The 70788-nt window shown below is 53.1% G+C and overlaps 1 protein-coding gene, 1 long non-coding RNA gene and 1 pseudogene across 2 annotated transcripts; 1 reads left to right on the forward strand and 2 right to left on the reverse strand.

The window, feature by feature from the left end:
• Nucleotides 1-6319: 6319 nt before the first annotated feature.
• LOC128847573 (HLA class II histocompatibility antigen, DR alpha chain-like) lies at nt 6320-9263 on the reverse strand (annotated as a pseudogene).
• A 2131-nt stretch (nt 9264-11394) lies between these two features.
• LOC128847572 (H-2 class II histocompatibility antigen, E-S beta chain-like) lies at nt 11395-18397 on the forward strand. Its single transcript, XM_054047096.1, has 6 exons — nt 11395-11566; nt 12372-12641; nt 13607-13888; nt 17308-17418; nt 17623-17646; nt 18010-18397. The coding sequence occupies exons 1-6, from the start codon at nt 11461-11463 to the stop codon at nt 18021-18023; spliced, it is 807 nt and encodes a 268-aa protein (XP_053903071.1). The 5' UTR covers nt 11395-11460; the 3' UTR covers nt 18024-18397.
• A 26449-nt stretch (nt 18398-44846) lies between these two features.
• Nucleotides 44847-51593, reverse strand: LOC128847583 (uncharacterized). Its single transcript, XR_008446920.1, has 2 exons — nt 50825-51593; nt 44847-47261 (listed from the first exon to the last, which is right to left on the reverse strand). It is a non-coding gene; the product is annotated as an uncharacterized LOC128847583 (long non-coding RNA).
• Nucleotides 51594-70788: the final 19195 nt, after the last annotated feature.

Genomic DNA, 70788 nt, shown 5'->3' on the forward strand with positions numbered 1-70788 from the left:
ATGGAGGGGATGGTTTGATGGGACTGCGTACAACAGTGTGTGGCCCATCGGCGACTGCCAGTAGCAAAAATCCCCAACAACCAAAGAGGGGACACTAGCTGAGGAGGGCTCTGAGTTACTACAGAGAATTCTCTCCGAAGTGTCTGGCTGCTGGCAGGGCCGGCTTTAGGCCGATTCAGCCAATTCGGCTGAATTGGGCCCTGCGCTAAGAGGGCCCCGTGCCGCAGCTCTCCACCCCGCCCCCAGCGCACTTCCCCCTCCTCCCTGAACGATCCCCGCCTGCTCCTCCCCCACCCCTGCTTCCCTCGAATCAGAGGTTCGCGGGAAGTCTGAAAAGAAGCAGGGGCGGGCAGACAGCACCAGGTAAACTGCGGTGGCAGGGGGCGCGAGAAGGGCTCCGGGGAGGTGCAGCCCAGTCTGGCCCCGGTTCCGGCCGAGCGCACCGGCCCCAGCGGCTCCAGTCCAGCCCCCGCAGCACGGCTCGGCTGGGGTCCGGCCCGGCCCCCGCGGCGCGGTTTGGGTCTGGCCTGGCCCGGCCCCCGCGGCTCTGCTCGCCTCCGCTCAGCTCCGGCCACCGAACAGCTCTGGGCCAGACCCAAGCCCGACGACCCCGGGGAATCGGGCCCCGCTCTTGCTAAAGCCGGCCCTGGGCTGCTGGGTCTTGCCCACATGCCCAGGGTCTAACTGATCTCCAGATTTAGTGTGGGGAAGGAATTTCCCTAGGGTTACCATACGTCCGGATTTCCCCGGACATGTCTGGCTTTTTGGTCCCCAAATCCCCGTCCGGGGGGAATTGGCAAAAAGCCGTACATGTCCGGGGAAATAGGGAGGCTAGGATCTCCGAATTTGTGTGTGTGGGTCGCCCGCTGTGACATCATCTCGGTGCGACACTCGGCTCCTGCCCAGAGCATGCTGGAGGCTGTAGTCCGGCCGGGCCTCATGCTCCAGGGAGAGCCGGGAGTGGGGGGAGCGGCCGAGAACGACAACTCCCAGCGGCCCCTGCGATGCGACCAACCTGCCCATGTGAGGCAGACCCTGCGCCGCCGGAGCAGAGCAGCTGGAGCCCGGGGGAGGAAGTGCCCGGCTGGGGGCGCAGGGTCCGGAGGCAAGGGGGCTGCCCGAAGCTCGAGCGCTACCGGCTTCACGGTTTGCCGGGCAGCCCCAGACCCTGCGCCCCCGGCCGGCGCTTCCCCTCCCGGGCTCCAGCTGCGCTGGGGAAGCGCCGGCCGGGGGCGCAGGGTCTGGGGGCTGCCCGGGAAACCATGAAGCTGGTAGCACTGGGGCAGCCCTTTCCCCCTGGCTGGGAGGGAGGAGGGGGAGTTAGGGCGGGGACTTTGGGGGAATGGGTGGAGTTGGGGCGGGGCCGGGGGTGGGAAAGGGGCGGGGCCAGGGCCCGTGGAGTGTCCTCTTTTTTTATTTTTTAAATATGGTAACCCTATTTTGCATCTCTAAATAGCCGTCCGGGAGGAATTGGTAACAAGGTTAAAATGTCTGGGGTTTTTTCTCCCTCGCCTCCCTCCCTCCCATGCAGAGTGTGGCTGCTGATTGGGCGGCTAGGCCGATTGACCCACTCCCATTGGCCTCCAGCAGCCAGAGCCCTCCCCTGCTCCCCCCTCCCTCTCTCTGTAGTCCTGTGTAACACACAAACCGACCCACGTGGAGCCAGAATGGTAAGAGGAGTGGGGGGGGGCAGTCAGGGAGCGGGGGAGTGTTGGATGGGTCCCCAGCCTCCACCTGCCATCCCCCCGCCGTGCATCCCCCCCTCCGTGGGTCCCCCCTCCCTGTCTGCCTCTCCCTTGTCTGCGTGTCTTGCCAGAGCCAGCAGCAACTGCTGTCTGCTGCCCCCGGGTCCTAGTGCCCCCAGCCACTAATGGGAAGACAGGCTGCCCTTACCCTGCCCTTCCATCCTAGCCCTGAGCCTCTCCAACACCCCAAACCCCCCAGCCCTCATCCCCACACACCCTAATCCTCTGCTCCATCCCTGAGCCCCCTCCTGCATCATGAACCCCTCATCCCCAGACCCACAGCCCTCACCCCTGCATCCCTTCCTATCCCCAAACTCCCTCCCAATCCCCCTCCCCTTCCCACACACCCCCTCCTGCCCTCAAACTTCCTCCTAAAGCCTGCACCCCTTCCCTTTGCACCGCCTCTCACCCCCAAACTCCATCCCAGAGCCTGCACCCCTCACCCCCTCCTGCACACTCACCCCCTGCCCCAGCCCGGAGCCTGCACCCAGCACCCAAACTCTATCCCAGAACCTGCACCCCTCCTGCCCCCTAATCCCCAGCCCAGGACCTGCACCCCAGACCTCCTCCCCCCACCCAACCCCCCTCCCAGAGCCTTAGGCAGGTGGGGTGGGGGGTTCTGGGCACCACCAAAATTTCTACAACCCTGCCACCCATGCGAGTGGATAAGGGTCAGGGCAGTCAGGGGACAGGTAGGGTCCTGGGGGGGGCAGTTAGGGTAGGGGGTTCTCAGCAGGGGGCAGTCAGGGGACAAGAAGCAGGGGGGGTTGGGGTTCTGAGGGGAGCAGTCAGGGGGTGGGAAGTGGGAGGGAGTGGATGGGGCGGGGTGGGGTTAGGGCGGGGCTTCCCCCCCCCCCAGTGTCCTCTTTTTTGTTTGTGGAAATATGGTAACCCTATTTAATATTGTTTCAACTAATTTGCCGGGTACTGATGTTAGACTTACTGGTCTGTAATTGCCGGGATCACCTCTAGAGCCCTTTTTAAATATCAGTGTTACATTAGCTAACTTCCAGTCATTGGGTACAGAAGCCGATTTAAAGGACAGGTTACAAACCATAGTTAATAGTTCAGCAATTTCACATTTGAGTTCTTTCAGAACTCTTGGGTGAATGCCATCTGGTCCCAGTGACTTGTTACTGTTCAGTTTATCAATTAATTCCAAAACCTCCTCTAGTGACACTTCAATCTGTGACAATTCCTCAGATTTGTCACCTACAAAAGACGGCTCAGGTTCAGAAAAGGCAGAAATGTCCCACAGCTATTCCTGACTGTGTTTGGAGTGACGCAGGAGGCTGGATCCATCCCGGATGATGCTGTGGTGGGAACAGAACATTTCCCATCTCTAGCAAAGGACGAGGTGAGGCAACATCTGCTAAACTCAGACACTGTCAAATCAACTGTCCTGAATCATTTACACCCAAGAGTCTCAAAGGAACTAGATGAGGGGAGCTTTGAGGTTAAATACAGCCCAAGGCCAGGCAGCCCATCTGGGCACCAAGAACGCAGGTTGTACCTGCAGGATGGGGACGGCCGTGGAAAGCCGTGACTCAGAGCCGGGCTCAGGGGTCAGGGCAGATACCTGCCTCATCATGAGTTTTCAGTGCAGGGCTGTGGCAAGGAGAGCTGAGGAGATCCTTGGATATATAAGCAGGGGAATATCGAGTAGAAGTAGGGATGTGACCATGCCTCTGTCCGGTGCATTGGTGAGACCACCAGAGATTGCTGGGTCCAGCTCTGGGTCCACACTTGAAGAGGGATGTGGAAATGCTGGAGCGCATTCAAAAGAGGGCCAGAAAAACGCTCCACGTCCACGGGCCGGGTAACAACCCCTAGGTGATGAGGCTAAAGGCTGAGAGCGGACTGGTCACTGGGACTAGGTCCTGGCCCCCAGACAGATCTGAGAGTGGGGTGGCTTCTCAGCCCTGCTGACACAGGCAGAACAAGAGCCAACGTCTGGAAGCTGAAGTTAGACAGAACTCGGTTTGAAATAAGGTGCAGTGTCCTAGCACAGGGTGGTGACTGACACTGGAACAGCTCCCAGGGGAGGTGGGTGGTGAAACAAGATGGGATCTCTGTGTAAAAGATTTGCTTTAATCCAGCCTCCCTACAGCCCATGTAATGGGGAGGGGTCAGGCTGGGGAGGCCATGGGTCTTCTATTAATTATTGCTTAACACGGGGAGCTCGTGTTCAATTGGGTTCTGCCATGACCCCTATGGGGAGATAGATTCAATGTGTGTAATGGCTCAGCCATCCCCAGTCTCCATTTAAGCCTAAATTGACTGTATCTTGTTTGCATATCAATTCAAGCTCAGCAGTTTCTCGTTGGAGTTTCATTGACCCCCACGTCCAGTCCAGTCACTAGTGCCCATTAGTGAACATTTATTCCCCAGGTATCTAGCCCCGGATGTGTGAAAACATGTGTGAATGTGCCCAGCTCACTGCGTGTAACTGACCTGTCCCAGCATTACCCACCACTCACCAGCCTGGGTGTCCCTGCAGACGTGCCCCATGGCGGGTTACATCGTCTCTCGGCTCACCCAGCTACTGACTCGCCCTGGACCCAGGGCCCAGCCCTGCCAGACCCCACTGGGAATAGCCCCCCACCCCAGCCGTGCGCCCAGCCCCCCAGGGCCTCCCCAGCCGGCAGCAGCCCAGGGCCTGTGTCTGGAGCTGCCTAAAGGGACCTGGGAACATTCCCCCCAGGAACAGCTGTACGACGGCAGCCAATGGGAACGCACAGGAGGCTGGTCCAAGGCTCCAGCGGCCAATGGGAGAGCTTGCTCGGTTGGTGCCGCTATTGGCTGGTTGGAGCATCCAATCGCTGCTGGCGGGAGCTGGGGGGGGTCTCCCAGCATGTGCCGGGGAGGGGTGCGAGGAAGCTGGGCTGGGTCTCGGTGCCATGGTCGGAGGGGGGATCTGCCCTTCGCGTCACAGTGACCCCAGCCTGGGAGACGTCACCGCAGCCCCCAGACAGGCCAGCGTCTCTCTGCAGCCGCTCGCCCTGGGGGTTCAGTCCCGGGGGAGCCTGGCCCATGAACCCTCCCCTGCTCCTGGGCTCCTGGACGTGGGACGAGCTCAAAGTGCTCCATGGACCATCCCTCAGCCCCAGAGCCCCCACTGCCCCAGGGGGAGAACGGCCACATTTCACACAAGGGGAAACTGAGGCACAGAAAGCCTCACAGCTTGCAGCAAGTCAGTGTCAGCAATGGAAATAGAACCCAGGAGTCCTGGCTCCCAGCCCCCTCTGCTCTAACCCACCAGCCCCCACTCCCCCCCCAGAGTTGGGATAGAACCCAGGAGTCCTGGCTCCCACCCCCCTGCTCTAACCCACCAGCCCCCACTCCCCCCCCAGAGCTGGGAGAGAACCCAGGAGTCCTGGCTCCTTCTTTACCCCTCATACCAAACTCCCATAACTCCCGGTATAACCCGGTGCCCCTGGACAGACGGGGGCTGGGCTGGGATAACACAGGCTGCCGCGGGCACGGCGCAGACTGACCAGATTTTAAATCAGGATCAAAAACTCAGAAACGTCCCAACCCCACTTTATTGCTGTTAGCAAAGCTGCAGAGGAAGATCGGGGGGGCGCAGGGCTGTGACACACACGGGGTGCAGGGCACGGGCGGGGGGGGCAGGGCTGTGTCACACACGGGGCCCAGGGCGGGGGCTATAGAGGGACTGGGCCCTTCCCACACAGACCCCGCGCTGGGCGCTGGGCTCAGCAGGGCTGGACCCCGGGGGAGCCGCACACGGGCGCGATGGGGCTGTTAGCCATGGACCCGATCCCGCCCCACAGGGACCCCATTGACCGGGAATGGCCGAATCTGGCCCAAAGCCTTCTGGGTAATGGCTGGAGGGGCGTTACCTGGGGTGACTGACAGCAGCCTCTGGCCAATAGGGGCCGGGCTCGGGGCCCAATCCAGCACCCACTGGAGTCACAAGAAACCTTCCCCATGACGGCAATGGGGTTTGGATCAGCCCCATGGGCCCTGCTGCCCCCTGACAAGGGGCCACCCCCATTTCCAGCCCCATGGGGCAGCAGCCCTCTCCCTGGATAGGTGCCCCCCTCCCAAGCCCAGCACAGGAGTGCAGAGAAGCGGGGGAGCCCAAGGGGCCGGCTCGCTGGTGTGTCTCTAGTATGTTGGCTCAGCACAGTTACCGGGTCGGGGGGCCCCACCCGGTTATAGCAGCTGATACTAACGGGCACGGAGCAGGGACGCTGGGGGCAGCGCGGGGTGTGTGTGCGCGAGTGGGTCCCACGAAGGCACCTGGGGGATTTGGGGGCCCTGGCTCGTCCCCGGGTTTATCTGAAAGGCAAAGGGGGTCAGTTACCAGGAGCCCTGGGCCCCAACACAAGGCTGGCAGGGATCGGGGCCGTCCCCCAGCGCCCCCAGGGAGTCTCCCATTGACATAGGGGGTGCTGGGGCTGGCTGGGGGGGCACAGCGGGTGGGGGGGTCTCCCCAGGGGGTGCTGGGTGGGCCCAGGGGCTGTGGCTGGCTAGGGGGGGCACAGTGGGTGGGGGGGTCTCCCCAGGGGGTGCTGGTGCAGCGGGTCCCCTCCCAGGGCAGCGGCTACTCACAAGGGGCCCCGCGGGTTGCGGGCGGCGTTCATCTTCATGCCCTTGATGATGAGGATGGTGCCCACAATGATGCCGATGATGCCCACGGCCAGGCCCAGGGCGCACACCAGGGTCTCTGTGGTCTCGGGGACGGGGGTGGGCACCTGGGCTTCTGGAGAGAGGAGAGAGGAACAGGGCATGGAGTGAGGGGGGGCTGTTCCCACCTTCCCTCCCAGAGGGAGGCATCCTGGCTCCCAGCCCTGTGCCCAGTGGGGTCCCCGGGCGCCCCGGCCTTACCCCAGTGCTTCGTGAAGGGCTCGGGAAGCCCCCCGTGCTCCACCCGGCAGTCGTAGAAGTCGCCCTGGCTGGGGAGGAACGGCAGGTAGGAGAACTTGCGGAAGGAGTAGTCTGGGCGGGGGTAGAAGTCGGTCTCGAAGACGCCCTCGGTCACCTCCTGCCCGTTCTTCAGCCACGTCACGCTGAGCGCAGGCGGGAAGAACTTGTCCGCGAAGCAGATCAGGACGTTGGGCTCCCCCAGCTCCACGGGGTCTTCGGGGAACACGGTCACTTCAGGGGGCACTGGGGAGACAGGGGTCAGTGGGTCCCATTGCCTGCTCCTGAGCCAGCCAGTCTCTGCCCTGGGGCCGGGTGGGAGCCGGTGCCCCCTAGAGGGGAAAGGCCCTGTGCCCCATTCCCTGCCCCCCTGAGCTAGCCAGTCCCTGCCCTGCGGCCGGATGGGAGGCAGCGCCCCATAGAGGGGAAAGGCCCTGTGTCCCATTCCCCACCCCCCTGAGCCAGCCAGTCCCTGCCCTGGGGCCGGATGGGAGGCAGCGCCCCATAGAGGGGAAAGGCCCCGCCCCATTCCCCGCCCCCCTGAGCCAGCCAGTCCATGCCCTGGGGCCAGATGGGAGGCAGCGCCCCATAGAGGGGAAAGGCCCTGTGTCCCATTCCCCGCCCCCCTGAGCCAGCCAGTCCCTGGTGCTCACACTCCAGGTCAGGGTCTCTTCCCAGGACTGTGGGGGTGTCACTGGGGCCATCCCAGCTCCCTGCACCGACGGCTCGTGGGGCACCAGGGGCAGGGGAGAGAATCCCTCAGGGGCAGGGCCTGGTGCTGGGCAGGGCCACGAACAGCCCTCGGCAAAGGAGCTGCCCTGGGCCCCCAGCCTGGAGGGTGTGAACTGCCCGGGCCCCCTGCCCTGCAGAGCCCTGGCCCGGCTGACTGGCTCCCCCGAGCCCTGCAGGGGCTGGGAGCTCTCAATCTCTGGTGTGGGCTGGTACTGGGAGGGTCCACTGGTGAGGGGGCCCAGTAAGGGTGCCTGGCAGAGAAGGTGCCCCCCCGTGCTGTACCATTCTGGGCCTTCGTGTGGTTGGAGTTATGGATCATGATCTCCATGTTCTTTTTCATCACAGCGATGTTGCCCAGGCCGCCCTGCGCCTCGAAGCTGGTGAACTTGCTGAAGTCGGGCAGGCGCCAGACGGTCTCCTTCCTCTCCAGGTCCACGTGAAAAATCTCGTCCTGGTCAAACTCGAACATGAACTCCCCGCCCTCCTGCTGGGCCGGGTCCGTGCGTTGGTAGAACTGCACCTGGGAGAGCATGTTCTCCGCTGGGGGGATACAGGCATCACCACCAGCTCCCCAGGGACAGAGTCTCTCAGCACTTCTCCTAAATCCAGCACCCCCTCCCCGGCCGTGACATTCGCACTAGGACTCAGTGGTGTCAGGGGAACACAGCTGCAGGGAGCACAGGGACCCCTGGTACCACACTGGGGTATTGGGGTCAGCTCTGCCTGGTGGGGACAGCACCCCCTACTGTGCTCCCTGCTCATTTGTTCACTACCGGTCTCCCATCCAAGTGCTGGCTAGAGCTCTACCCAGTTAGCTTAAGGGGAGACATGACCTCCATCCAGAGTGACACAGGGAGGTAGTTGGGGGCTGCAGGACATTCCATTCTCCCATCTGTGCCTGGGGCTGGTTCCATGTCCCGGCGTCGCCATGACCTGGTTCTCGGGGCGATTTCAGTCCCTGGCCCCCGACACTCACCCCCCAGGGCCGGTCACTGGGAAACCCAGGAACTCCCCAGCCAGAGACATTAAAGCTGCACTGGGGGGTCAGACACACTCCAGGAGGGGGAGGGGAGGGGTCTGGTTGGGGGCTGAGGCTGGGAGTCCCCAGGGCCCAAGGGAGTTGGGCACCTACACCCTAGGGAGTCGTTCACTGACCCCAGCTCGCCCGGCAGGATCTCACCGAGCGACTGCAAAGGAGGGAACCCGCCACCAGTAGCCGAGGAGAGAGTCGGCCCCACCGAGCCCCTCACCCGTGGGTCTGAGCCCTGGGGGGAGGGGGGACAATGGGGCCAGGCCGGGGAGCGGGGCCAGGGGCTCCCTGCTCTGCACAGACGCACTCACTGCTCAGCAGGGTCTGGCCCTGGTGCGGCTCTTTGGGGAACGTTCCCCCATCGCCCCTGTGCCTGGCAACCCCCTGGGAGGGGTCAGCCCCCGAGTCCCTGTGGGGGACGGGGGCTGCACCCCTAGGGCAGGGCTGTGTCGTACCCAAACCACAGCGACTTCCCCACAATCTCTCTTCTACCCCTGCGCCAGCCTCCCCTCCCCAGCTGGCATGCGGGTGAGACCCTCCCCCCTGCAGCCCCCACCCCAATCCATCTCACCCCAGTGGCCCATCAGCCCCCATTGTCTCTTCCCTGAGGGGGAGCCGGGTGCTCTGGGGGTGAAGCCGCCCCCCCCCCCCAGGCCCAGGTGTACCAGCCCCAGTCCGTACCTGTCACCGCCCCGGTGCCCGGCAGAGCCAGCAGGGTGAGCAGGGCCAGCTGGGCCATGGGGACGCCCCGTCCTGCGCCCATCTCCTCTCCTCGGCACTGGGCTGGGCGCGGGGCCGGCAGCACTAGGGGCCGAGGGGGCACATGTCACACCCGGGGGGTAGGGCTGGGGGGCAGCGCCTGGCATTGGCCAGGGGAGCCCGACCCAGGGGCCTGCGCCCAATGGCAGAAATCCCTGCGCCGACCAGGCTGTTACCGGGCAGAGCAGCAGCGCTGAGCCTCGCCCAGAGGAGATGGAGACATTCCCGGCCAGGCACCGCTCCTGGGGCTGGGGCTGCCCGGCAGGGCCTGGACCAGGGCGGCTCCACTCAGCCCAGTGTGGGGACAGGGCCGCCAGGAGGGGTTTGTCCCCGGTGCGCATGTGGCGCCACCAAGGGGGTTTGTCCCCAGAACTAGAGGCCCAGGTGGTGCTGCAGCGCCCCCAGTTTTTGTACAGCGTCCTGGCCACCAATCCCACACCCGGGACTCTGCTCCTGCCCCCAGCTTTGGTCCCAGCTTCAGTCCCCTTACCCCTATCCACGTACACACACACACACCCCCAAGCCACGGCCCAGTCCTGGCCCGAGCTCTGGGGAGAGGGGGTGTCACGGACTCACAGATCGTGCCCACTCTTGGCCCCGTGGGGTCCGTGGGGGGTGCCCCTTTCAGTGCGACAGCCCTTCTCGGGGGTCCACTCTCTCTCGGGGTCAGGCCCCTCCACCTCCTGGAGCCGCACCTCTCTGAGCCTTAGCACGTCTGTCTCTGCCGTGGGCCCCCTCAGGGAGTCCACTCGCTCTGGACCCCCCGGGCCTTCACCCCCAAAGGGGACGATGGCCCCCCCCGCCCTGTTCTCTAGCCCAGAGCGACTCTCAGCCAGCGTCACACAGGAGGGTTTATTGAGCATCTGAACCCAGCACAGGAAACTCTCTGACCCTCAGGCCTGGCCTCCCTCAGCCCAGCACATCCCAGTCTCTCTGCATCCAGGTGGGCTCTGCCTGCTTCCCCCTCCAGCCCAGAGCCCCCCTGCTCCCAGCTGGGCATCTGAGATCACCGGCCCCAGACCCCGCCTCTGTCCATTGTCTTCTCTCCAGGGAAACAGGGTCACTGGGCCCCCTCTCCTCTCTTCTGTCCTCTGGCCCCTCTGGCTGGAACCGGCTGGTCAGGTCATTGGGGTCCTCTCCCCGCAGCCCATTGTCCGCCCACTGGCCAGAACCGGCTGCGACTCCTGGGCTGGGTCTCCGGGTCGTCAGGTCACCGGTCGCTGGGGTCTCCGTCCTCCAGGCCATTGGCTGGGGTCCCACGTTCCCCCTCCAGTCCTCTGTAACAACAAACTCCCTCTCCCCTCCCCTCGTTAAACCAGTAACACCCAGGGACACTGAGTCCCACCCCCTCCGCATGCAAACCATTGAAAAAAAAAGGAAAAACAAGAAAACCCCCCACTTCATCACAGGGGACATGGACGGGGTAAGGGGGGGGTGCGAGGTGAAAAGTTTGGGGACCCCTGACTGCTCAGGGTTCAGCTGATCGCCATATTTGGGGTCGGGAAGGAATTTTCCTCCAGGGCAGATTGGCAGAGGCCCTGGAGGTTTTTCGCCTTTCTCTGCAGCGTGGGGCACGGATCACTTGCTGGAGGATTCTCTGCACCTTGAGGTCTTTAAACCACGATTTGAGGACTTCAATAACTCAGACATAGGTTAGGGGTTTGTTACAGGAGTGGGTGGGTGAGATTCTGTGGCCTGCGTTGTGCAGGAGGTCAGACTAGATGATCATAATGGTCCCTTCTGACCTTAACGTCTATGATTGAGCATCTCCACTGTAAAAACTGTTCCAGCGCCACTGCCAGTGTGGACGCAGCACTGCCGCGCGGGGGTGTGTGTGTGTGTGTTATCCCCAGTATGGGGACAGCGCCTTCCCGCACGGCACTCACCCAGTCCACACCTGCCCTATTCTGCAGCACAGCTGGGTGCACACAGGGGGCTTGGCAACACAGCTCTGCACGGGGGGGTCACACCCCTGACCCACAGAACTCTATGAAGAGTAGACCAGGCCACAGACTGGTTTTGGGAGATCATCCATGGCAGGCGCCAGGCGAGTCCTGCAGCCCGACCCCAGGCCCTGCTCTGCCCCCTATGAGGGAGAAGTAGGGAACCGAGCCCTGCTGGGGCCGGCTCTGCCTGGCGACTGGTGATGCTGCCCAGCCCCGGTGCTGACTGGCCCCTGGGCTGGGGATGCCCAATCCCTGGGGCCGTGGGCAGCATCCCTGGGGCTGGTGCTCGGAGCTGGACAGAGAAGGTCTCAGGCTGGGGGTCCCGACGCCTTTCCAGGTCTCTCCCTCCGGAGCAGCGATGGGGGCGGGTCGGATCCTGGGGGCCGGGAACGGCTGGGCTGGGGCTCTGCTAGTGACACTGGCGGTGCTGAGAACCCACCCGGCTCATTGCACAGAGCCCAAAGGTGAGCAGAGACCCGGGCGCCCCGGGGAGCCCCGTCCTGGGCAGCGCCGGGTGTATCCGGGGGGGGGTCAGACCCCAGCGCCCCGGGGAGCCCCGTCCTGGGCAGCGCTGGGTGTATCCGGGGGGATCAGACCCCAGCGCCCCGGGGAGCCCCGTCCTGGGCAGGCGCTGGGTGTATCCGGGGGGGATCAGACCCCAGTGCCCTGGGGAGCCCCGTCCTGGGCAGCGCTGGGTGTATCCGGGGGGGTCGGACCCCAGCGCCCCGGGGAGCCCCGTCCTGGGCAGCGCTGGGTGTATCCGGGGGGGTCGGACCCCAGTGCTCTGGGGAGCCCCGTCCTGGGCAGCGCTGGGTGTATCCGGGGGGGTCGGGTCCCAGCGCCCCGGGGAGCCCCGTCCTGGGCAGCGCTGGGTGTATCCGGGGGGGTCGGACCCCAGTGCTCTGGGGAGCCCCGTCCTGGGCAGTGCTGGGTGTATCCGGGGGGGTCGGACCCCAGTGCTCTGGGGAGCCCCGTCCTGGGCAGCGCTGGGTGTATCCGGGGGGGTCGGACCCCAGTGCTCTGGGGAGCCCCGTCCTGCCTGTGCCGGTGTCTGCCCCGAGCTCTGTGTCTCTGCCCTGAGTCTCTGCGCTGCACTCGCCCCCCGTCTGGGCTCGGTGTGACTGTCCTTGCCCGCCCGCCGGGCTCCCCTGGGTGCGGGAGGGGTTCGGGGGGGGGCTCATGGGGCTCCGGCTGTTCCCCCCCCCCCGGCTGAGCTCCGAGCCCGGGGGCAGGCGGCGGGTCCCTGAGCCGAGTCCGTCTCCCCCGCAGGGCGGTTCGTGCTCCAGCAGAACGCGGAGTGTCACTTCACCAACGGCACCGAGCGGGTCCGGTACCTGGACCGGCACATCTGGGGCCGGCGGCAGTTCCTGCACTTCGACAGCGAGGTGGGGCGGTTCGTGGCGGACACGGAGCTGGGGCGGCCCCAGGCCGAGTACTTCAACAAGGACCCGGCGATCCTGGCGGACAGGCGGGCTGCGGTGAACACATTCTGCCGGCACAACTACGGGGTGTATGAGAACTTCATCAACACCCACCGGGGTGAGTGCGGGGGGGGGGGGGGGCAGAAGAGTGTGCGGAGCGGGGAGCGCGGGGGGCGGGGCCGGAGCAGGACACGCCCTGACCAGCGCCCCCCCCCCCCTCTATGGGCGCGGTCCGCCAGCTGCGCGGGGGGGTAACAGAACGTCTCGTGCTACGGGGGCAGCAGGCGCTGGGATGGGATCCCGGGGGCAGGAGCGCTCCCTTTCTCCCCCCCCCGCAGTTCCCGGTCTGGCTGCAGCGCCCCCTGTCTGCAGGGAGCAGAGCCCCACCGAGGCTGACCCCTCCACCTTCCCAGCCCCCCACCCCCCTGAGGGGTTCAGCGCCCCCCACTCAGACCCCCCCGGGCCGGCGGCTGCTGCGGCTCCTACCCCCCTTCCTGGGCTGGGGGGCCGGGCGATGGGGCAGAACTTTCCAACCCTCAACCCCGTCCCCCCCCTCAGGGTGCCCCTGGCTGGGGGGTGGGGGCAGCCCCTGGTCCCTGGGCTGAGACCCCGTCTCCCTGGGCCCAGGGTCAGACAGTCCCTGGCTCTGTCCCCATGGGGGTGACGGGACACAACCCCCCCTCGGGCCCTTTCTGCCAGAGCCTGCCCAGGGCAATGGGGGGCAGGAGAGAACTAGCCCCACCCCGGGGCAGTGAGGGGCAATGGGGTGGCTGGGGAATCACACCCCACATACCATGCAGAGCCTTATCTGTCCTGGGCATGTACTCGGGAACGGGACCCACACACCCAGGGTGCCATCCCCCAGGCACCTGCCAGGTGTATCAGGAGGTTGGATGCCCTGTCCTGGAAAGGCGCCGTGTGTATGGTTGCGGGGGATTGGACTCCACACACCCTGGGGAGCATCACCCTAGGCAGGTGCTGGGCATATTGGGGGGGGGAATATTTCCCTGGGGGGCACCTGTTCTCTCTGAGCCCCCGTCTGTCTCCGGCCCCTTTCTCAGCTCCCTCTCTCTCTCCCCCCAGTTGAGCCCAAGGTGAAAGTTTCCCCCACGAAATCGGGGTCCCAGCCCCACTCCCACCTGCTGGTTTGCTCAGTGACGGGGTTTTACCCTGGGGGGATCGAGATCAAGTGGCTGAAGAACGGGCAGGAGCAGATGGCCGGGGTGGTGTCCACGGAGCTGCTCCAGAACGGAGATTGGACCTTCCAGATCCTGGTGATGCTGGAGATGAGCCCCCGGCGCGGGGACGTCTACACCTGCCAGGTGGAGCACATCAGCATGCGGGAACCGCTCGCCGTGCACTGGGGTAAGAGCCTCTGGGTGTGGGGCAGCCCCTGAGCCTGCAGGGGCAGCCCTCGGGGGATGGGCCTGGGTCAGAACCCCTCCCCCCCCGGGGCAGAGAGCTGGGACGTGACCCCCCCCCAGCCTACCCCCCTCACAGCAACACTGGGCCGTGGGGAATGAGACTGAGCGGACGTTTCTACAGCCCCACGGCCCAGCACTTCCCAGCCTGAGCCTCCAGCCAACACAGGGCTCCCCACCCCGCTGCAATGCAGCCCCCTCTGGGGTGGGGCACGGCCGCTGTTTAACAGCCCCACAGCAGCACTGCCCTGCAGCTTGGGACAGGAAGTGAAGGGGAATCCCACCTCCCAGGGACACTTGTGGGAATCAGCTGCACCCTGGATTCCAGCCCAAGCTGCAATTTCAAAGCACTGTCTACACAGCAATTTTCAGAGCACTCGCGCGAGCCCTGCTAACTAGAGCTACTAGGGCTGTAAAGTGATTACAAAAATTAAACACGATTAATGGTGCAATTAAAAAAATTAAATGTGATTAATCGTGTGATCAATTGGACTGTTAAACAATAATAGAATACCATTTATTTAAATATTTTTAGATGTTTTCTACATTTTCAAATCTATTGATTTCAATTACAACAGGGAATACAAAGCGTACAGTGCTCACTTTATATTTATTTTTGATTACAAGTATTTGCTCTGTACAAAAACAATAGAAATAGTATTTTTCAATTCACGTAATACAAGTACTGTAGTGCAATCTCTTCATCATGAAAGTTGAACTTACAAATGTAGAATTGTTTACAAAAAAACTGCATTCAAATATAAAATAAGGTAAACTTTTAGAGCCTGCAAATCCACTCAGTCCTACTTCTTGTTCAGCCAATTGCTCAGACAAACAAGTTTGTTTACATTTGCAGGAGATAATGCTGCCCACTTCTTATTTACAATGTCACCTGACAGTGAGAACAGGCATTCACATGGCACTGTTGTAGCCAGAATCGCAAGATATTTATGTGCCAGATTCGCTAAAGATTCATAGGTTCCTTCATACTTCCATGTGTCCCTGCTGATGATGTGTTCTGCATGATAATGATCCAAAGCAGAGCGGAACGACGCATGTTCATTTTCATCATCTGAGTCAGATGCCACCAGCAGAAAGTTGATTTTCTTTTTTGGTGGTTCGGATTCTGTAGTTTCCGCATCGGAATGTTGCTCTTTTAAGACTTCTGAAAGCATGTTCCACACCTCATCCCTCTCAGATTTGGACGGCACTTCAGATTCTTAAACCTTGGGTCGAGTGCTGTAACTATCTTTAGAAATCTCACATTGGTACCTTCTTTGTGTTTTGTCAAATCTGCAGTGAAAGTATTCTTAAAACAAACAACATGTGCTGGGTCATCATCTGAGACTGCTATAACATGAAATATATGGCAGAATGTGGGTAAAACACGGAGCAGGGGACATACAATTCTCCCCCAAGGAGTCACAAATTTAATTAACGCATTCTTTTTTTAACGAGTGTCATCAGCATGGAAGTATGTCCTCTGGAATGGTGGCCGAAGCATGAAGGGGCATACAAATATTTAGCATATCCGGCACGCAACACCGGCTACAAAAGTCCCATGCAAATGCCTGTTCTCACTTTCTGGTGACATTGTAATTAAGAAGCAGGCAGCATTATCTCCTGTAAATGTAAACAACCCTGTTTGTCTGAGTGATTGGCTGAACAAGAACAACAACTGAGTGGACTTGTAGGCTCTCAATTTTTACGTTGTTTTTGAGTGGTCATGTAACAAAAAATCTACATTTGTAAGTTGCACTTTCAGGACAGATATTACACTACGGTACTTGTATGAGGTGAATTGAAAAACACTTTCTTTTGTTTATCATTTTTACAGTGCAAATATTTGTAATAAAAATAATATACACTTTTATTTCTGTTACAACACAGAATATGATATATATGAAAATGTAGAAAAATATCCAAAATATTTAATAACTGTCAATTGGTATTCTATTGTTTAACAGTGCGATTAAAACTGCGATTAGTCACGATTAATTTTTTTAATCATGATTAATTTGTTTGAGTTAATCGCGTGATTTAACTGTGATTAACCGACAGCCCGACTGCTAACCCAAATCTATCAACCTGGGCTGGGAGCTCACGTCCACGGGCTCCACAACGCAGTGTAAACACATCATGAGTGGGGCAGTGACCGGGCGGGGAGAGGAGAAAAGACTCCATGATAATGACTGGTCTGGGGAAGGGAGATCAGGAGCATCTGTTCTCCCTGTCTCACAGCACAAGGACAAGGGGACACTCAGTGGAATGGAAAGGGGCAAATTCACACCTGGCAAAAGGAAGGACGTTTCCCCCACACTGTGTGATTAGCCTGTGGAACTCACTGCCACAGGATGTCGCTGAGCCCAAGAACTGAGCCAGATTCACAGAGGGATTGGACATTTCTGTGGCTCCAGACTACCCAGTGCTAGACTAGTTCATGCTGACAATGGGCAGGGATCTCAAATCTCACATTACGGGGCCTGAGGATGTCTACACTGCATTGTGGAGCCCGTGGAAGTGAGCTCCCAACCAGGGGTGAAAGTAACTTAAAGCAGTCCTGAGCAGGGGGTGTGGCCTCAACCAGAAGAGGCGGGGCCTTTAAAGGCCCCGGGACTCCAGCTGTGGTAGCAGTGTCTGGGAGCCCCAGGACCTTTAAATCACCCCCGGAGCTACCAGCTGCAGAGGCCTCTGGGGGCCCCAGGGCTCATGGGTGATTTAAAGGGCCCGGGACTCCCCGCAGCAGCCAGAGCCCCGGGCCCTTTAAATCACCGCTGGAGCCCTGCTGCTGCTACCACAGGGCTCCTTTAAATCGCTGGCCTGGGGAAGCCGGTCTGGTCCGACACGGCATGCTGATACACCGGCTCTTGCTGGTACGTACCGTACTGGCTTACTTTCACCTCTGGAAAGGGGGCAAATTCACACCTGGTAAAAAGAAGGACATTTCCAACACACTGCCCAGCTACCCTGTGGAACTCACTACCACAGGATGTCGCTGAGCCCAAGATCGGCGCAAGACTCACAAAGTGGTTGGCCATTTCTGTGGCTCACAGGCTACCCAGGGCTGGACTGGTTCATGCTGACAATGGGCAGGGATCTCAAACCTTGCGCTGCAGGGCCTGAGCCGATCTCTGACAATCACAGACCAGGAGGAGCCCTGACGTGGGGCAGATTGTCCCACAGCTGCGCCTACAGGCCCTGGCCCCTGTCTCTGCCCTGGCCGGCATTGGTCACTGGCGTGGACGGGAGCCTGGCCCGGAGGTCCCTGTCTCTGCCCTGGCCGGCATTGGTCACTGGCGTGGACGGGAGCCCGGCCCGGAGGCCCCTGGCTCTGACCCGGCCCATCCCATGTCCCTGTTTCAGAGGCGCAGTCTGACTCCGCCAGGAGCAAGATGCTGACGGGGGTCGGGGGCTTCGTGCTGGGGCTGATCTTCCTGGCGCCCGGACTCCTCATCTACCTGAAGAATAAGAAAGGTGAATGGTTGGGGGCAGGGGCGGGGCACCAGGGGGTCTCTGGGGAGATGTGGGGCTGGGGGGCTCAGGGGAATCTGGGGGCCGGAGGGGGGCTGGGTTCCTAGTGAGGGGCGTTCCATGCCGTGGGGCAGGGGCTGGAGCTCTGACCCCCAGGAACCGGCTCCCCCTGCCCAGGCTCTGACCATGTTTCTCTTTGTTTTTCAGGGCACCCCGTTCCCCAACCTGCAGGTAATTTCAATCCCCCTCCCCCGTTAAACCCGCCTCCCCACCGACCACAGGCTTCCTGGGGCGCCCATGAGGCGGCTGCTTCTGCCCCTCGGCCTATGATACCCGCCCAGCTCAGCCCCTGGGCAGCTGGGCAATGGGGCGCTGGCCCCACGGAGGAGGAGTCTGCGGCTCCCTCGGTCCCCGTTCAGGCCGATCCCCGAGCTGCTCCCGGGGGCAGAGGGTCCTGGGTCCTGTCGAGCATCGCCCAGCCCTGCGGCTGCTGGGCAGAGTCCCTGGGGGCCCCTGGGGCCTGGCCGAGAAAATCCCCCGTCCGTCCCGCCAGCCCCACAGCCAGGGGCTGATTTCTCTCCCCTCTCCCTGCAGGGCTCCTGCGTTAGATCCTGGGCGTCGGATCCCCCGGCTGGCAGGAGTTTCCGTCCGTCTCCCCCAGCCCCTCGCCCAGCCTGGAGAATGGAGAACCTGGGGCCGGTCCCTTCCTGTCCCCGTCTGCTCCCCGCGCTCTGCCCGGCTCCAGCCCGCGCTGCCCCCGCCTGGGGACCCGTCCCTGCCCCTCAGTCCCAGCAGGGCACTGGGGCGACCCCTCCTACGTTAACCCTTTCCCTGCCCCAGCCCAGCTCCACATTCCCTCTCGCTGACCCCACTGCCCTCGGGGAACCTTTGGGGGACGCTGCTCCGCAACCTGGGGGGAAGTCGGATTGAGGCCGGGCTGTTAGAACTGCTGCACCCTAATAAACCATCCCCAGCCCCCCCCCCCCCGGCTCCGTGCTCACTGCTCCCCCAGGGCGAGGACAGGGCTGGGGGCTCTGGCCCCACTGGGCTCTGGCTGAGGGGGGGGGACGACGCAGGGCACAGAGCTGCTGCCCTGGGCGGGGGACTCCCCAGACACACCATGGGGCCATTTAGTGGCTGGAGGGATCAGGGTTGTTGTGCTGGGCAGGGGCCTGGGCAGGGCTGGATCTGATGGGAGGGAGGGGGCAGGACCCCAGAGAGGGGCTCTGGGGGTGGGGGTGACTCCTGGGGGGGAGCTGGGGGTTCCCAATCCCAGTGCAAACCGGTTCCTTCCCCAGGGGTGGGGGCACCAAGCCCAGAGACTCACCAGTGACACCAGAGCCCCATCCCAGTCAGAGTCCCACATCCCGCTAGGGGGATTGACTGTGGGGTCCCAGCTATGGGGGACCCCACAACCTCTGGGGCGATGTGTGGGCTGGGTGCTCACATTCCCCCTCCCCCCAGCCCAGCCCGGCCCTGCTCTATCGCTGTCACCCTGCCCCAGGGCTGCAGGGGAGACGCCAGGCCCAGCCCCTGCCCCACCGTGGCCATTAACGCTCCCCTGGCCCGTCATCGCACTGCTCCCATTGGGTACTGGTGTCTCCGTCACTTCCTGTCCCAAAATGCCATGAGCTGTTTCCCAGCTGCTAGGCCCCACCCCAGAAGTGGCTGCATTTCTGTGGGGGAAATTGGCCCCACTGCTATCGGGTGCAATGAGCTCTGGGATCCTGGTGGGGGAGCGTCCCGGAGAGCGGGGAGACGAGGCCGTGGGGACGTCCCTGTCAGCTGCTCCCATGGGCTGTCCCCACGGGCCGGAGGGGGGGAAACAGGACGAGGGCGTGAATCTGTGTGAGTCACTCAGAGCCTGGCCTGCTGCTCCTACTGCTGTCCAAGGCCCCCCCCCCCCACACACACACACCTCCCCGCCATGGAGTCTCCTCTCTCCAGCGCCCCACATGGACCATCCGGCCCTGCTCCCGCCCCCCCCCTCCGCCCGCCATGGAGTCTCCTCTCTCCAGCACCCCACACGTACCATCCCGGCCCTGCTCCTGCCCCCGCCCCCCCCCGCCATGGAGTCTCCTCTCCCCAGCGCCCCACACGGACCATCCCGGCCCTGCTCCTGCCCCCGCCCCGCCTCCCCCGCCATGGAGTCTTCTCTCTCCAGCCCCCCACATGGACCATCCCACCCCTGCTCCTGCCCCCAACCACCCCGCCATGGAGTCTCCTCTCTCCAGCACCCCACACAGACCATCCCGGCCCTGCTCCCGCCCCCCCCTCCCCCTGCCATGGAGTCTCCTCTCTCCAGCGCCCCACACGGACCATCCTGGCCCTGCCCCTGCCCCCGCCCTCCCCCGCCATGGAGTCTCCTCTCTCCAGCACCCCACACGGACCATCCTGGCCCTGCCCCTGCCCCCGCCCTCCCCCGCCATGGAGTCTCCTCTCTCCAGCGCCCCACACGGACCATCCTGGCCCTGCTCCTGCCCCCGCCCTCCCCCGCCATGGAGTCTCCTCTCTCCAGCACCCCACACGGACCATCCTGTCCCTGCTCCTGCTCCCAGCTATTCACCATCCTGCCGCTGGGCTAACCAAAGTCTGTCTCACATCATAACTATCATGTCGCTACGGCAGCCCCATGGCGTCAGGACTCCTGGGTTCTGAGTCCGGGCCCTGCTGACTCCAGCCCTTGAGCGCGGCCCCCTCGGCTTTCCCTGCGCAGGCTCCGTCTGGGGGGCAAGTGGACGGGGCTGCGCTGAAAGGCTGGGGGGGGAGGGGAGGGACTGGCTGGCTGAGGGGGTCGGGGATGGGACATGGGGCCTCTGCCCTTTGGGGGCCTGGGGGCTCTGATCCAGCCTCAGGGCAGGGACTGGCTGGCTCAGGGGGCCAGGGCCAGGACATGGGGCCTTGGCAGGCCAGGTCCGTCAATCCGGGGTCAGCGTGAAAGTCCCCGTGCAACTGCCCACAGCCCAGTGGAGACATTTCTCCAGCCCCGCGACCCAGAAAGGGTTAACGCTCTACGTCGTTTCACACCCCGTCTGACTGTGGGTGGACAGACGGACAGACTGACATCTGCTTTCCCCTCACCTGGTTTCACTTCCTCCTCCCCCGCTCCGGATGGTTCTGAACCCCCCCAGCCCCGGCCCCAGCAGCATCCAACATACTCTGCTCCCCGGCCCTCCCGCCCCGACTCTGCCCAGCGCCCGGTGATGCCGGGTTGGCGCCGCGCTGCCATTGACCGAGCCCCAGAGGCGCTAACCCCGGCACAGCGTCACTGCCTGTTTGTGCGTCAGTGAGACACCAGGTCCCAGGGGTGGGCGTCATTTTGGTGCCAGGGACTTTCCACCCGAAACCCCCCGGGCCTGCAGCCTGGCTGGCACCCGGGGGCCTGGCCCAGCCCCACACCTGCACTGGAGAGGAGTGTGACGTTGTTGATATACTCTGGGACCATATAGATCATTGTTGCAACCAAGGTCCTGTAGTGGCACCCAGATCTTGTGTAAAGGGGGTCAAATGGGGTGTCTAAGACAAGGCTATGGTTTACTGGTTATAATTATGCTGTCTATATGTATGTATCAATTTTGTAGTTGAAGTTAGGAATATTGGCTCTATACTGTCTGTATTTCAAACTTAGGCTAGTGACATCCCAGACACCATGGTGTTAGCTCTGCCTAGCCTGCTTGATGGCCCATTAAGGACCATCAGCTATACAATGGACCCATTGAGAGAAGGCAGATACGCCTTGTAACTCAGCAAAGTATGCAGGGACTGGCCCATGTGACTCCAGACTCCATTTTGCTGTAATTTTCCACGGTAAGAACAAAGGTGGTCTTACACCTGGAAAAGACTATAAAAGGCTGATGCCTCATCTCCATCTTGTCTTCAATCCTGCTTCATACCTCTGGAGGAATTTTGCTACAAACTGAAGCTCTGAACAAAGGACTGAGGACCCATCCCAGCGGGGGATGTATTCCAGAGACTTGATTTGAACCTGCAGTTTATTCCATCGCTGCTGCAAGCCTGAACCAAGAACTTTGCCATTACTGTATGTAATTGATTCCACTTAACCAATTCTAACTCTCATCTCTATCTTTTTCCTTTTATGAATAAACCTTTAGATTTTAGATTCTAAAGGATTGGCAACAGCGTGATTTGTGGATAAGATCTGATTTGTATATTGACCTGGGTCTGGGGCTTGGTCCTTTGGGATCAGGAGAACCTTTTTCTTTTACTGGGGTATTGGTTTTCATAACCATTTGTCCCCATAACGAGTGGCACTGGTGGTAGTACTGGGAAACTGGGGTGTCTAAGGAGATTGCTTGTGAGACTTGCGGTTAGCCAGGGGGTGAGACCGAAGTCCTCCTAGTCGGGCTGGTTTGGTTTGCCTTAGAGGTGAAAAAACCCCAGCCTTGGGCTGTAACTGCCCTGTTTGAGCAATTTGTCCTGAGTTGGCACTCTCAGTTGGGTTCCACCAGAACCGCATTGTTACAGTGGCGTAGTCGTGCTTGGATCCACAGAACCAGGTCAATTAAGCTTTGGGTCAGAACCCCGCGCTATCCAAATTTGAATTTTGGGATTGAGAGTTTTGTTGGTTAAAGAGCTGCTGCAATGGCTGAGCAAAGAGCATATGAGGGACTTGGCAAAAAAGCCCTGGAAAATTTGTGTTCAGAAAAGAGGATAAGCTTTAGAAAGAAAGCTACAAATCAAGAACTGAGAAATCTGTTAATAGCCAGTGATCAGGGGGCAAGAGCACAGCCCTTACCTGAGGCTGCAGAAGAGGCAGAAAAAATTAGAATGCAAAGGGTGACAAGTAAACTGCAATTTGAGCTTGAACAGAAGCTAGCAGATCTTCGATTGCTGGAGAAGCAAAAAATAGCAGAATTAGAAAGAGAGAGAGAGAAAGAGGCTGCTGAGAGAGAGAAAGAAGCCGATCAAAGAAAGAAGGAGGCTGATGAGAGAGAAGAGAGAGCTCGTAAGGGACGTCTAGAGCTGCTCGCTGCTGAGCAGGAGACGGCCAGACTTCAGCTCCAAGTACTGGAAGAGCGGAGAAAGTCATCCCCACCTGGTACTCCACTTCCCCCACGCCATGAGAAAAACTGGGAAAGGATGTGTCCCATTTACAACGATACTGAGGATATAGAGGAGTTTTTGTCTACCTTTGAACGCCTCTGCAATCTGTACCAGATCCCCGAGGGTCAGCGAATGCCTGTCCTGCTGACCAGACTGACTGGAAAAGCCAGGGAGGTATTTAATGACTTGGGGGAACAAGAAGCCTTGGATTATGGGCAGTTTAAAGATTCTGTGTTAAGGCGATTCAAGGTTACTCCTGAATCTTACAGAGTTAAGTTTAGAGAGTTTAAAATGCCTAAGGATTGTACTTTTGTAGAATGTGCTCATAAGCTGATGGGTTTTGTTAAAAAGTGGGTTGTGGGAGCCAAGGCGCATGGGAGTTTTGAAAAATTGCTGGATTTAATAACTTTGGAGCAATTCTTAGATATTGTGCCTGACCATGTGAGAGCAGCTGTGTGTGACAGGGACCCTGAGTCAGTCCTACGGGCAGCAGAGATTGCGGATGCCCACACCCAAAACAGGGCTCGAGAAGGGTGTAAAACCCCGGGGAAAACTAATCACCATTCTCCCCAGTTCAAGAGGAGGGAGGGATTTAAAAGTAAATCTGTCCCTGACTCTTCTAGAGCAGTTCAAGGGGGCCCGGAGGGTAGGAACTCACATCCCAGGACAGAACAGATTACATGCTATCACTGTGGTATGCCGGGCCACATGAGACCAGACTGCCCGACACTGAAGGGCGGCCCAAAGCCAGCAACCCCAAATGCCACGATAAATGCCAACTCCATTACCCTGAGCACTCAGGCTGAACCAAGCCACAACAGCTTCACCTTAAGTTTGGGTGCAAGCACAGCAGTAGCTAATGTTAACCCCATCGTCTCCAGTGGCATGGGAGGAGGTGATAAGCTCACCAGGTATGTCAGGACTGAGGCATGGCAGGGGAGTGAGAGGTTTATCATGGAGGCAAAGGTCAATGATGTTGAATGCACGGGATAGCGAGACACTGGCTCGGATGTAACTATAGTCAAGGGACATCTGGTGAAGCCGGAGGACATGCTGCCGGGGGAGTATGTGACGGTAGTGGCGTTATCCGAGTATTCTGTGGACCTGCCGATGGCTAGAATCCACCTGGAGTGGGATGGCTTTAAAGGGGATGTGAAGGCTGCTGTCCGGGATTTGATTCCGGCTGATGTCTTGGTAGGAAATAACATATTGAGGGCGCCTGGCCAAGTGAATGTAGTGACCAGGTCTCAGAAAGAATTTGGGGCTGTGGCAGATACCCTGACTGATGGCAGTGAAGGGGGCAGCAGACAGACAGAGAGTGCCTCTCAAGATGGATCAGGTGAGGGTTTGTCTGAAATATCAGAGATGATTCTGAATCCAAACAAAACCCAGAGTGAATTCATCGTGGCTCAGCAGAGTGATGTATCTCTAGAGAGGGCCAGGAATGATGCTCAGAGTCAGGTCCCAGCCTGTGAAGAGAGAGGCAGGTTTTTTATGCAGGATGGGCTGTTGTATAGGGAACCACCTAGGGGAAGGAAGAATTCCCAAGCAGCAGCTCGCAAACAGCTTGTGGTACCTGAGTGTTACCGCAATGATTTGTTGAAGTTGGCTCATGATAGTCCCTTTGCAGGACATCTGGGGATAGGCAAAACGTGTGACAGGCTAGAGCAGAATTTCTACTGGCCTCACCTTTCGGGGTCAGTGAGAGATTACTGCAGGAGCTGTGAGCTGTGCCAGAAGCGTAAGGGGTTAAGGGGGCCTAGCAAGGTGCCCCTCCAGCCTCTGCCCATTATTGGGGAAGCTTTTGCCAGAGTAGCTGTGGATATTGTGGGGCCACTCCCAAAACCTTCCAGAAATGGGAAGAAGTACATCCTGGTGTTGGTAGATTTTGCTACCAGATATCCGGAGGCTGTAGCCTTGGCTAATATCGAGGCAGAGACGGTGGCAGTGGCCTTGTTCTCTATTTTTAGCAGAGTGGGTTTTCCCAAGGAAATATTGTCTGACCGTGGGTCTAACTTTATGTCTGTGGTTTTCAAACAGTTGTGGGAGTTATGTGGGGTGAAGCACCTGAAAGCCGCTCCCTACCACCCCCAGACTAATGGTCTAGTGGAAAGGTTCAATGGAACCCTGAAGTCTATGTTGAAAATGTATGTGGATAGACGCCAGAATGACTGGGATGTTATGCTGCCGTATCTATTGTATGCATACAGGAGTGTGCCCCAAGAATCTACAGGGTTTGCTCCATTTGAACTGCTCTATGGGAGGCAGGACCGGGGGCCCCTAGATTTGGTTCGTGACTCGTGGGAAGGTAATGTGGAGGAGGCAGAGCAGCCGGTGGCCGAGTATGTGGCTCAATTCAAGGAGAGTTTGCAGGAGATGATGAAGTTGGTTGAGCAGAATCTGAAAGAGAGCCAGGATACGCAGAAAGCCTGGTATGACAGAGATGCTAAAGAGAGAGCGTTTGAAATAGGGGACATGGTGTTGGTGCTAAATCCTGTCAGGAAGAACAAAATGAAAGATGTTTGGTCTGGACCCATGGAGGTAGTGGAAAGGATTAATGAGGTTACCTATGATGTGAGGAAGCCCCAGGTCCAGGGAAGTGTGCAGACAGTGCATGTGAACAGAATGAAGGCTTACCATGCAAGGGAGGTAAATGTGAACACAATCTGTTATGCTGAGGAAGAGGCAGGATCTGCCCCTTTAATTGACATGGTTGCTGAAAGCCAGGAGGAAACGCCTCTTGAGAGCATTGAGATGGGGGAGGATTTAACCCCCCCTCAAAGAAAGGAACTGCTGATGCTGTTAAGACACCATAAGCGAACATTCTCCAATAGGCCAGGGCTCACAGATAGGATGACACACTCCATTCAGACGGTGGGTCCCCGCCCAGCCCCTAGCAGAGCTTACAGGGCCAAGGGAGAGATGCAAAGACAGATCCAGGAAGAGGTGGAGAGCATGTTGACAATGGGAATAATCACCAGATCCCAGAGCCCCTGGGCCTCTCCCATTGTGATGGTGCCAAAAAAGGATAAGACCATGAGGTTTTGTGTGGATTACAGGAAGCTAAATGCTATCACCCAGCCTGACCCTTACCCCACACCCAGAATAGAGGATCTACTGGATACACTGGGAGGGGCAAGGTTTATAAGCACCCTGGACCTGACTAAGGGGTACTGGCAAATACCCCTAGATGCCGAGGCACAAGGAAAATCCGCTTTCATAGTGGAATCGGGCCTATATGAGTTCAAAGTGCTGCCCTTTGGGATGCGAAATTCAGGGGCTACGTTCATGAGACTTATAAATGAGGTCCTACGGGGATTAGAATCTTTTGCGAGGGCCTATATAGACGACCTGGCCGTATTCAGCAATTCGTGGCAAGATCACCTGAACCACATAGGGATTGTGCTGCACCGGCTCAGGGAGGCCAATCTAACGGTTAAGGTTTCTAAATGCAGAATGGGAGCTGCTGAGGTGACCTACCTGGGGCACAGGGTGGGCAATGGGCAACTGCGCCCAGAGCCTGTAAAGGTAGAGGCCATTAAAAACTGGCCAACCCCTAGAACTAAAAAGCAGGTCCAATCCTTCATTGGTCTGGCCAACTATTACAGGAGATTTGTGCAGGGATTCAGCGACATTGTTGCTCCCATCACAGACCTGACGAAAAAGGAAAAACCAGACCGGGTGCTGTGGACGGAGGCCTGTGAGCAGGGTTTTCAAAGCATAAAGAGCGCTTTGGCCAAAGAGCCTGCTTTGGCCAGCCCAGATTTTGAAAAGCCTTTTTTACTATGTACAGACGCTTCCAATATTGGGCTGGGGGCAGTGCTAATGCAAGAGGGGGAAGGAGGGAAGAGACATCCCGTGGCATATTTAAGTAAGAAATTGTCCCCCACTGAGCAAAATTACGCTACCATTGAAAAGGAATGTTATGCCATTGTCTGGGCTGTCAAGCAACTTAAGCCCTATTTGTACAATAAAAAATTCACTGTGTTGAGTGATCATGCCCCTCTGGTCTGGCTGCACAGGGCCAAGGGCAACAACTCCAGGTTGCTGCGTTGGAGTTTGGCCCTTCAGGAGTATGAAATGGATATAGTCCACATAAGGGGAAAGGAAAATATTGTAGCTGATGCATTGTCCAGGGTGGGGAGCTCTTAGGATGCAGTCAGTGATGTTTGTGACATCCCTTCCTGCATCAATTTTGCGTTGGGGGTGTGACGTTGTTGATATACTCTGGGACCATATAGATCATTGTTGCAACCAAGGTCCTGTAGTGGCACCCAGATCTTGTGTAAAGGGGGTCAAAGGGGGTGTCTAAGACAAGGCTATGGTTTACTGGTTATAATTATGCTGTCTATATGTATGTATCAATTTTGTAGTTGAAGTTAGGAATATTGGCTCTATACTGTCTGTATTTCAAACTTAGGCTAGTGACATCCCAGACACCATGGTGTTAGCTCTGCCTAGCCTGCTTGATGGCCCATTAAGGACCATCAGCTATACAATGGACCCATTGAGAGAAGGCAGATACGCCTTGTAACTCAGCAAAGTATGCAGGGACTGGCCCATGTGACTCCAGACTCCATTTTGCTGTAATTTTCCACGGTAAGAACAAAGGTGTTCTTACACCTGGAAAAGACTATAAAAGGCTGATGCCTCATCTCCATCTTGTCTTCAATCCTGCTTCATACCTCTGGAGGAACTTTGCTACAAACTGAAGCTCTGAACAAAGGACTGAGGACCCATCCCAGCGGGGGATGTATTCCAGAGACTTGATTTGAACCTGCAGTTTATTCCATCGCTGCTGCAAGCCTGAACCAAGAACTTTGCCATTACTGTATGTAATTGATTCCATTTAACCAATTCTAACTCTCATCTCTATCTTTTTCCTTTTATGAATAAACCTTTAGATTTTAGATTCTAAAGGATTGGCAACAGCGTGATTTGTGGATAAGATCTGATTTGTATATTGACCTGGGTCTGGGGCTTGGTCCTTTGGGATCAGGAGAACCTTTTTCTTTTACTGGGGTATTGGTTTTCATAACCATTTGTCCCCATAGCGAGTGGCACTGGTGGTAGTACTGGGAAACTGGGGTGTCTAAGGAGATTGCTTGTGAGACTTGCGGTTAGCCAGGGGGTGAGACCGAAGTCCTCCTAGTCGGGCTGGTTTGGTTTGCCTTAGAGGTGAAAAAACCCCAGCCTTGGGCTGTAACTGCCCTGTTTGAGCAATTTGTCCTGAGTTGGCACTCTCAGTTGGGTTCCACCAGAGTCAGTGAGACACCAGGTCCCAGGGGTGGGCGTCATTTTGGTGCCAGGGACTTTCCACCCGAAACCCCCCGGGCCTGCAGCCTGGCTGGCACCCGGGGGCCTGGCCCAGCCCCACACCTGCACTGGAGAGGAGTAAACTGCAAGTGAAATGCAGCCCCAGTTGTTGTCCTCACCCCACGGTACAGAGGGGGACACTGAGAGCAAGGGACTTGTCGGAAGCCACTGAGGCACACAACCCCCCCGCTCTAACCCACCAGCCCCCACTTCCCTCCCAGAGCCAGGAGAGAACCCAGGAGTCCGGGCTCCTAACCCCCCCGCTCTGACCCACCAGCCCCCACTCCCCTCCCAGAGCCAGGAGAGAACCCAGGAGTCCGGGCTCCTAACCCCCCGGCTCTAACCCACCAGCCCCCACTCCCCTCCCAGAGCTGGGGATAGAACCAAGGGGTCCTGGATTCCCAGCTCTAACCATTACACCCCACTCCCCTCGCTGAGCTTGGAATAGGACCCAGGAGTCCTGGCTCCCAGGCCCCCCATTCCTGCATGCTAGAGACAAGCATGGATCTGTCCATCTTGGGTGCTCACTCAGAGGAATGGGGCTGGTGTGGAATGAGGGGTCCTGGCTGAGGATGGAGGTTTGGGGGTGCTCAGGCTCGGGGTGCAGACGGAGGGACAGGCTGCGGGTCATGGATACAGACACCCCTGCGCAAGCGGGACCCTGTGTGGCCGGCTTTCCTGTGGGCGGGTTTTGGGGGTGTGGGGCGCGTGTGGGTGTATGGGGGGGGTCTGTGGGACACGTCCCCTCCCTCATGGGTGAGGCACTTCCCAAGAAATCCGGCCCATCCTGCACTTCCCCCGCTGGATCCCCCCCCCCACACATGTTCCCGCTCCCCGCCCCCCCCCCTGCAGCTCTATGGAGCGGGTGCTGCTGTGGGTGTGAACGGAGCCCCCTGGTGACGCTCTCAGAGACAGACACGGGTCTCCCCCTGGCCCCACGGTGTCATCAAATTCTGCTCCCTGCAGGGACCCCAGGCCAAGGGACCCCCCTGCCCCGTCCCACCCCAGTACAGACCCATAGCGAATCCCATCCCAGAGCCGACAGCCTGCCCCACGGGGCTCCAGAGAGCAGGACGGGGGTGAGCAGCCGTGGGGTGAATCCAGGGGCTCTGCAAAGACCAGCTGCTCCCCCTGGGGCAGGAATCAGGCCCTTCCCCCGCACCCGCCCACCTAGCTCGCACCCACCCAGCAACAGCTGCCACCATCACCAACTCTTAGGGTTACCATACATCCGGTTTTTCCCGGACATGTCCGGCTTTTCAGCAATCAAACCCCCGTCCGGGGGGAATTGCCGAAAAGCCACACATGTCCGGGAAAATGGCCGGCACTTCCTCTCCCCCTGCGGCTCTGCTCCACTCTCTCAGATTTACAGAGCCAAGCTGCCCGAGCCAGCGCTACTGGCTTCGGGCAGCCCCTCCTGCCTCCGGACCCCGAGCCCCCAGCCAGGCACTTCTCCTACCCGGCTCCAGCTGAGCTGCTCCCGCGGTGCAAGGTCCGGAGGCAGGGGGGGGCTGCCCGAAGCCGGTAACGCTGGCTCGGGCAGCTCGGCTCTGTAAGTCTGAGTGGGAGGAGCCGAGCAGCTCAGCTGGAGCCGGGGAAGGGACGTGCCCAGCCAGCTCTGGGTCCTGAGGCAGGGGAGGGCTGCCCGAAGCCAGCAGCTCGGCTCTTACAGTCTGAGAGGGGAGGAGCAGCTCAGCTGGAGCCCAGGTAGGAGAAGTGGGGTCCGGAGGCGGGGCTGGGGGGTGCTGAGCGGGCCGGGGGATGCTTGGCCGGAGGTCCGGGGGCTGGCTGGGCCAGGGGGTGCTTGGCTGGGGATCGGGGGCCGGGCTGGGGGGTGCTGAGCGGGCCGGGGGGCCGGCGGGGCTGGGGGGTGCTGAGCGGGCCGGGGGATGTTCGGCCGGGGGTCTGGGGGCCGGCGGGGCCAGGGGGTGCTCGGCCGGGGGCCGGCCCAGGCTGGAAATGCCGGGGGGGGCAGCCTGGGCCGCTCCTCCTCCCCCCACACCCCCCCCTTACCTGCTTCAGGCTTCCCGCGAATCAAATGTTCGCGGGAAGCAGGGGAGGGGGCGGAGTTGGGGCGGGGACTTTGAGGAAGGGGCGGAGTTGGGACGTGGGCGTGGGCGGGGCTGGGGGTGGGGCCGGAGTCCGGTGGAGTGTCCTCCTTTTGGAGGCTCGAAATATGGTAACCCTACCAACTCTTGTCTTTATAGCTGGGCGTTTGCAAGTGAAATAAAATTATTCTACTTAACTGCCAGGGGGCAAATTAGTCACATACACATGGGAGAAAGAAGAAGGCAACATGCAGTGTCAGCTATGGATAGTCTTAACTCAGGAAGTTCCTTCGAGAGGAAACGTTTCAGAGTAGCAGCCGCGTTAGTCTGTATCCGCAAAAAGAAGAACAGGAGTACTGGTGGCACCTTAGAGACTAACACATTTATTAGAGCATAAGCTTTCCTGGGCTACACACTCTCAAAGAAACTGCGAAACCACCTGATCAGCATCCTATACAGCAAACAGGGAAAGATTAAGAATGAGCTCTCAGAACTGGATACTCTCATAAAAAACCAACCTTCCACACAAACTTCCTCATGGATAGACTTTACAAAAACTAGACAAGCCATTTACAAGACAAACTTTGCCTCTCTACAAAGGAAAAAGGACACTAAAGTATCTAAACTGCTACATGCCACAAGCAGCCACAACAGTAGTTCCCTTAACCCACCCAGCAATATTGTTAATCTTTCCAGCTATACTCTTAGCCCAGCAGAAGAGTCTGTCCTATCTCGGGGCCTCTCCTTTTGTCCCTCCAGACCCACGAACATGATACAGTTCTGCGGTGACCTAGAATCCTACTTTCGACGTCTCCGACTCAAAGAATATTTCCAACATACCTCTGAACAGCATACTAACCCACAGAATCCTCCCTACCAGCACTACAAAAAAAAGGATTCTGCGTGGACTCCTCCGGACGGTCGAAACAACAGACTAGATTTCTACATAGATTGCTTCCGTCACCGTGCAAAGGCTGAAATTGTGGAAAAGCAACATCACTTGCCCCATAACCTCAGCCATGCTGAACACAACACCATCTACAGCCTCAGAAACAACCCTGACATCATAATCAAAAAGGCTGACAAAGGAGGTGCTGTCGTCATCATGAATAAATTGGAATATGACCAAGAGGCTGCTAGACAGCTCTCTAACACCACATTCTACAGGCCATTACCCTCTGATCCCACTGAGGATTACCTAAAGAAACTACACCATCTGCTAAAAAAACTCCCTGACAAAGCACAGGAACAAATCTGTACAGACACATGCCTAGAACCCCGACCAGGGGTATTCTATTTGCTACCCAAGAACCATAAACCTGGATATCCTGGACGCCCCTGTGACGTTATTGACATAAACTGGGACCATATAGATCATTGTTGCAACCAAGGTCCTGTAGTGGCACCCAAATCTTGTATAAAGGGGGTCAAATGGGGTGTCTAGGACAAGGTTATGGTTTACTGGTTATGATTATGCTGTCTATATGTATGTATCAGTTTTATGGTCGAAGTTATGAATATTGGCTCTATACTGTCTGTATGGCAAACTTATGCTATGCTTCTGGGTGACATCCCAGACAAGCTGAGATTAGCTCTGCCTAGCCTGCTTGATGGCCCATTAAGGACCATCAGCTATACAATGGACCCATTGAGAGAAGGCAGATACGCCTTGTACCTCAGCAAAGTATGCAGGGACTGGCCCATGTGACTCCAGACTCGATTTTGCTGTAACTTTCCACAGTAAGAACAAAGAGGTGACCTTACACCTGGAAGAGACTATATAAGGCTGATGCCTGATCTCCATCTGGTCTTCAATCCTGCTTCTTACCTCTGGAGGGACTTTGCTACAAACTGAAGCTCTGAACAAAGGACTGAATGACCCATCCCAGCTGGGGATGTATTCCAGAGACTTGATTTGAACCTGCAGTTTATTCCATCGCTGCTGCAAGCCTGAACCAAGAACTTTGCCATTACTGTATGTAATTGATTCCATTTAACCAATTCTAACTCTCATCTCTATCTTTTTCCTTTTATGAATAAACCTTTAGATTTTAGATTCTAAAGGATTGGCAGTAGCGTGATTTGTGGGTAAGGTCTGACTTGTATATTGACCTGGGTCTGGGGCTTGGTCCTTTGGGATCAGGAGAACCTTTTTCTTTTACTGGGGTATTGGTTTTATAACCATTTGTCCCCATAACGTGTGGCACTGGTGGTAATACTGGGAAACTGGAGTGTCTTAGGAGATTGCTTGTGAGACTTGCGGTTAGCCAGTGGGGTGAGACCGAAGTCTTAGTCTGGCTGGTTTGGTTTGCCTTAGAGGTGGAAAAACCCCGGCCTTGGGGCTGTAGCTGCCCTATTTGAGCAATTTGTCCTGAGTTGGCACTCTCAGTTGGGTTCCGCCAGAACCGCATTGTCACAGTGGCGTAGTCGTGCTTGGATCCACAGAACCAGGTCAATTAAGCTTTGGGTCAGAACCCCACGCTGTCCAAATTTGAGTTTTGGGATTGAGAGTTTTGTTGGTTAAAGAACTGCTGCAATGGCTGAGCAAAGAGCATATGAGGGACTTGGCAAAAAAGCCCTGGAAAATTTGTGTTCAGAAAAGAGGATATGCTTTAGAAAGAAAGCTACAAAGGAAGAACTGAGAAATCTGTTAATAGCCAGTGATCAGGGGGCAAGAGCACAGCCCTTACCTGAGGCTGCAGAAGATGCAGAAAAAATTAGGATGCAAAGGGTGACAAGTAAACTGCAATTTGAGCATGAACAGAAGCTAGCAGATCTTCGATTGCTGGAGAAGCAAAAAATAGCAGAATTAGAAAGAGAGAGAGAGAAGGAGGCTGATGAGAGAGAAGAGAGAGCTCATAAGGGACGTCTAGAGCTGCTCGCTGCTGAGCAGGAGACTCACAGGATGGAACAGGAGACGGCCAGACTTCAGCTCCAAGTAATGGAAGAGCGGAGAAAGTCATCCCCACCTGGTACTCCAATTCCCCCCCACCATGAGAAAAACTGGGAAAGGATGTGTCCCATTTACAATGATACTGAGGATATAGAGGAGTTTTTGTCTACCTTTGAACGCCTCTGCAATCTGTACCAGATCCCTGAGGGTCAGCGAATGCCTGTCCTGCTGACCAGACTGACTGGAAAAGCCAGGGAGGTGTTTAATGACTTGGGGGAACAAGAAGCCTTAGATTATGAGCGGTTTAAGGATTCTGTGTTAAGGCGGTTCAAGGTTACTCCTGAATCTTACAGAGTTAAGTTTAGAGAGTTTAAAATGTCTAAGGATTGTACTTTTGTAGAATGTGCTCATAAGCTGATGGGTTTTGTTAAAAAGTGGGTTATGGGAGCCAAGGTTCATGGGAGTTTTGAAAAACTGCTGGATTTAATAACTTTGGAACAGTTCTTAGACATTGTGCCGGACAATGTGAGAGCAGCTGTGTGTGACAGGGACCCTGAGTCAGTCCTACGGGCAGCAGAGATTGCGGATGCCCATACCCAAAACAGGGCTCGAGAAGGGTGTAAAACCCCGGGGAAAACTGATCACTATTCTCCCCAGTTCAAGAGGAGGGAAGGATTTAAAAATAAACCTGACTCTTCTAAAGGAGTTCAAGGGGGTCCGGGGGGTAGGAACTCACATCCCAGGACGGAACAGGTCACATGCTATCACTGTGATATGCTGGGCCACATGAGACCAGACTGCCCGACACTGAAGGGCAGCCCAAAACCAGCAACCCCAAATGCCACAGCCAATGCTAACCCTGTTGTTGTAAACTCACAGGCAAGCCACACAGAGCCCAGCATTGGTGCCCTGTGTGCAAATGCTGTTTCTGTGGTCTCGGAAGAATCTGACCTTAAAACTCACATTGGAGCTAAATATGGGGGAAATAATGCAGAGTTTATTAGCAGTGCAGAAGTAAATGGAGTGAGGTGTATGGCATGGAGGGACACCGCAGCAGATATTACTCTGGTTAAAGCAAGTCTTGTCAGGAAGGAAGATTATTTGCCAGGTGAAGATGTAACTGTTGTAGCCTTATCTAAGTATTTTGTCAGGGTGCCTTTGGCTAAAATCCACCTGAAATGGAAGGGATTGGAGGGCACCATGGTTGTGGGAGTAAAAGACATAATCCCTAAGGATATTATGATTGGAAATGATATTAAAGCTATGGTCAGTCAAGTTAATACAAACCAGGCACAAGAGAGGATTGATCCTAAGGTTGTGCCTATGGAGGGTTTCTCCAAAAGTTTGTCTTTGGAAAGTAGCTGTTTGGCTGTGAATGGAGTTTCTGAATATCTATCTAATGTCTCAGAAGTAAATCTGGAATTAGATCAAGCGAAGGGAGAGGAGAACAAGGAGATTTTGGATGAGCCTAGGCAGTCTTATGAGCTGATGGCTTTATCTAGTCAGCAGTTTGGGAAGGCAAGGAGAGTGGAAGATGAGTGTCCCTATACCTTGTCTGTTTCCTGTGCGAAGAATAGTGACAGTGAAGGAAATGTGCCTGTGTCTGTCAGGGGTATTGACTTGCCTATGGAGGAAGCTACCCCAGTCTCCAAGCAGTTGTCTGTGAACAGCCCGGTGTGCTGGGACAAGGGAAATGAAATCCCAAACTATATGTCCAGTAAAGAAAAATGCGTCTCCAGCTCTTTTTTGTCTGTGGAGCAGACAGAAGGTGCCTTTCGGCCTATGATGGTTGAGAGTAATTTAGTTGTCTCAGAGTTGGTTCTGGATTCAACTAAAGCCCAGGAAGGGAATGGTCCTAAGTTTGCATCTGCTGGGGAGAATGGCACCGTAGCTAGGTTGCATCCAGTTAGTGTCTTAGCAAAATCCCAGAGACCAGACAATTCTGATGCTTGTATTGGGCCTGTTGCTCATGTGTGGTTGGAGAAGGGTGTAACAACTCTGTCTGATCCGGGTGATACCCTAGCCAGGGCACAAGGAGAGCAGAAAGGTAATTTGGTTGTGTTACCTACGGACAGTTTAACAACTTGTAGCAAAAAGGAAAAAATTCCTAAGCTGGTGTGTGGCAAAGAGAAGGGAAGTATTTCTAACCTTTTAACTAGGAAGCCTATGGGTTCACCTGAAAGGGGATTGTGTAGAGATCTGCCTGATGGGCCAGAGGTGATCCTGAATGTAAGTAAGACCCAGACAGAGTCTGTTGTTGCTCAGGAAAGTGTGCCTTTAGAGCAAGCCCTAGGCGAAGAGGGTAAGGGCAGAATTTCTGTGAGGGGTGAATTGCTGCTTAGAAAAGCTCCTGGAGAAAGGAATCCTCATGGTACTCGGTGCAAGCAGTTCCCTGCAACTGAAGGGTGTGAGAGTGATTTAATCAAGGAATTTAATCCCACCATCAACCTCAGCCTAGATCAATCCACACAAGCGGTCCATTTCCTGGACACTACTGTGCTAATAAGCGATGGTCACATCAATACCACCCTATACCGGAAACCTACTGACCGCTACACTTACCTACATGCCTCCAGCTTCCATCCAGGACACACCACACGATCCATTGTCTACAGCCAAGCTCTAAGATATAACCGCATTTGCTCCAATCCCTCGGATAGAGACAAGCACCTACAAGATCTCTATCAAGCATTCTTAAAACTACAATACCCACCTGCTGAAGTGAAAAAACAGATTGACAGAGCCAGACGAGTACCCAGAAGTCACCTCCTACAAGACAGGCCCAACAAAGAATATAACAGAACACCACTAGCTGTCACCTTCAGCCCCCAACTAAAACCTCTCCAGCGCATCATCAGAGATCTACAACCTATCCTGAAAGATGATCCTTTACTCTCACAGATCTTGGGAGACAGACCTGTCCTCGCTTACAGACAACCCCCCAACCTAAAGCAAATACTCACCAGCAACCACACATCACTGAACAAAACCACTAACCCAGGAACCTATCCTTGTAACAAACCCCGATGCCAACTCTGTCCACATATCTATTCAAGTGACATCATCATAGGACCTAATCACATCAGCCATACCATCAGGGGCTCGTTCACCTGCACATCTACCAATGTGATCTATGCCATCATGTGCCAGCAATGCCCCTCTGCCATGTACATTGGCCAAACCGGACAGTCTCTACGCAAAAGAATTAATGGACACAAATCTGACATCAGGAATCAAAATACTCAAAAACCAGTGGGAGAACACTTTAACCTGTCTGGTCATTCAGTGACAGACCTGCGGGTGGCTATATTACAACAGAAAAACTTCAAAAACAGACTCCAAAGAGAGACTGCAGAGCTAGAATTGATATGCAAACTAGACACAATTAACTCCGGTTTGAATAAGGACTGGGAATGGCTGAGCCATTACAAACGTTGACTATCTCCCCTTGTAAGTACTCTCACACTTCTTATCACACTGTCTGTACTCGGCTAGCTTGATTATCACTTCAAAAGTTTTTTTTTTTTTTTTTTCTCTTAATTAATTGGCCTCTCAGAGTTAGTAAGACAACTCCCACCTGTTTATGCTCTCTGTATGTGTGTATATATATCTCCTCATTATATGTTCCATTCTATATGCATCCGAAGAAGTGGGCTGTAGTCCACGAAAGCTTATGCTCTAATAAAATTGTTAGTCTCTAAGGTGCCACAAGTACTCCTGTTCTTCTTTTTAATCAAGGAAGTTTCAGTTCCTAGCAGCCAAAAATTGTCTGTTGTGAATGGATCCTCTGACTTTCCTTTTAAAAGATCCAGTGTGGGTAGCTTTGAGAAGGTCTCAGAGGAAGTAAAAGTTGTTAAGGAATTGAGGCATCCCTATAACCGAGTGGCTGTGTGGGGCCAACTTGTTGGGGAGACAATGGTGTTGGGACAGGAATGTCTCCTTTCTGATTCTTTAAATGAGCAGTTTGTGCTTCAGGGTTTGAGGACAGATTTGGTTACTGATGTGTCAGAGCAGAGCAGTTTTATGGCTAAATGCTTGAGGATGCGGGGGAGAGCAAGCAAACTCTCACCCGCAGACTCTTTGGATTTGTGTGGTATCTCTTTAAGACAGAGTCCAGCCTTGGAGATGATAGCAGTTACGAATATGAAAACTGGTGGACTGGCTCTGGTCTGGGGTAGTGCAAATTACTTGCCTGGCTGGGAAAGGAAGGACTTGCTAATAGCTGTTAGCACAGAGGGCCCACCCCATCAGCCAGTGAATTCTGTTAAGCAAGAGAAATCGGGGTTTGATCCTGCAGGACAAGGAGGAAAGAGAACGCTGAATTTTGCAAAGGGAAGCCACAGGTTAACCCTAAAATGCCCCAACTCCAATGGTATTGAGCCAAAGGTGTGGCATGACAAACATGACTGTAGATGGACACTTGCAATGAACTTGTTGTTATTGCTAAATTTTGTAATTAACAATGTGCCTAATCTTTTGGAGAATCCCGTGAACATGTTAAAAGGAATACATGAAAACACACGTTATGTTAAAAGGCCTTGTTACACTGGGGTTTCACAGGTAATGCCTATAAACAATATGGGAACTTTTCACAGGGGAAAAGACATTCCAGACCTAATGTGCTGTATGAAAAGGAAGACTGAGGCACACTACCATATTGCTTTCATGGCTAAATGCCAAGATTCCTGGACTATGAAGAACATTAATATCTGCATTTATTCGATGTTAATTGGGTTCCAAACATTTGCCCGAGCTTGTATGGATAAAGTAGCAGTCTTCTTTAGCTCTTGGCAAGATCACATGGCACATACAGGAACCATGCTGCCAGAGCAGATCCAATCCACTATTGTTCTAACTAAGTGTTACCTTGAGTTTGTAAAGAGGTTCAATCATGTGGTTGAACATGATTTTGATAAACCATTTCTGTTATACACTGGTACGGCTTCTAACCCAATACTAGCTGTAGTGAGACAGAACCCAGGATGGGGAGCTCTTGGGATGCAGTCAGTGATGTTTGTGTCATCCCTTCCTGCATCAATTTTGCGTTGGGGGTGTGACGTTATTGACATAAACTGGGACCATATAGATCATTGTTGCAACCAAGGTCCTGTAGTGGCACCCAAATCTTGTATAAAGGGGGTCAAATGGGGTGTCTAGGACAAGGTTATGGTTTACTGGTTATGATTATGCTGTCTATATGTGTGTATCAGTGTTGTAGTTGAAGTTATGAATATTGGCTCTATACTGTCTGTATGGCAAACTTATGCTATGCTTCTGGGTGACATCCCAGACAAGCTGAGATGAGCTCTGCCTAGCCTGCTTGATGGCCCATTAAGGACCATCAGCTATACAATGGACCCATTGAGAGAAGGCAGATACGCCTTGTACCTCAGCAAAGTATGCAGGGACTGGCCCATGTGACTCCAGACTCGATTTTGCTGTAACTTTCCACAGTAAGAACAAAGAGGTGTTCTTACACCTGGAAGAGACTATATAAGGCTGATGCCTGATCTCCATCTGGTCTTCAATCCTGCTTCATACCTCTGGAGGGACTTTGCTACAAACTGAAGCTCTGAACAAAGGACTGAATGACCCATCCCAGCTGGGGATGTATTCCAGAGACTTGATTTGAACCTGCAGTTTATTCCATCGCTGCTGCAAGCCTGAACCAAGAACTGTGCCATTACTGTATGTAATTGATTCCATTTAACCAATTCTAACTCTCATCTCTATCTTTTTCCTTTTATGAATAAACCTTTAGATTTTAGATTCTAAAGGATTGGCAGTAGCGTGATTTGTGGGTAAGGTCTAACTTATATATTGACCTGGGTCTGGGGCTTGGTCCTTTGGGATCAGGAGAACCTTTTTCTTTTACTGGGGTATTGGTTTTATAACCATTTGTCCCCATAACGTGTGGCACTGGTGGTAATACTGGGAAACTGGAGTGTCTTAGGAGATTGCTTGTGAGACTTGCGGTTAGCCAGTGGGGTGAGACCGAAGTCTTAGTCTGGCTGGTTTGGTTTGCCTTAGAGGTGGAAAAACCCCGGCCTTGGGGCTGTAGCTGCCCTATTTGAGCAATTTGTCCTGAGTTGGCACTCTCAGTTGGGTTCCGCCAGAACCGCATTGTCACAGCCCCATCATCTCAGCCATTGGCACGCTAACATCAGGCTTGTCTGGTTATGTGGACTCTCTCCTCAGACCCTACGCTACCAACACTCCCAGCTATCTTCGAGACACCACTGACTTCCTGAGGAAACTACAATCCATTGGTGATCTTCCAGAAAACACCATCCTGGCCACTATGGACGTAGAAGCCCTCTACACCAATATTCCACACAAAGATGGACTACAAGCTATCAGGAACAGTATCCCCGATAATGTCACAGCTAACCTGATGGCTGAACTTTGTGACTTTGTCCTCACCCACAACTATTTCACATTTGGGGACAATATATACCTTCAAGTCAGCAGCACTGCTATGGGTACCCGCATGGCCCCACAGTATGCCAACATTTTTATGGCTGACTTAGAGCAACGCTTCCTTAGCTCTCGTCCCCTAACGCCCCTACTCTACTTGCGCTACATTGATGACATCTTCATCATCTGGACCCATGGAAAAGAAGCCCTTGAGGAATTCCACCATGATTTCAATAATTTCCATCCCACCATCAGCCTCAGCCTAGATCAATCCACACAAGCGGTCCATTTCCTGGACACTACTGTGCTAATAAGCAATGGTCACATAAATACCACCCTATACCGGAAACCTACTGACCGCTACACTTACCTACATGCCTCCAGCTTTCATCCAGGACACACCACACGGTCCATTGTCTACAGCCAAGCTCTAAGATATAACCGCATTTGCTCCAATCCCTCAGATAGAGACAAGCACCTACAAGATCTCTATCAAGCATTCTTAAAGCTACAATACCCACCTGCTGAAGTGAAAAAACAGATTGATAGAGCCAGACGAGTACCCAGAAGTCACCTCCTACAAGACAGGCCCAACAAAGAAAATAACAGAACACCACTAGCTGTCACCTTCAGCCCCCAACTAAAACCTCTCCAGCGCATCATCAGAGATCTACAACCTATCCTGAAAGATGATCCTTTACTCTCACAGATCTTGGGAGACAGACCTGTCCTCGCTTACAGACAACCCCCCAACCTAAAGCAAATACTCACCAGCAACCACACATCACTGAACAAAATCACTGACCCAGGAACCTATCCTTGTAACAAAGCCCAATGCCAATTCTGTCCACATATCTATTCAAGTGACATCATCACAGGGCCTAATCACATCAGCCATACCATCAGGGGCTCGTTCACCTGCACATCTACCAATGTAATATATGCCATCATGTGTCAGCAATGCCCCTCTGCCATGTACATTGGCCAAACCGGACAGTCTCTACGCAAAAGAATTAATGGACACAAATCTGACATCAGGAATCATAATACTCAAAAACCAGTGGGAGAACACTTTAACCTGTCTGGTCATTCAATGACAGACCTGCGGGTGGCTATATTACAACAGAAAAACTTCAAAAACAGACTCCAACGAGAGACTGCTGAGCTAGAATTGATATGCAAACTAGATACAATCAACTCAGGATTGAATAAGGACTGGGAATGGCTGAGCCATTACAAACATCGAATCTATCTCCCCTTGTAAGTATTCTCACACTTCTTATCAAACTGTCTGTACTGGGCTAGCTTGATTATCACTTCAAAAGTTTTTTTCTCTTACTTAATTGGCTCATGCAATTCCGGGGATCCCCTGGCCCCAGCCTCGTGACCCCCAACACAGAGACCATCAACAGTCACATTTCACACCCCTTAAAACGCCCCTCCCCGGGCTGCTACCGCAACCAGCGCCAGGCGCCTGCCTGGACCCCTCTGAGCCCAGGTCCTCGGCCAGTCGGCCCCTCTCCTCCAGGGAGCCCCTGCACCCCCCACCCACCTCTGGGGAAGGGGCAACGCTGGAGAGCTGGGGGATCACTAAGCCCCACGGCGAAGGGGCAGCCAGGGCCCAGCTGAGGGGAGCTTGCTGGGGTGGTGGTGGGGACACAGCATGGGGGGGGCTCAGTTTGCTCCCAAACCAGCAGAGCACGTCAGCACACGCGGCATCTCACAAACTCCAGGGGGTCGCTCACCAGCTCCTCGCTCAGCACGTTCACAGGATCGGGGCCTCTAGCCCCTTAGTGACCTGCCTGCATCCCCCTCCCCCGCCATTCTCAGCCCCTGGGAGCTCGGTCCAGCTCCTCCCGCTGCCGGGACACGGACACGGCTGGGCGTTTTCCCCACAACCTGGGGTCTGACCACGCCAGAGAGACACATGTGTGTGTGTGAGAGAGGTGTGTGGATTCCAGGAGACCCCAGGTGGATTGGCCTCCCAGGCAGCTGCGCCCCCCCCCAGCCTGCACCCCCTTGCGCCCCCCAGGGGATTACCAGGGTCCTGCCGCAGCTGCCTGGCTGTGACTGAGGCCAGGCTGAGGGTGGATCCCTCTGGGGCAGCTCCTCCCCTGGGGGAAACCGGCATCGCCGTCGGGGGGCATTGCTGATTTACACCGCTGAGTAGCTGGGCCCGATTCACCCTCCCGTGGTCATTTCCACACGTCCCTGTCACCGGGCGGGACGGGGTCTCCCGGATCCCTGCGCCAGGCCCCCGACGGGAACGTCCCGGCCGCAGACGTGTCTGGCTCCGGCTCCACACGCGGGAACGTCTCTGCCCCGCTCTGCGCCGGCGGGCGGCTGCGCCAGCCCCTCCCTCCACTGGGGGCTGGAAACGGGCTACGTGCCGGCCTCGGCCTGCTCCTGGCCGGGTCCCCCCACTGGTTCTTGGGCCTTGGCCATTAACTGTGGCAGCTCGTCCCCCCGCCAGGCGTTTACCCCCCTTGGCTACAGAGCCATGGGAGCCCCTGGCAGCCAAGCTCCTCCGGCCTAGGGTTACCATATTTGAACTTTCAAAAAAGAGGACACTCCGGGGGGGGCCCTAGCCCCGCCCCCTAGCCACTCCCTCCCACTTCCCGCTCCCTACAGAACCCCCAACCCATCCAACCCCCACTGCTCCTTGTCCCCTGATCGCCCCCTCTGCCCCTAACTACTCCCTCCTGAGATCCCCCCCACCCTAACTGCCCTCCTAGGACCCCACTCCCTACTTGTCCCCTGACTGTTCTGACTCCTATCCACACCCCCACCTCATCCCCGGGACTCCCACGCCTATCCAACCGCTGCCTGTCCGCTGCCTGCCCCCCCGAACCTCCAACCCATCTAACCCTCCCTGTCCCCTGACTGCCCCAATCCCTCTCCACACCCCTGCCCCCTGACAGCCCCCCCCACAGAACCCACGACCCATCCAACCCCCCCTGCTCCCTGTCCCCTGACTGCTCCAATCCCTCTCCACACCCCTGCCCCTGACAGCCCCCCCACAGAACCCCTGACCCATCTAACCCTCCCCCTGCTCCCTGTCCCCTGACTGCTCTGATCCCTCTGCACACCCCTGCCCCCTGACAACTCCCCCAGAACCCCTGACCCTTCCAACCCCCCCGCTCCCTGACTGCCCCCGGGGACTCCCCTTACCACCATGCCGCTCGAGCCACTGGCTCCACGTGGATCAGGCCGCCACGCTGCCATGTGCATAGCCCCTTCCCCACAGAGAGCTGAGGCAGGAGTAGGAGGAGTGGGGGGGACTCTGGCTGCTGGAGGCCAATGGGAGCGGCTCAATCGGGCCCAGCCACCCTATCAGCTGCGCCGCACTCTGCATGGGGGGGGGGGGGAAATCCTGGACCTTTCTATCTTATTACCAATTCCTCCCGGATGGCTATTTAAAGACGAAAAAGCCGGACATGTCCGGGGAAATACGGACGGATGGTAACCCTAACTAATAACACAAGCAATAACATTTTTATAGCAATAATATGATGGGGTTGTTGTACAGTTTTAGTTATAAAGCACAATACATCATACTTAGTACATAAAGTAGACTCTATAAGCTGTATGAAAGGCATACTTTTTAACTTGATATATATTTTGAAGCATGTGAATTTGCCCTTGTATTTTAGAGATTTTTTGAACCTCTGGTAACACTGAAAGCAAATTTTGAAATTGATTAGGTACTAAGCTGGTCCAATTAAAGGGTATTTGGAACCTAAGGGCTACTTGCAAAATTTTATTTGCAGGCCAGTAAATAATATGATTGCCTGCAGCGGTAGTGAGATTAAAATGTATATTTTGCAATGTGGTGGCTTTAACATACACACAGCTATTATTAGCTTGAAAAAGTAAGTGTTTTGTTAGGGTCGTTTTTTGTTTTTTATTTTTTTAGCAAACGTAGTTCTAAACAGTGACAACTTCCCCTGGCTTCAGTTTACATGTACACCGAAGCTGTGGGGGTTCTAATAGCCAAAATGTTTATTTGTTTTTTATTTAATTGTTTGCTGTACATGGGATATTATTGTTTGTATTTGGATGTATTACAGGGGTAACAGTGTAATGGAGGAGATGGCAGGGGCAGTGGCAACAAGGTGCCTTTGGTACTTGTCATTGCTTAAAATATTTTCTTTATATACAAATATTTTTGTTGATTTTAGGAAAAACAGAGGAATTACCCCATATTTTTTTGTATTTGTTTTATAGGCAGCCCAGGTTTTAGTGGCTTCTATCTTATTAGTTAGATAATTTGAATTAATACAGATGCTTTTTGGCTTGCTTTTGGATTTAAAGCTATTTACAGGTTAAAGATTTTGACTTAAAAAGGGACACAATTAACGTTTTTAGACTTTTGATTGCCTTTTACTTTTAATTTTTGCTTTTAAACACAGTGATCTGAAAGAAAAACACTACTTATAGTGCCCCTTAGAGCCTAATAGGATTTTAATTAAATAGCATGGTAAGTTTGCATTTTATTTTTTAACCTTTGCTACAATATACACTGCACATATTCTGGGGAAAAGGCACATTTTCTTTATAATGTAACTTTTACAACACTAGTTACATTAATTTTTACATAAGGTGTAACTGGTTTTTTTTGTGCCTACAAAATCTTTATGCACCCCTAGTAAAGTGACAGCTCAACCACACAGAGCCAGGGGCACTGTCCTTCTCTCTCTTTTTATCAGATCTTTTATCTGCTATTTTGTTACCCAAAAACAAATTCAAATCTTTTAATTTTTTTGGCTTTTACTACCTTGCTGCAGCCACAACCTTTGGTTTTTATTTAAAACATTTTAAATTTTGTAAAGCATTAAGTCACTTTAAGGATTAAATGCTAAATACCATATTAAACAACACTCGTTTTCTGTGTTTGGCAAAGGTATTTTTGGTTTTGCAACTTTAAACTGTACACAGCAGGAGTGTTTTTTGGCAAATTCGACTAACTTATTTAGGGTCAAATAATTTTACTTAAATAACTTTTTGCCTGGATTACTTACAGACATTTTTACCAAGTTTTTTTGCTTGATTTTTTTTTAGCAACTACAGAGTTTATTTTTTACTTTTCTTTTTTAATTACTTGCTTGTTTTTTTAAGATGACACCCAATTAACTTAGATTTTACCATTTTAATTATTGTTTTGGGGATTTGAAATTCCCATGTTTATAATTACTTACTTTTTTTTTATTATGCCTTTAAAGTTTTTAACTGTTTTTTAATTTGTTGCCTGCCCGCTTGGGCCCGATCTGCTTTTTTTGCTGAACCGTTCCTTTTATGGGCACCGGCTTGCTTTACTACCAATTTAGCTAGGAGGGTGGGCTTCTCAACTACCCCCTACCCTTTCTGGTTTATTTATTTATTTATTTTAAAACATTTTTATTTACAAGGCTACTTGAGTCCTCCCTCGTGAGGCTTGCCATCTGGGCAAAACGCACGGCCCATTGGCGTTTAACTATTTAAATTTTTTTTGTGGCAAACACACTGCTATTACGGCGTATGCTGAGCACAAATGGTTAAATTTTGACAAGTTCCTGAAGGACCGGTACTTGCTTAGCCAGTGCTTCCTTTTTTGCTTGGAAGTTTTGTTTCAAGGCTTGCAACTTTGTTAGCCAAATGGGCTCGTTTCCCCCTGGAGCTGCCCAATTACCCCAAGGAGGCACGGGAGTCTAGAAGATGGCTTCAAGTTCTTTATTGATCAGTCAGCTGAGCGGGTGTCCCCCTCGACTCATGCCAGAGGGAGGAACACACCTTACAAGCACAACTGGGCTTCTTTTATACAGAGAGACAAACAACTTAGCGTGTCTAAATTCTGCTAACCTATGCTTTGTTTAAATTCAGTTCTAGTAGTAATCAGGATACATCTGTTTAGCTTCCCGTCCTTCACATTCCTTTCCCAGGGTCTGTCCAACCCCCTCCCCTTTGCCATATATCTTCTATACATCCTGTATACGTGCAGCTTCATGCATGGGAAACGACAGTGAGAACTGAGATAAGCATCTTTACTGGGATAACAAGCAGAAGCCGAGATAAACATGTTTTTCGGTTTTTGGGCCTAACAAGATTCCCCCCTAAAAAGCATTTTGAGAGCCTTATGGCCCCCAGTCCTCAGCCTTCACCGGCTGGTATATGGCCATCATTTGTTGGTGTATAATTTGATTAGCCATTCGTCGGACTAATGTAACTACACAGGGAGCTAAGCAAGCTAGGGTTAATAGGGTTGTAATAAAGAGTACAAAGAGAAGAAGGCCTTCTCGGAGCCATCCCAGTTGCGGTAACCAGGACGTGAACCAGTCCATATTCCACCCACCCCATGTTTGGACCGGGACATGGGCTAGCTTCCTCATTTCTTTTGTTAGCTGTTTTACCACCTTTCCATTATCATCTATTTGTAAACAGCAATTAGATTAGTTTAATTTTGCACAGATTCCCCCTTCCTCTGCCAGCAAATAATCAAGAACTAGATGGTGCTGGTAGAGCACATTCCTCATCTGAGTGGACTGATCGGCCAAAAGATCAAGAGCTGCAGCCGTCTGATTAGTTATTATTTCTAAGATGGCTTGCAGCCTAATTATCCGATTCAAGTTGTAAATGGGCTCCCTTGCCCCTGAGATCCACTCATTAGGATTCCATGTAGCTGGACCATAATGTTTTATAATTCTCTCAGGGGGCCACTCCTGAGCCCCCCATGTTTGGGAGCTTCCGGCGGTCAGGGTGGAATCCACGAACCGCCTTTCTCTAATTAAACCTTAATTCCCAATTTATTTCCCTGCAACTGGGGTAATAGAAAGAACAAGGGTCTTATATATCCAACATAACATATCCCAGACCAATTTGGAGGCAATCTGCGGTAGGCATAGGACCCGCAGATCCAATAATGGCCCTTTAGAGCCCAGGTTCCATTAGCAAAGGGGCCATCCCAGGTTTCCTCATTCTCATCGTCCTCTAGATGGTCAAAATATAAAGGATTACCTGGCCCTAAAGGTCCCCCCACCATTCCATCAGCTGAACTGCAATAATCCCATCTCCACGCCCCAGCTCCTGCTTTCCAGACTCAATCGCAGCCCCATTTGGCTGATTGGTGCTAGACCAGAATTGTTTAAAACCCCATACTCGAGTTCCATTCTGATTCTGCCATGCCCATTGAAACCACCGTACCACGTGGTCCTTGCTAGTAGTATTGTCTAGCTGGCAACTCGTGAATAGGGCATCAAAGAACCCATCCTGTCCTACCGCCCTGCAACCTTCGGCCGTAGGGTAGTATTGTTTGGAGCATTTCACCCAACTATTATTGGTGAGCCTCACATGGGTCTGGTTCCATTGCCCCTGATATTTAGAGCAGTCATACAGATGACAATAAGGGTCCCAGCAATCAAACCCTGGGGATAGAGTCCAATCACACTTGCTTTCTCCCAAGTACACTCCCTCCCGCCTTGTCCGATTAAGGCAGAGAATACCCTTTCCAGAAGAATACAGTCGCCAGGGGCTACTATCCTCAGTCCAAACCCCCGTTCCATCGTGGACTATACTCAAATTGCTGAGCCACCATTTGGGCTGTACAGGCTGGGCTACCCAAGGCCATTCATTTAATTCCCCGGGGCCTCCACATACCCAACAGTTACTGAGGTTAATGGATTTTGCTATTGTCTCCCCCCAGCTGTAAAAACCTATTTTCCCAACCATAATAGTGGTGGAAGCACATAAACAAAGATATTAACAATAATTTCATTATCTTTTTCTAAACAGTCCCTTTAGTCCGTCTAAGTACTGATACTCCCAGGTGGAGTCTTCACCTGTGCCACCCCGGGCGTCCGGAGCCGGGGCGGGCAGAGGGCTGGTGTCCTCTTCCGCTAGTTCAGTCTCCGGGTTAGGGTTCAGAAACCGCTTTACCCGCGTATGGTGTGTCCATTTGTCACTCCCAAGAGCATTTGACTGCAGCTTGGCTGATGAGCGAGACAGTGTGCGGGCCGTCCCACCGTGGTGTAAGGGGGTCACGCTTCCACTTCTTGACAAGGACCTGATCACCGATCTGGAACGGGTACATGGGCTGGTCCAAGGGAAGGGCCTGAAAAGGCACCGCGTCGATGCAGCTGTAACAAAACAGATTGCAACCCAGAGACCTGTTTCCATAAGGAGTCCTTCCCCATTTCCCAGTTTACATCCTCCCGGAACCCCAGGATAATGGTGAAAGCTTAAGACCCTTACGTGGGGCCCTTCGAATGCGGGTAAGGGCGAGTGGTAACGCATCAAGCCACTTTAAACTAGACTCTGTGCATAGTTTAGTGAGGGTATCCTTGAGAGTTCTATTCATTCTTTCCACCTGTCCCGAGCTTTGCGGCCTCCAGGGTGTATGCAACTTCCATTGTATACCGAGTGCCTGGGACACCTGTTGCAAGACTTCAATACAGTCATGAGTGGGGCTGGTCTCATAGGAAACCCAAGGGTCAGGCAATAGGGTAGCTAGGTTGAGGGAGCTAACTGTCCTAAAGGTTAAGTTAGGGGCTAGCAAGGGCCCTACCTCATATCTGGTATGTCGACTGGGATTTAGATGCTTTTCCCCAGCACCTGTCCCCAGTATTTGAGGCACCCCGTGGGGGACCACAACCTCAGTGTCCCCCCCCCCAGGGTCAACTTTTCAGCCTCCTGTACGAGGAGAGCGGTTGCTGCAACGGCCCATAAGCAGGCAGGTCACCCCTTGGCGACAGGGTCCAAGACCTTCGAATAGTATCCAATGGGTCGCCAGGTTGGTCCTGACCTTTGGCACAGGACTCCAGCTGCCACCCCTCCTCTTTCATGAACGTATAGGGTGAATGGCTTCCGGGAATCTGGGAGGGCTAGAGCGGGAGGCTGAACCAAGCCTTCTTTAAGCTCTCGAAATGCTTTTTCCATTTCCCTGGTCCATTTCCAGTGGAGCAGACCTTCTTTAGTCAAAGACTCATATAGTGGTCTGGCTTTTCCCCCATAGTCAGGGATCCAGAGTCGACAGAAGCCAGTCAATCCCAGAAAAGCCCTTAATTCTCGGGGGTGCCGGGGTTAAGGGCTGTTAAGTATAACCTGGATTCTTTCTTTACCCAAACTGCGACTCCCTTGGCAGAGGTGGTATCCAAGGAAGGTGACCTGCTGCTTAACCAACTGAGCTTTTTCCTTTGATACTTTATATCCCTGTACCCCAAGGTGATTGAGGAGCTCTACAGTTTGCTCCTTGCAGACTGTCTCTGTTCAGTACTTAAGAGCAGATCATCGCAGTACTGAACTATGTTACATGAAGGGTGTTTAGCCAGGAATGGGGCGAGGTCCCTTTTTAACTGGCTGCCAAAAATCTCGGGTGCACAGGTAAGTCCTTGTGGGACAGCAGTCCAAAGGTATTGAGCTTTGTAGTGGGTATCTGGGTCCTCCCACTCAAAGGCAAACTGTCTCTGCTATTAACTTGTTAATTTGTTTTAGGTCCTGGACCAACCGATACTGCCCATTAGGCTTAGGCACCCCCATTATTGGAGTATTGTATGGGGACGTGTCTTCCTTTAACCACCTGCACTGCAAAAACTTTTGAATCAGGGGTTTTAACCCGATCCAAGTGGTTAACTTAAGGGGGTATTGTCGAATTCGGACTGGGCTGCTTCCCTCCTTAAGGGAAATATGCACTGGTGTAGCATTCCTGGCTCGGGCCACGCCTCCTTCCTCCGCCCAGACCTTGGGATTTACACACACACACACACACGCACACACACACCGGCAGCTGGCTTTCATCACTTCCCTTACATTCCAAGGAGTGATCTCTAGCATTTATGAGAGTCATCTGGTAATTAGAGGCTTGTTGCTTAGGGATTCTGACTTCCATTGTCCCGTTATCGAATGAGATCTCCGCCTGTAATTTAGTGAGGATATCTCCTCCGAGCAGCTCTATGGGGCAGGAGGGACTGCAAACAAACTGATGGGAAATTTGACGGTCCCCTATTTTTACTAGGAGAGGCAAAGTTTTTTTTCCAAAGCTGTAGTTTGTCCCTCTATCCCCTGGACTATGGCACGTCCCCGAGCTCTATCTCGGGGAGCCTTATTAAGGGGGAGCAAACTAAGAGTGGCCCCAGTATCAATAAGGGCTTCAATTGGGCGGCCCTCCACTTTAATTTTTACTGTGGGATCCAGGCTGGCAGCTTGTGCTGTCAGGAGGGGCCGCTGGGTTCCCCGACCCCCCTATGGGGAAGACTCCTCCCCTGAACGTCCTGTACTGTTGTAGAGGATGGGAAGGGATGGGGTTTTATCTTTACGTTCCTTTCCCATGGCCTGTCACCGGGGGCATTCATTCTTCCAGTGCCCCTCTTTCCTACAGATAGGGCACTGATTTCGACCCAGGCAGGGGCCCCGCCCCTACCCCGGTGGCCCTGGCTGTCCCTTAACTTTGTCCCCCCTTTCTTCATATCCTTTCCTTTGGGCCATGGCTAAAACACGGGCCCCTTTCTTCCGAGAACGGGGGCTTCTGTTGCTTCCAATTATATAGATCACTAGTGGTAAAGGGAACATATACCATAGTGAGATTACCCTCAGGGGCTACAGTTTCCTGCAGTGGACACAAATAATTCTGTTGCAGGGGCCCTTGGAGTACTGGGCCACCCTTGCTCCTGGTGTGGTTAGACACCGGGGAGCTTAGAGAGATCGGAGGGGGCTCCCGTTTGGAAAAGTCCTGGTCGCTTGGCTCACCCCTTTCAGTTGAGCCATTATCCTCAGAGGAGGGGGTGGGGATTTCAATTGAGGATACCGGAGCCAGGAGGCCGGGATACAAAGGGGGAGGGGGGCATAGGATCAGGGGCAGAGGGAATCACAGCCCGCAGACAAGATTTCTTAACAGGGAAACAGGGTTTCCTAACAGGGGCACGGGCCATTAAGGTTTTAATAGTTTGTGATCTACATTTTTGCAACCATGGGGGATGATTGGCCACAAGGTCCTGCCAAATATCTATATAGGGATATTGGTCCCAATGCCCATCCCAGGTCACAATGCTATGTACTGCTTGTACAACCCCTGGTTTGAGCGTCCCTCCCTCGGGCCATTCCACCCCGAATGTCATCCATTCAAGAGTACAGAATTTTACAAGCTTGTCTTTACATAATACAATTCCATAATTAGCCTGGCGTCTAAATGCCTTCCAGTTATCCAGCATACATCCCAGGGGTGTCCAGGAGAAGGTGCTTTGTCCGGACCCCATTATGCTTTACCCAGAGTTTTCCGAGACAGGGATATCAAGAGGGGGAAGAGGTATAGATCTAGTTCTAACTCAGATATCCGCTGGGTCACGAGGTTCGGCTGACCCCCCTTGCAATCAAGATATCCTGGTCATCGGGTTTCCCCTTGCAGGAGTCTTGGGGCGGCTGAAGTCAGCTTAAGACTCAGACCTGTCAGCAGCACTCATTCATCTTTCACACAGATCCTTTAATCAGTTACAATCTCGGTTTCCAACACACCATTAAGAGGAGAAACAAGATTACCCTTCCTATAGACAAGAGTAATCCCTGAGGTTGCTCCAAGTCCCAATAATTGTTAAAAACGGCCCATGGACTTGTGGAGTTAGTTACATTACTCATTGGCAGTTATTTGCTTACCCTTTAACCAAAAACACAACAACAAGACATTTACAAAGCTACAATAATGTTAACATACCTTCCCGTATACAGGCTGCCTAGGGGATTTCCACTGTCCAACCCACACCTCGGGGGCGTTATTCCTCAAACCCAGGAGGTAAACGCACTTACCGCCCGAAGTGGCCGCGTCCGGCAGTCAGACTTCCCCTCCTTCTGAAGCCGTCTTGCTTCCGTGTCCTTCAGAGTTCTCTTTAGAGAGGACGCAGCCGCCCCAGCCGATTGTGACGATCTGAGGCCCGAGCAAAGCAACAGCTCGAGGTGGCCACTCCTCGGAATCGCCCTCGGCCGTCGGTCAGTGCCCTCTACAGGGAGAGAAGTCCCGGCGGAGTCGCCATTTGTTAGCCAAATGGGCTCGTTTCCCCCTGGAGCTGCCCAATTACCCCAAGGAGGCACGGGAGTCTAGAAGACGGCTTCAAGTTCTTTATTGATCAGTCAGCTGAGCGGGTGTCCCCCTCGACTCATGCCAGAGGGAGGAACACACCTTACAAGCACAACTGGGCTTCTTTTATACAGAGAGACAAACAACTTAGCGTGTCTAAATTCTGCTAACCTATGCTTTGTTTAAATTCAGTTCTAGTAGTAATCAGGATACATCTGTTTAGCTTCCCGTCCTTCACATTCCTTTCCCAGGGTCCGTCCAACTCCCTCCCCTTTGCCATATATCTTCTATACATCCTGTATACGTGCAGCTTCATGCATGGGAAACGACAGTGAGAACTGAGATAAGCATCTTTACTGGGATAACAAGCAGAAGCCGAGATAAACATGTTTTTCGGTTTTTGGGCCTAACAACTTGCCCTGGGCATAGGGTTGAGTTGCTGCCTGGTTCATGATCTATGCTCTTAATTGCTCAATTCTAGTTATTAAGTACACAACTTTTTTTTTTTTTTTTAATTGCTCAGTCCTGCTACAACTGGGGTAGATTTACCTGACACCCTTTTTGGTTAACCGGGGTGGAGAAAGGAATGCTAAACCCCTCTCCGGTTTTTAGACTTACTGAGGCTGAGAGTAGGCACACTTTTAATTATGCCATTTTTAACATATAACACCAACAATACTAAGCAAAGCAAACATAAAATAACAAGGGCAAAACAAATAGATGGTGTGCATTATGACTGAATTTTAAAGCTTCATTAATAAAATAATAAACCAACAACAGAGAGTGTTGGAAACGCTCCCACATCACTCAGGGGAAAAAAATTAATGCCCCAAGCCCTAAGCCACTTTCATACTTACACACGTACGTCCAGACTGGCCACATCTGTGTATAACATCCAAAGAAGGGGGAGAGGTGGACGGGAGATTATTCTGTATACAGCGTGTCCAGAATTTTTAACTTGCTTTCATTTTTGGGAGGGCTGTTCTTTTACACCCTGGGGTTTTTTGAGGCGTTTTTCAGAGATTCCAGTCCAGGCCGGCTGCCTGTGGCTTCTTTAGCATCCCCAAACCACGCCGGCTCCAGGGTCACAAAGGCAGACTGTTGGATTTTACTGGACAGTTAAGCTAATAGCCATTGATGGACCTATCCTCCATGAATTTATCTAGTTCTTTTTTGAATCCTGGCTTGTCCTTCACAATATCCTCTGGCAAAGAGTTCCACAGGTTGACTGTGTGTTGTGTGAAGAAATACTTCCTTGTGTTTGTTTTAAACTTGCTGCCTATTCATTTCATTTGGTGACCCCCAGTTCCTGTGGTATGAGAAGGAGTAAATAACACTTCTTTATTCACTTTCTCCACTCTAGTCATGATTTTATAGACCTCAATCATATCTCCCTTAGTCGTCTCTTTTCCAAGCCAAAAAGTCCCAGTCTTATTAATCTCTCCTCGTATGGAAGCCGTTCCATACCCTTAATAATTTTTGTTGCCCTTTTCTGTACCTTTTCCAATTCCAATACATCTTTTCTGAGATGGGGCGACCAGATCTGCACATAGTATTCAAGATGTGGGCGTACCATGGATTTATATAGAGGCAATATGATATTTTCTGTCTTATTATCTATCCCTTTCCTAATGATTCCCAACATTTTGTTCGCTATTGTGATGGCCGCTGCACATTGAGTGGATGTTTTCAGAGAAATATCCACAATGACTCCAAGATTTTGTGTGTGTGTGGTAACAGCTAATTGAGATCCCATCATATTGTATGTATAGTTGGGATTATGTTTTCCAATGTGCATTACTTTGCATTTATCAACATGAAATTTCATCTGCCATTTTGTTGCCCAGTCACCCAGTTTTGTGAGATCCCTTTGTAACTCTTCAGTCTGCTTTGGACTTAACTATATTGAGTAAAAGGCAACGGAGAGTCCTGTGGCACCTTTAAGACTAACAGATGTATTGAAGCATAAGCTTTCGTGGGTGAATACCCACTTCGTCAGACGCATGCGCATTCACCCATGAAAGCTTATGCTCCAATACATCTGTTAGTCTTAAAGGTGCCACAGGATTCTCTGTTGCTTTTTACAGATCCAGACTAACACGGCCACCCCTCTGATACTATATTGAGTAGTTTTGTATCATCTGCAAATTTTGCCACATCACTGTTTACCCCTTTTTCCAGATCATTTATGAATATGTTGAATAGGACTGGTCCCAGTACAGACCCCTGGGGGACACCACTATTTACCTCTCTCCATTCTGAAAATGGACCATTTATTCCTACCCTTTGTTTCCTATCTTTCAACCAGTTACCGATCCATGAGAGGACCTTCCCTCTTATCCCATGACAGCTTAGTTTGTCTAAGAGCCTTTGGTGAGGGGCCTTGTCAAAGCCTTTCTGAAAGTCTAAGTACACTATATCCACCGGATCCCCCTTGTCCACATGCTTGTTGACCCCCTCAAAGAATTCTAGTAGATTGGTGAGGCATGATTTCCCTTTACAAAAACCATGCTGACTCTTCCCTAACAAATTATAGTCATCTCTGCGTCTCATAATTCTGTTCTGTACAGTAGTTTCAACCAGTTTGCCCGGTGTGATGAAGTGGGGGATTTTCTTGTTTGTTTTCTTGTTTTCGGTGGGGTTTCAATGGTTTACATGCAGAGGGGATGGGACTCAGTTTCCCTGGGTGTTACTGGTTTAACGAGGTGAGGGGAGAGGAAGTTTGTTGTTACAGAGGACCGGAGAGGTAACATGGGACCCCAGCCCACGGCCTGGAGGATGGAGACCCCAGCTACCAGTGACCTGAGATCCCGACCCGGAGACCGAGCCCAGGAGTCACAGCTGGTTCTGGCCAGTGGGAGGACAATGGGCTGCAGAGTGAGGACCCAGTGACCTAACCAGCCGGTTCCAGTCAGAGGACAGAAGCGAGAAGAGGAGGCCCCAGTTTACGGCCCTGTTTACCTGGAGAGAAGACAATGGACAGAGGCAGGGCTTGGGGCCGGGGATCTCAGATGCCCAGCTGGGAAGCAGGGGGGCTCTGGGCTGGAGAGGGGGAGCAGGCAGAGCCCACCTGGTTGCAGAGAGACTGGGATGTGCTGGACTGAGTGAGGCCAGACCTGAGGCCCTGAGAGTTTCCTGGGCTGAGTTCAACTCTCAATAAACCCTCCTGTTTCATGCTGGCTGAGAGTCACTCTGGTCTAGAGAACAGGGTGGCATCAACCCCTTCGGGGGTGGAGGCCCCGGGGGTCCAGAGCGAGTGGACTCCCTGAGGGGGCCCACAGCAGAGACAGACGTGCTAAGGCTCAGAGATGTGCGGCTCCAGGAGGTGGAGGGGCCGGACCCCGAGAGAGAGTGGACCCCCAAGACGGGCTGTCTCACTGAAAGGGGCACCCCCCACGGACCGCACGGGGCCAAGAGTGGGCACGATTTGTGAGTCCGTGACACCCGGTACTGAAGTGAGGCTTACTGGCCTGTAATTGCCGGGATCACCTCTGGAGCCCTTTTTAAAAGTTGGCGTCACATTAGCTTCCTCCAGTCATCTGGTACAGAAGCTGATTTAAATGATAAGTTACAAACCACAGTTAGTAGTTCTGCAATTTCACATTTGAGTTCCTTCAGAACTCTTGGGTGATACTGTGACGATGCGGTTCTGGCGGAACCCAACTGAGAGCACCAACTCAGGACAAATTGCTCAAACAGGGCAGTTACAGCCCAAGGCTGGGATTTTTTCCACCTCTAAGGCAAACCAAACCAGCCAGACTAGGAGGACTTCGGTCTCACCCCACTGGCTAACCGCAAGTCTCACAAGCAATCTCCTTAGACACTCCGGTTTCCCAGTATCACCACCAGTGCCACTCGTTATGGGGACAAATGGTTATGAAAACCAATACCCCAGTAAAAGAAAAAGGTTCTCCTGATCCCAAAGGACCAAGCCCCAGACCCAGGTCAATATACAAATCAGATCTTACCCACAAATCACGTTGTTGCCAATCCTTTAGAATCTAAAATCTAAAGGTTTATTCATAAAAGGAAAAAGATAGAGATGAGAGTTAGAATTGGTTAAATGGAATCAATTACATACAGTGATGGCAAAGTTCTTGGTTCAGGCTTGCAGCAGCGATAGAATAAACTGCAGGTTCAAATCAAGTCTCTGGAACATCCCCCGCTGGGATGGGTCCTCAGTCCTCTGTTCAAAGCTTCAGCTTGTAGCAAAGTTCCTCCAGAGGTATGAAGCAGGATTGAAGACAAGATGGAGATGAGGCATCAGCCTTATATAGTCTTTTCCAGGTGTAAGAACACCTCTTTGTTCTTACTGTGGAAAATTACAGCAAAATGGAGTCTAGAGTCACATGGGCAAGTTCCTGCATACTTTGCTGAGTCTCAAGGCGTATCTGCCTTCTCTCAATGGGTCCATTGTATAGCTGATGGTCCTTAATGGGCCATCAAGCAGGCTAGGCAGAGCTAACACCAGTTTGTCTGGGATGTCTCCCAGCAGCATAGCATAAGTTTGAAATACAGACAGTGTAGAGCCAATATTCATAACTTCAACTACAAAACTGGTACACACATATAGACAGCATAATCATAACCAGTAAACCATAACCTTGTCTTAGACACCCCATTTGACCCCCTTTATACAAGATCTAGGTGCCACTACAGGACCTTGGTTGCAACAATGATCTATATGGTCCCAGATTATATCAATAACGTCACAGATACCATCTGGCCCCAGTGACTTATTACTGTTTAGTTTAATCAATTTGTTCCAAAACCTCCTCTAATGACACCTCAATCTGGGACAGTAAAAGAAGCAGTGAGAGACAAAAAGGCATCCTTTAAAATGTGGATGTTAAATCCTAGTGAGGAAAATAGAAAGGAGCATAGACTCTGGTAAGTGGAGTGTAAAAATATAATTAGGAAGGCCAAAAAAATAATTTGAAGAACAGCTAGCCAAAGACTCAAAGATTAACAGCAAAAAAATTGTTTTAAGTTCATCAGAAGCAGGAAGCCTGCTAAACAACCAGTGGGGCCACTGGACGATGGAGGTGCTAAAGGAGCACTCAAGGACGATAAGGCCACTGCGGAGAAACTTTGCATCAGTCTTCACGGCTTTCCCCAGCCCTTACTTTCAAAACTGCTCTACGACCTTTTTAATGTTAAGTGCCAGCAATCTAGTTCCAATCTGGTTTAGGTGGGGCCCATCCTTCCTGTATAGGCTCCGTGTGGAGGTTTCGGCTGCGGTTCGGCCCTCAGTGGGGTTGTGGGGTATCCCACGGCCTCGCTCTGGTCTGCTCTCAGTCCTGGTCCAGCGGTAGTGTGGGTCATCAAACACATGGTTAGGGGCTCAGGCCCTTAAGCAGGGGCTGAGCCAATAGTTTGGGAACCCAGGCCCTTAAGCAGGGCGAAGTCAATGGGTTTGTAGCAGCCCAGGCCCTAGGTCAGGGCGGGGCAGCAAACAAATAGTCAGGAACCCAGGCCCTTAAGCAAGGGCTGAGTCAATGAGCAAGAAGTCCCAGCGTCTCTAGGCCAGGGAAAGGGGGAGTCTGCCACCCAAGCATGGGTGGCTCTAGGCACCAGCAAAGCAAACACGTGCTTGGGGCAGCCCATTTGCAGGGGCGGCAGGGATCCAGCCTGGGAGCTGAGACCCAACAGGGGGCCCTGGGAGCTGTAGTTCCTTGGTTCGCTCCCTGCCTATAGAGCCAGCCCTGGAGCAGGGAAAGAACTACATTTCCCAGCATTCCCTTGGCCACTACCAACAGGAAAGAGGGGGAGAGAGTGAGGTAGCTGAGACCTCATGCTGCAGCCTGCAGTGAATGGAGAGCTGCATTGGGAAGGGCAGGGAGACCATATTTTAACATTCAAAAAATAGGACACTGCACAGGGAGGGAAGGTAGCCCCACCCTGCCCCCATCCACTCCCTCCGACTGCCCCCCACAGAAACCCCAACCCATCCAACCCCCCCTGCTCCCTGTCCCCTGATCACCCCCTCCTGGGACCCCTGCCCCAACTGCCCCCCAGGACCCCACCCCCTATCTAAGCCCCACTGGTCCTAGTCCTCAACTAGGGTGACCAGACAGCAAGTATGAAAAATCGGGACAGGGGATGGGAGGTAATAGGCGCCTATATAAGACAAAGCCCCAAATATCGGGACTGTCCCTATAAAATCAGGACATCTGGTTATCCTATCCCCAACTGCCCCCTCCTGAGACACCCCCCCGCAACTTCCCCCCTAGGACCACACCTCCTACCTGTCCCCTGACAAACCCCTGGGACTCCCATGCCTATCCAACTGCTGCCTGTCCCCTGACTGCCCCCCCCGAACCCTGACCCATCTAACCCCCCCGCTCCCTGTCCCTTGACTGCCCTCCCGGAACCTTCTACCCCTTCTCCAACCCCCCCAGCCCCTTACCGTGCCACTCAGACCAGTATGTCTGGCTTCACGCAGCGCCAGACACGCTGCTGCATACATGCTGCCATGCTCCCCTGCAGAGCTACAGCGCCCCGCCCCCACAGCACCTGCCTTCCAGATTTGAATACCTCAAAATTCAGGAGTGCTCAAGCTCAGTTTGGGCAGCTGTTACTTCATTTCTCCCAAATCAAATCTACTGATCCACTGGAACTTGCTGTAGAGAAAGTAGGATAAAATTGAGCAAGAAATGCTTCCCAGTGGTTATTAGGACTGGAATTGCTATTTTCAACAGCCATTGCCTTTTGGTTTTTTTTTTAAGATTTGTTTGTTTAAAAGGAAGACAGTGATATTGCATTGGCAAATTCCCCATAGAAACAAAGAATGGAACAAAAGAATAATAAAGGCACCTCAACTTTTCCTCATTTCTGTAGGACAGTCTTATAATATGCATCCAGATATCCTCCAATCACACAAGCTGAAAATTGTTCCACTTTACTGCAGTTCTGTAACCATATGGGAACCAATCCTGTCTGTGTTCTGTGCACATCCAAAATTCCTGCTGAATGACCCGCCCTGGGAGTGAGTTACCAGTGACCCAGGGCTGCGGCGGAAGGAGGTGTGTGTGTGGGGCAATGGTGGGGGGGGTAGGGGAGAGCCCAGGGCTGGGGTGGCAGGGGGGTGCGGCGAGGAGCCCAGGGCTGGGATGGGGGGCAGCCAAAAATTTTTTTGCTTGGGGCAGCAAAAAACCTAGAGCCGGCCCTGCACCCAAGGGGTGGGTGGCAGGGGGCACTCAGGCCCTCCCACTCCACTGCGTCCCAGCCCGGGGCCCTAGCAGCGACGGAAACTCGCTGCTGTCAGTGGGGATCCTGGCCGCAACACACTGACATCGGCTCTGGCAGTGCTGCAGCCAGACTGGGGTCTGCTGCCCCTGGGCTACTTCCACACTCCCCCTCGTATGGTACCTGGGCCGTACTAGTGTCCTCGGTGCTCTCCACCAGCATCCATTCCTCCGGATAGGTTTGGCTCCCCCTCGGGGTAGCTGGAAAGGGGCAGGCTTGGCCAGTCCTCCTCAGGGTAACGGGCGAGGGGTAGGCTCGGCTGGCCTGGTGAGTCCTCAGGCCGGTCGTGGCCTGCTACTGTCTCCCAACTGGGAGCTCAGCCACAGACATCTGCTCTCTCCACCGGCTTGTTCTCCACTGAGCTCTGCAGGTGGGCTAGTATACTTCCGGATCAGCACCGTGACCTCTGAGAGGCGGGCGCCGGACCCAGTGGCTCCGCCCACGTTGGTGTTAGGGGAGGTTCGGCCCTCAGCGGGGCTGTGGGGTATCCCACCGCCTCGCTACACTCCCCCTTTCCCAAAATTTTCCCCAGTTCCTAATAAATCTAACCCCCTCCTCAGGCCTGGCACAGCAATTCCGGGTCCCTGTTCCTGACAGCTTGTATTCCAAATGGAATCCCTGATGATGACACAGCACAACTTATTGCTGAGCTCTGTAACTTCATCCTCACGCACAATTATTTCAAATTTGGTGACAATATATACCTCCAGACCAGTGGCACCGCTATGGGCACCCGCATGGCCCCACAATATGCCAACATTTTTATGGCTGACCTGGAACAACGCTTCCTCAGCTCTCGTCCACTCACGCCCCTTCTCTACCTACGCTACATTGATGACATCTTCATCATCTGGACCCATGGGAAGGAGACCCTGGAAGAATTCCACCATGATTTCAACAGCTTCCACCCCACCATCAACCTCAGCCTGGACCAATCTACACAGGAGGTCCACTTCCTGGACACCACCATACAAATAAGCGATGGCCACATTAACACCACCCTATACCGAAAACCCACCAACCGCTACGCCTACCTTCATGCCTCCAGCTTCCACCCCGGTCACACCACACAATCCATCGTCTACAGCCAAGCACTGAGGTACAATTGCAACCCCTCAGACAGAGACCAACACCTACAAGATCTTCACCAAGCATTCTCAAAACTACGATACCCACACAAGGAAATAAAGAAACAAATCAACAGAGCCAGATGTGTACCCAGAAGCCTCCTGCTACAAGACAGGCCCCAAAAAGAAACCAACAGAACTCCACTGGCCATCACCTACAGTCCTCAGCTTAAACCTCTCCAACGCATCATCAGTGATCTACAACCCATCCTGGACAATGATCCCTCACTTTCACAGACCTTGGGAGGCAGGCCAGTCCTCGCCCACAGACAACCCCCCAACCTTAAGCATATTCTCACCAGCAACCACGCACCGCACCATAACAACTCTAACTCAGGAACCAACCCATGCAACAAACCTTGATGCCAACTCTGCCCACATATCTACACCAGCAACACCATCACTGGACCTAACCAGATCAGCTACAACATCACCGGCTCATTCACCTGCACGTCCACCAATGTTATATATGCCATCATATGCCAGCAATGCCCCTCTGCTATGTACATTGGCCAAACTGGACAGTCACTACGCAAGAGGATAAATGGACACAAGTCAGATATCAGGAATGGCAATATACAAAAACCTGTAGGAGAACACTTCAACCTCCCTGGCCACACAATAGTAGACGTAAAGGTAGCCATCTTACAGCAAAAAAACTTCAGGACCAGACTCCAAAGAGAAAATGCTGAGCTCCAGTTCATTTGCAAATTTGACACCATCAGATCAGGATTAAACAAAGACTGTGAATGGCTATCCAACTACAGAAACAGTTTCTCCTCCCTTGGTGTTCACACCTCAACTGCTAGCAGAGCACCTCACCCTCCCTGATTGAACTAATCTCGTTATCTCCATACTGATTTATACCTGCCTCTGGAGATTTCCATTACTTGCATCTGAAGAAGTGAGGTTCTTACCCACGAAAGCTTATGCTCCCAGTACTTCTGTTAGTCTTAAAGGTGCCACAGGACCCTCTGTTGCTTTTTGCATGCTGCAAGAGCAGATCCAATCCACTATTGTTCTAACTAAGTTTTACCTTGAGTTTGTAAAGAGGTTCAATCATGTTGTTGAACATAATTTTGATAAACCATTTCTGTTATACTCGAATATGGCTTCTAACCCCAATACTAGCTGTAGTGAGACAAACCCAAGGATGGGGAGCTCTTGGGATGCAGTCAGTGATGTTTGTGTCATCCCTTCCTGCATCAATTTTGCGTTGGGGGTGTGACGTTATTGATATAATCTGGGACCATATAGATCATTGTTGCAACCAAGGTCCTGTAGTGGCACCCAAATCTTGTATAAAGGGGGTCAAATGGGGTGTCTAAGACAATGTTATGGTTTACTGGTTATGATTAGGCTGTCTATATGTGTGTAACAGTTTTGTAGTTGAAGTTATGAATATTGGCTCTATACTGTCTGTATGGCAAACTTATGCTATGCTGCTGGGTGACATCCCAGACAAGCTGGTGTTAGCTCTGCCTAGCCTGCTTGATGGCCCATTAAGGACCATCAGCTATACAATGGACCCATTGAGAGAAGGCAAATATGCCTTGAGACTCAGCAAAGTATGCAGGGACTGGCCCATGTGACTCCAGACTCCATTTTGCTGTAATTTTCCACAGTAAGAACAAAGAGGTGTTCTTACACCTGGAAAAGACTATATAAGGCTGATGCCTCATCTCCATCTTGTCTTCAATCCTGCTTCTTATCTCTGGAGGGACTTTGCTACAAGCTGAAGCTTTGAACAAAGGACTGAGGACCCATCCCAGCAGGGGATGTTCCAGAGACTTGGTTTGAACCTGCAGTTTATTCCATTGCTGCTGCAAGCCTGAGCCAAGAACTTTGCCATCACTGTATGTAATTGATTCCATTTAACCAATTCTAACTCTCATCTCTATCTTTTTCCTTTTATGAATAAACCTTTAGATTTTAGATTCTAAAGGATTGGCAACAACGTGATTTGTGGATAAGATCTGATTTGTATATTGACCTGGGTCTGGGGCTTGGTCCTTTGGGATCAGGAGAACCTTTTTCTTTTACTGGGGTCTTGGTTTTCATAACCATTTGTCCCCATAACGATTGGCACAGGTACTAATGCGGAGAGTGGAGTAGATGACCCATCTGAGGGAAGGGAGCAGAAGGAGACTCCACCGATTGGAAGGCAAAAGATGCACTGTCCTAGGGATGGAGGTTCCACGACCACCACTCCCAAGAGGAAGAGGAGGGTGGTGGTGGTCGGGGACTCCCTCCTCAGGGGGACTGAGTCATCTATCTGCCGCCCCGACCGGGAAAACCGAGAGGTCTGCAGCTTGCCAGGAGCCAGGATACACGATGTGACGGAGAGACTGCCGAGACTCATCAAGCCCTCGGATCGCTACCCCTTCCTGCTTCTCCATGTGGGCACAAATGATACTGCCAAAAATGACCTTGAGCAGATCACTGCAGACTATGTGGCTCTGGGAAGAAGGATAAAGGAGTTTGAGACGCAAGTGATGTTCTCGTCCATCCTCCCTGTGCAAGGAAAAGGCCTGGGTAGAGACCGTCGAATCATGGAAGTCAACGAATGGCTACGCAGGTGGTGTCGGAGAGAAGGCTTTGGATTCTTCGACCATGGGATGGTGTTCCAAGAAGGAGGAGTGCTAGGCAGAGATGGGCTCCACCTAACGAAGAGAGGGAAGAGCATCTTCGCCAGCAGGCTGGCTAACCTAGTGAGGAGGGCTTTAAACTAGGTTCACCGGGGGAAGGAGACCAAAGCCCTGAGGTAAGTGGGGAAATGGGATCCTGGGAGGAAGCACAAGCAGGAGAGCGCAAGAGGGGAGGACTTCTGTCTCATACTGAGAAAGAGGGACGATCGATGAGTTATCTTAAGTGCCTATACACAAATGCAAGAAGCCTGGGAAACAAGCAGGGAGAACTGGAAGTCCTGGCACAGTCAGGGAACTATGATGTGATTGGAATAACAGAGACTTGGTGGGATAACTCACATGACTGGAGTACTGTCATGGATGGATATAAACTGTTCAGGAAGGACAGGCAGGGCAGAAAAGGTGGGGGAGTTGCGTTGTATGTAAGAGAGGAGTATGACTGCTCAGAGCTCCGGTATGAAACTGCAGAAAAACCTGAGTGTCTCTGGATAAAGTTGAAAAGTGTGAGCAACAAGGGTGATGTCATGGTCGGAGTCTGCTATAGACCACCAGACCCGGGGGATGAGGTGGACGAGGCTTTCTTCTGGCAACTAGCAGAAGTTGCTAGATCGCAGGCCCTGGTTCTCATGGGGGACTTTAATCACCCTGATATCTGCTGGGAGAGCAATACAGCGGTGCACAGACAATCCAGGAAATTTTTGGAAAGTGTAGGGGACAATTTCCTGGTGCAAGTGCTGGAGGAACCAACTAGGGGCAGAGCTTTTCTTGACCTGCTGCTCACAAACAGGGAAGAATTAGTAGGGGAAGCAAAAGTGGATGGGAACCTGGGAGGCAGTGACCATGAGATGGTCGAGTTCAGGATCCTGACACAAGGAAGAAAGGAGAGCAGCAGAATACGGACCCTGGACTTCAGAAAAGCAGACTTTGACTCCCTCAGGGAACTGATGGGCAGGATCCCCTGGGAGAATAACATGAAGGGCAAAGGGGTCCAGGAGAGCTGGCTGTATTTTAAAGAATCCTTATTGCGGTTGCAGGAACAAACCATCCCGATGTGTAGAAAGAATAGTAAATATGGCAGGCGACCAGCTTGGCTAAACAGTGAAATCCTTGCTGATCTTAAACGCAAAAAAGAAGCTTACAAGAAGTGGAAGGTTGGACAAATGACCAGGGAGGAGTATAAAAATATTGCTCAGGCGTGCAGGAGTGAAATCAGGAAGGCCAAATCACACTTGGAATTGCAGCTAGCAAGAGATGTTAAGAGTAACAAGAAGGGTTTCTTCAGGTATGTTACCAACAAGAAGAAAGTCAAGGAAAGTGTGGGCCCCTTACTGAATGAGGGAGGCAACCTAGTGACCGAGGATGTGGAAAAAGCTAATGTATTCAATGCTTTTTTTGCCTCTGTCTTCATGAACAAGGTCAGCTCCCAGACTGTTGCACTGGGCAGCACAATATGGGGAGAAGGTGACCAGCCCTCTGTGGAGAAAGAAGTGGTTCGGGACTATTTAGAAAAACTGGACGAGCACAAGTCCATGTGGCCGGATGCGCTGCATCCGAGGGTGCTAAAGGAGTTGGCGGGTGAGATTGCAGAGCCATTAGCCATTATTTTTGAAAACTCATGGCGATCGGGGGAGGTCCCAGATGACTGGAAAAAGGCTAATGTAGTGCCCATCTTTAAAAAAGGGAAGAAGGAGGATCCGGGGAAACTACAGGCCAGTCAGCCGCACCTCAGTCCCTGGAAAAATCATGGAGCAGGTCCTCAAGGAATCAATTATGAAACACTTAGAGGAGAGGAAAGTGATCAGGAACAGTCAGCATGGATTCATGAAGGGGAAGTCATGCCTGACTAACCTAATTGCCTTCTATGATGAGATAACTGGCTCTGTGGATGAGGGGAAAGCAGTGGATGTGTTATTCCTTGACTTTAGCAAAGCTTTTGAAACGGTCTCCCACAGTATTCTTGCTGCCAAGTTAAAGAAGTATGGGCTGGATGAATGGACTGTAAGGTGGATAGAAAGCTGGCTAGATCGTCGGGCTCAACGGGTAGTGATCAATGGCTCCATGTCTAGTTGGCAGCCGGTTTCAAGCGGAGTGCCCCAAGGGTCGGTCCTGGGGCCGGTTTTGTTTAATATCTTTATTAATTATCTGGAGGATGGTGTGGTCTGCACTCTCAGCAAGTTTGCCAATGACACTAAACTAGGAGGTGTGGTAGATACACTAGAGGGTAGGGATCGGATACAGTGGGACCTAGACAAATTAGAGGATTGGGCCAAAAGAAACCTGATGAGGTTCAACAAGGACAAGTGCAGAGTCCTGCACCTAGGACGGAAGAATCCCATGCACTGCTACAGACTAGGGACCGAATGGCTAGGCAGCAGTTCTGCAGAAAAGGACCTAGGGGTCACAGTGGACGAGAAGCTGGATATGAGTCAACAGTGTGCTCTTGTTGCCAAGAAGGCTAACGGCATTTTGGGCTGTATAAGTAGGGGCATTACCAGCAGATCGAGGGACATGATCGTTCCCCTTTATTCGACATTGGTGAGGCCTCATCTGGAATACTGTGTCCAGTTTTGGGCCCCACACTACAAGAAGGATGTGGAAAAATTGGAAAGAGTCCAGTGGAGGGCAACAAAAATGATTAGGGGGTCTGGAGCGCATGACTTATGAGGAGAGGCTGAGGGAACTGGGATTGTTTAGTCTCCAGAAGAGAAGAATGAGGGGGGATTTGATAGCAGCCTTCAACTACCTGAAGGGGGGTTCCAAAGAGGATGGAGTTCGGCTGTTCTCAGTGGTGGCAGATGACAGAACAAGGAGCAATGGTCTCAAGTTGCAGTGGGGGAGGTCTAGGTTGGATATTAGGAAACACTATTTCACTAGGAGGGTGGTGAAGCACTGGAATGGGTTACCTAGGGAGGTGGTGGAGTCTCCTTCCTTGGAGGTTTTTAAGGCCCGGCTTGACAAAGCCCTGGCTGGGATGATTTAGTTGGGAATTGGTCCTGCTTTGAGCAGGGGGTTGGACTAGATGACCTCCTGAGGTCCCTTCCAACCCTGATATTCTATTATTCTAATACTGGGAAACTGGAGTGTCTAAGGAGATTGCTTGTGAGACTTGCGGTTAGCCAGTGGGGTGAGACCAAAGTCCTCTTAGTCTGGCTGGTTTGGTTTGCCTTAGAGGCGGAAAAAACCCCAGCCTTGGGCTGTAACTGCCCTGTTTGAGCAATTTGTCCTGAGTTGGCACTCTCAGTTGGGTTCCGCCAGAACCGCATTGTCACAGGATGGTAGACCGAAGTTCTCGGGGTATGTATATGGAGTAGCGTACAGAGGTCCTTCATTAGCTTCGACATAAATGGGGTTCCTTGGTCGGTTAATATCTCCTTCGGTAGCCCCATTCGGGCAAAGATCCCCACCAGCTCTTTGGCTATAGTTTTAGAGGCCGTGTTCCGCAGGGGGACGGCTTCTGGGTAGCGAGTAGCATAGTCCAAAACAACAAGTATATATTGGTGGCCCCGAGCCGTCTTCTCCAGTGGTCTCACTAGGTCCATGGCTATTCGCTCGAAGGGGACCTCTATGATGGGAAGGGGTTGTCAAGGCTGCTTCCCCACTCTGAACTTTAGGGTACAGATGTGGGGGCCTGCATGAAAACTTCTAAGCTTAACTACCAGCTTAGATCTGGTCCGCTGCCACCATCCCAAAGCTAATTCCCTTCCCTGTGTAGCCTTGAGAGACTCTTCACCAATTCCCTGGTGAATACAGATCCAAACCCCTTGGATCTTAAAATAAGGAGAAATTAACCATCCCCCCTTCTTCCTCCCACCAACTCCTGGTGGATCAAGATCCAACCCCCTTGGATCTAAAAACAAGGGGAAAAAATCAATCAGGTTCTTAAAAAGAAGGCTTTTAATTAAAGAAAAAGGTAAAAATCATCTCTGTAAAATCAGGATGGAAAATAACTTTACAGGGTAATCAAACTTAAAGAGCTCAGAGGACCCCCCTCTAGCCTTAGGTTCAAAGAACAGCAAACAGAGATAAACACTCTAGTAAAAGGTACATTTACAAGTTGAGAAAACAAAGATAAACTAACACGCCTTGCCTGGCTATTTACTTACAAGTTTGAAATATGAGAGACTTGTTCAGAAAGATGTGGAGAGCCTGGATTGATGTCTGGTCCCTCTCAGTCCCAAGAGCGAACTCTCCCCAAAACAAAGAATACAAACAAAAGCCTTCCCCCCCCCCCCCCCCCAAGATTTGAAAGTATCTTGTCCCCTTATTGGTCCTTTAGGTCAGATGCCAGCCAGGTTACCTGAGCTTCTTAACCCTTTACAGGGAAAAGGATTTTGGAGTCTCTGGCCAGGAGGGATTTTATAGTACTGTACACAGAAGAGCTGTTACCCTTCCCTTTATAGTTATGACAGGGGTACTAAAGGTGCCTTCACGTGGGGAGGGGGACTGTGCAGCTGACACTCCAGGCAGGAGGCACAGTACCTCCACACTTCTTCATGTACTCCAGGCCAGAAGAACCGTCGTAGGACTCGTGCCAGAGTCTTCTCTACCCCCAAATGTCCCCCAAAAAGAGGACTATGAGCCAGACTTAATACAGCGTTCTGGTGTTTTTGAGGTACTAGGATCTACTGTACCTTCTGCCCCTGTACTGGTGCAACCCGGTATAATAGATCCTTCTTCATTATGAAGTAGGGTCCTGGTCCCTGGGTTTTTCCTTCCACGGGGACCCCATCTATTTCAGTCACCTCCTTCCTAATGTTGTCATACCTTGGGTCTTCTGCCTGGTCCCGTCCAAAATTTCCTCTCCCGGGGCTAATCTGCCCAAGATCTAGGGGCCCAGTCTCTGTTGCCTCTACTGGTTCAGAAGCATTAGGGTGGGGGTCAGACTCAGGTGCTTCTCCCTCCTGCGTGGCCTCCTTTTCAGCTGCGTGGGTCCGCCTACCTACAAGATCGACCCTCTGGCTTTGGGCCAGTATTCGGATTCCCAAGGCCTTAGCTGCCCTTCTTTCCCTTTTTGTCTTTCTACCTTGGCTGGGAGTGGAGAACAAATCTGGGGATATTTCAGAGAAGATTGGGGGTTGACAGTCTGCTGTGGATGCCTCACCAATTTTTGGGTCCCCATCTTTCTCCAATCCCCCTACTGGGAGTAAGTTTCCAAACCCTGGGAAGTCCCTCCCTATGACCACCGGGTATGGGAGTTTAGGGACTACACCTGCTGCTACCTCAGTAGTGTTCCCTTGGATCTCGATTTTTACTGGGATGGTGGGGTGGTAACTAACTGTCCCATGGACACATGTTATCCCCGTACGTTTAGCCTGTAGCAGCTGACTACGCTTCACGAGCTTCCTGAGATAAGCGTGATAGCACTCCCCGAATCAACCAGTGCCATGGCCCCTACCCCATTTAATTTCACTGGTCTGGTATACATATGTGGGGTTAGTGAGACCCCCACAAGGTGGATTAGGGAGCATGGATCTGCCCAGTTCCCCAGGTTACACTGCATAGGCTCCTCAGCATTGGGACACGGTGCAGCTATGTGTCCCCACTCCCCGCAGGCATAACATCTGTATGGAGCCCTAGGCATTCCCCGGTCTCTTGGTTTGGGCAGTCTAACATCACGATCCTCTTCTCCCTCAGTGCTCCGACTCTTTGTGGCCTCTGATGGGCCTTCAGCCTCTCTCTTTTTCTACTTGCGCCGTCCTAGTGTCCCAGTCACCCGAACTTTAGGGCTTGGTGCTGCTAGTTTAACCCAGGGTGCCTCTTCCTTAACTGGTCGGGTCAGCTCCCTCGCTGTCCTTCGCCTCTCTACCAGGGTGACAATCTCGTCATAGGTGGAGGGTTCGTTCTGGCTTACCCAGGCACAAAGTTCTGGTGGTAGTCCCCTCATGTATCGGTCGATGACCAGAACCGCTAGTGTCTCTTCCGGACTCCGGGACTCTGTTTGCAACCACTTTCGTGCGAGATGGATGAGGTCATACAATTGGGACCACGGGGTTTTGTCTTCCTGGTTCCTCCAACCGTGATACTGCTGGGCCCGCACTGCTGTCGTTACCCCAGATCTGGCCAGGATCTCTGCTTTCAGCTGGGGGTAGTCTGCCGCAGCCTCTTCAGGCAGATCATAGTAGGCCTTCTGGGCCTCCACACAGGAATGGGGCAAGGATGCCAGACCACTGATCTCAAGGCCAGGCCTCCCGTAGGGCTGTCCTCTCAAAGGCCAGAAGGTATGCCTCTACATCATCCTCCCATGTCATTTTTTGCAGCCAATGGCTGGCCCGTATGAGCCACATCCCATCATGGCCGCGATTCAGCTCTGTAAGGGACTTTACCTGGTTTACCAGTTCCTGCAACATAGCTGGGTCTTGAGCAGCCTGGTCCATCAGCAGGCGATTAGTCTCTTGCTGCAGCCGCACTGCCTCCTGCTGGGCAGCTGCCTGGACACGGGTAGCCTCCTGCTGGGCCGCCGTAGCTTGTATCAGTGCCCGCACTACGTCATCCATTGTGGAGGGGGGAAAAAATAAACCCTCTCCCTTTTTTTGTTGTTGTTTGTTTGTTTTTAAATCACCCTCCTTCTTCCACTGTGCTGTGCACCCCAAGATCCCACTCCTGACACCAGTGTGACAAAGTTCCTCCTCTATCTTGGTGGGTTCTGCGCTTATTGGCGGATTTTCTTGCCTCAGAGATTCACCATGTGGATTGGGGAACAGCCCAGAGACCTTCCCTTCTGGGAGAACCCACAGTCCAGGTCAATTGGGAGGTTTGGGGGGAACCTGGGCCCACCCTCTACTCCGGGTTCCAGCCCAGGGACCTGTGGACTGCAGCTGTCTATAGTGCCTCCTGTAACAGCTGCATGACAGCTACAACTCCCTGGGCTACTTCCCCATGGCCTCCTCCAAACACCTTCCTTATTCTCACCACAGGACCTTCCTCCTGGTATCCGATAACGCTTGTGCTCCTCAGTCCTCCAGCAGCACACCCTCTCACTCTCAGCTCCTTGCACCTCTTGCTCCCAGCTCCTCACACATGCACCACAAACTGAAGTGAGCTCCTTTTAAAACCCAGGTGCCCTGATTAGCCTGCCTTAATTGATTCTAGCAGCTTCTTCTTAATTGGCTCCAGGTGTCCTAATTAGCCTGCCTGTCTTAACTGGTTCTAGCAGGTTCCTGATTCCGCTAGTGCAGCCCCTGCTCTGGTCACTCAGGGAACAGAAAACTACTCATCCAGTGACCAGTATATTTGCCCTCTACCAGACTCCTGTACCACACTGGTCTGGGTCTGTCACAATATGATCTGCATTTTAATTTTATTTTAAATGAAGCTTCTTAAATATTTTTAAAACCTTATTTACTTTAAATACAACAATAGTTTATTTATATAATATAGACATAGAGAGAGACCGTCTACAAACGTTAAAATGTATTACTGGCCCGCAAAACCTTAAATTACGGTGAACTTGGCACACCACTTCTGCAAGGTTGCCGACCCCTGGTATAGAGTGACCATCTGTTGTACTAAGATTCTCTTGCTTTTTTCCCCAGTGAGTCAGTATAGCTTTTGCCAGCCCAGAGGTTGGGCAGCCAATGTCTTACGTTTTCACAATGTTTTGTCCAACTTTCATAAAGTCAATACATGGTTAATACGAGTTAAAAAGGCCAGGGACACTTCCTTGTGACGAATCTGTGCAGCAGATCATGCTAGAGCTGTGAAAATGTCCGTTTCTGATGGAACTTTAGAGGCAGTGATTTATCATGTATTTCTGGCAGTGCCCAAAATGTGCTGCTATTGCTAATGTCTTTCCAAACAAAAATGAGGCACAATAGGACTTCGGTAACATTTCTGTGCTACCTTCATCTAGATGAGATGATTCTGTGCTGACTTCATTTTGGTCACTTTGTGCTTTACCTAGGAGTAAAACTAGGGTTATATTTCCCCACTGCTTGGAAACCCAGCTTATTAAACTGGATAATGCCATTGATCTATTTACAGTAGAAGGTGTTGCGGAGTGTGGGGGAGTCAGGGCCCTGCACCCCTCTTCCCGAGATTCACTGCGACTCTCAACCAGCCAGTAAAGCAGAAGGTTTATTTAAGGACAGGAACACAGTCTCAAGCAGAGCGTGTAGGTACGACCAGACCCCCTCAATTAGGTCCCTCTGGGAGGTTCAGGGAGCTTAGACCCCAGCTTGGGGTTCCCTGCGTTGCACCACCCAGCCCAAACCGAAACTAAACTCCCAACTCCTCCCGCTGCTCCTCTCCTTTGTTCAGTCTCCCGGGCAGAAGGTGTTAATTCTCCCCACCCCCATTCCTGGCTCAGGTTACAGCTCAGGTAGCTTCCTTCAAGGGAAGTCCCCCCTCCTCACTGCAATCCCCCTGCAACATTCCCAGGTCAAATCTGCCCTGCTCCCTGCTCCGTCACATCTCTCCCCCCTTCAAGACTGAACTGAGCGGGGTCACTCTGACCAGTGACCTGGGGAAGTTCAGGGCTCCCTCTCCGGGACAATGCGTCCGCTATCAGGTTGTCACGTCCCTTCACATGGACAACGTCCATGTCATAATCCTGCAGGAGCAGGCTCCATCTCAGGAGCTTGGC

This window comes from Malaclemys terrapin, chromosome 13 (genome assembly GCF_027887155.1).
Source record: "Malaclemys terrapin pileata isolate rMalTer1 chromosome 13, rMalTer1.hap1, whole genome shotgun sequence".
NCBI lineage: Eukaryota > Metazoa > Chordata > Testudines > Emydidae > Malaclemys > Malaclemys terrapin.

What these genes read in the sequence shown, in the direction of transcription:
- LOC128847572 (XM_054047096.1), top strand. Translation starts at nt 11,461, where the DNA reads ATGGGGGCGGGTCGGATCCTGGGGGCCGGGAACGGCTGGGCTGGGGCT. An exon ending in TCATTGCACAGAGCCCAAAG is followed by an intron (nt 11,567 to 12,371) that starts GTGAGCAGAGAC and finishes TCTCCCCCGCAG; the next exon opens with GGCGGTTCGTGCTCCAGCAG. An exon ending in CTTCATCAACACCCACCGGG is followed by an intron (nt 12,642 to 13,606) that starts GTGAGTGCGGGG and finishes CTCTCCCCCCAG; the next exon opens with TTGAGCCCAAGGTGAAAGTT.